We start from the raw sequence: 72089 nt of genomic DNA, 5'->3' as shown, positions 1-72089 counted from the left end.
CAAGACTTGGCAATCTATGATTGGTTACAATACAAACAATAGCCCACCCCTGAGTATGACTGGTTGCATCCCGGAAGCAACGTCATCATGGTGTCGAATTCCCTTTCTGCATCCAGGCACGTGCTCCCAGGAAAGGCTGGATTGTTCACATGTCTCAGGTATCCTTCCACAGAATATCATCAGGAAAAAGCAAACAAACAAACTTACCTGACCCAAAATCATGTATATAACAGTTACACAGGTAATTGTTGTCCAAATGAAATTAAAACTTACTTGCAACATCTAAATTCCTTTGGGTGGATGTGATCTTTTCATCACTAATCTTCTCTCTCCTCCTACTTTAGCTCCTTGCATTTTGATATCAATTGTGGAAACCTGCATTTCCATACTTTCACCTCGTATCCATCCTGCATTTTCCCTCAAGGTCAGAATCATGATGCTATGGCTAGTAAAGACAAAGTAGAATCCTTACATCATTCAGATTTCAGAGTGGCTTAAGCTAAGTGTGCTAGGAACGCAGAGAGTGTTTGATGAACTCGCTGCAGTGGAATTAATTTAATTTCTAAACTGCTTCAACTGTTCCATCAACAACAGACAAGGCAAATTCTTTTTTTTTAGATACTCATGTATCATGGAAAGCACTGTCCATTATCACCGTTTCTTTCTGAGTTAAAGCCAAACTGGATTTCCAACATAAGTAGTCAGGAATACAAAAAGTGTTACATAAATTTTGAGCATCATGATACACTGAAAAACTATCCCATTAGGTAAGTAGATGAAGGTTTAAGGTCAGAGTTATGATTGGCTGCAGAAACCTCACTATTTTTAAGATTTCAAGGAAAAAGTAAGTATAGAAAGGTAATGTAAAGTTTCTTTAAGTTATCTTCGTCTACAATTGTTGAATTTTAGTTCACAGTTTCTGATTATTTTTATGCTTGAAGGTAATGGAAGACTTTTTTTTTTTTTAGTAAATGAAACATATAGTAACATAGCTCCATCTTCAATAACGTATGGACCAATTCAACCTCTCACGGTCTACTTAATATTAATTTTACTTTGTTAACTGTTGTTTGGTTTGTTGTTTTCACACAGCTGTTCCGAGTAACTGTACACCACCACTAAATTCATGGTGAAGGGAAGTGGGTTAAAACAGTAGTTTTCAGTGTGCTTCTCTCTTTTTTCCCTTCTTTTTTTAAAAGATGTACAGGGTTCAAAGTGGGTTGTCAAAGTGTTGCAAGCTCCCATGCAGACCATAATTCTGGCTCTACTGAAAGGAAAAAGACAAAATTTCCACTGACTTCACTGGGGTCAGGATTTTACTTGAAAGATGTCGTGTTTCCATATTGCAAAAGTCAACTCATTTGCCACTTAACCTCTGTTTGCTCTTTGCATATCCTGTGAGGCAGGTCCATAAAGTTCAAATCTTTTTGAGGGCCTCAGAGAGTGTAACAATTACAAAAATAGGATATCTTTTATTTAATATAATTTTATACTTCTGAAATTAAACTATTATCACTGTTTAAAATAACAAGATATGTTCAGGTTTGTAGGAGTGCGGTTAGATTGCAGATTAGTCCTGAAGTATCAGATCCCTCAGTTCCGCTAGTCAAACAGTTTTAAAAGCAATGCTTTATTTCAAGGTGGAATAAGCCCAGGCTCTCATTTCTTTTTTTAGGTTTAGGGAGGACATTGTGCGGTAAGACAAAAATGCAGATAGTCAATGGAAGTAGGCACTTATTTATTCCACAAAGTTGTCATTCCTAAAACCAAGGAATAAGTTCGACACCACTCTATATTTTTTTGTTCATGTGCTTTTGATTTTATTGTGCGTTTTCATTGTATGTAACACAGCCTACAATCTCACACAAATATTGTTATAAGTACCTGTGTGCCATGTTTAGCCAAAGCAAATTGTTTAAAACAAACATATTTATGAAATTTAAGAGAGATAAAAGAACTGGTGGGTGTTGTTTGAAGAGATGAATGTTGGAGAAATGCTGACAGATTTTTAGCTACAGAAGTATTAGGGAGCACTGCCATGGTAATAGTATAAGCTGTGCTAACAGAGTCTATAATAGGATCAAGCTGGATAAACCTTTCTTCTTACGCATGAAAGAACACCTTTATAAGTCAGTGTTTTTCTCAGTTGTAATCCTGGAAGTCTAATTCATGAAAAGTTTATCATATGAGATTTTCACTCAAGGAGACTAGCACAGTCTGAAAAGTAGGGCAGAAGTTAGATCTATCAGCTGATGTTTGAGTGTGCAAGTGAATTCATTTGTTTTAAAAAGAAAATTTTGGGGTAAATAAAGGATGGAATATCAGACCAATCTTTTGTTTTGCTGCAATGAATTTTGCTTGTGCATAAGAAGAGCAAACTCCAGTACTTGTACTCTATGATAAGCTGAAACATTTGAAGACACTAATGGTTGGGTGCATTGCACGTATAGTTATTGGGGGTGACAAGAAATGGCAAAAGGAATGCAACTACCTCTTCCTCTGTCTCCCCTCCTGAAACACTTATATGTGTATTGAGGTATTGTAAGCATAGCAGACTTTACATACTTTCTGGTCAACCAGCAAACTGATGTGTCTTTGGAAAATGAAAATACAGTGACGGAAAGTTCACCTGTCCTTTGTAATCACCTTTTCTGAAAGTATAAAATATGCAGTAACTTTCCAGTGAGTGAAAAGATCCAGTCACTCATGTCTTTCACTGTATTCTCCATGAAATTTGGTTCAAAGCAAGATTCATGAAGTACACAGTCACAAATGGATTATTACAGATTGGAGAATAAGGGATCTCTGTCTGTAGGATGGCAGAGAAGGCGAAAGAGATAACCAGTCAAAGTAAGCAGGTGACAGGCAAAATGGTCAGTAAAATGAAGAAAAAGATATCAAATAAGAAATGCGTTATAGAAGAACTCATTCCAAGGTTGAACTGTATGGAGATAAAAATATCTACATTGCTGTTTGTGTACTACCCTTTGGGAATAAGTCTAGATCGAGGCATGGAGATTTATTCTCTATTCCTATGATCCAGTTATTCTTCATGCATGTAACTGAAACGAGGAAGGCTCTTTTATATTTCAGAACCTACAGCTCTTTTCTTTTAGATGTCTTTGACAACATGTTTTCTTTGTGACTTAAATATCTTCTGTTATTTCCCCATTTACAAATGCAAATTTAATGTGATCTGTTTTTTTTTCTGCAAAGAGTGTCATGTTACCTCCTTCACATCCACGAAGAAAAGATGATTAAGTTTGTCTTTCCTCTGCTGTTGCTGGACAGTCTCCATTATTTATTTACAACAAATAACCATCAAATTCAGCTCTTTTTTGCTGGTGTGAATTTCCTGTTAAAATCCCTTTGTGAATATGTCTATTGTTCAGGTAGTAACAAGTAAAAGGATTTGTAAGAAGATACTACAGCAAACAGTTTACCTGTGAATTGTCCTCTGTATAAAGACTGCTATAAGCATTTGACAGTCACAGTCTGGTGTTTAAGTTACGTGATCAGTCCATTCTTTTGCATTCATTCACAGAAAGGTCTAGAGAATTTAAGTGAGCGAAAACACAAGTGAGGAAGAACCAGAAAGAATACAATATGCTTTTCCTTTGCCTTCTTTGCAGGTGTACTATATGCTGTCTGATGGCTACCAGAATCAAAAGCGCACACTGCCTCTCAACTGAGAGAGGCAGAAAGTCAAGAACCACTGAGAACAAGATTCTAATGAAGATATCAAGAAAAAATGGAAATTAACTTTTCTCTTGTCACATTTATGAAAATAAGTACCCTTTTCCGAAGGCGTTTGGTGTTTTTTGAGTAAAGTGCTCACCAATTTATATGTCTCTTGATTTATCTTTCCAGTACATAGCTTCTGGCCAGAGACTGGAGTAAACTGTCTTCTTATTACTGTGTATGTTAGCACATGGTTGCTTTGCTGAAACTTTCTGCTCCTTCCACTGCTTCTTCTCCTTAAAATAGAGATATCTTTTTCTATCTGTCTGTATGTCCAAATTACTTAAAGCTGTGATTTCTTAAGAGTTGGCAAGCCTAAAGAACTCCTAATGTCCACCTCCAGAACTCACTTCCAACCTAAATAGTTCTCTGTAAACCCTTTCCAATATTCAGATGGCTTCTGTCCTTAGTCTTGAGAAAATCTGTCATGGAATAGTTGCGATTTCTTAAAGTTAAAAATACCAAATGAGTCGCGAAATTAGGACTAAATTTCTGAGTTTGACTCTGAGAGCACGCCTGTTTGAGAGGCTGCAAGGATACCAGTACTTGCCCTGGTTACTCTGGATAGATGAAGCTATATGATGCCTTAGCGTGGCAGCAGGCCTGAGATAATATGTTTGCCTTTCAGCAAAACTCTCAGCAGGCCCTACTGAATTAGTTACAGCACTTGACTACCACTACTAAAATCACTTCCAGATTGGAACAGGCCTATCACCATCTATCTTGGGGCAGAGGCAGTGGGGTTTGCATCTGCATAAAATGACACACTTCTAGCTTCCTTTCTAGTAAGTGTTATGAACATCTTCCGTTTCCAGCTGGTACTTTTATCATACCGCATTATAACACTTTAACCCTGTAGTAAACACTAATTAAAACTGATAATGCAATTTCATTACCATTTTTCTTGTCAAAATATTTGGTAAAGACCAATTCTCACACTTAAAGTATTTTGAAGAAGACAGAGTTTTGACTAATCCAATTTCATGAATTATGAGGATCATGGTGAAGAAAGTGGTGAAAACATTTATTTAGGGCTGACGTTAAGAATTCTGATGTAACTCTTGATCCTGAAATCCTCAAATTATGCTTTCTTCATCACAGGGTTGCCTTCTCATCTTAATTTTCTGCCATTGCCATAATACAGGAATTATTGCCATAACACAGATATCCACATATCTGCAGGAGTAAGTGGGTTAACATAGGCAATGAAAATAACATTTTCTAAATTCTTTCAAGAAAGCACAGTTGGCCAGCCCCTCTCACTCCTTTTCTTTACACAGCTTGATTAAATCTAAGAATCTATGCCATTTGTATAACAACGACAGATTGATGAAAAATCACAAGTTGCTTTTGTTGCAACAAATTTTCACAGGTTTTGCATGAACCTTGACTTAAAAGAAGCCCAAGTGGATTTCACTTCTTAATGTTCAATGTGCAACTGAAAGTTTGATTACTTTGAAAAAAACTGACTTGAGCAGATCTGTAAATCTTATAATAATAGCAACAAAATCAGTCACCAGTTTATTCATATATGGCTGAATTCCCAGCTTTAAGCTCTAAGCCCTGTTTTGAGGGCTATTCCGTTGGTCATTGGTGATGGGTACGTTTCAGTCTCACATGAGTGGCTGAGCAAGTGCATCAAATGAACTGTAAAGACAAAGCCCTCCATTCTCTGCTGGCTAGTCTCTACTAAAGTCTTTTCACATGGCACAGGGAAAGCAATCAGTGTCTGGACTTTTCTGATGCCTGCAAAGGTGGCAAGGCTTTCAACCAAGAGAGGACTTGTACCGCGAGGTGGTGTCTATAAGCTATTCCTGATCTTTTCAAAGTTACCTTGTTGACCTCTCACTTTATCTGCAGACACCATCGTCATAAAATGGACAATTCCTGCCAGTAAGAGTATCATATAAAAAACAACTGACCAGCATTGGCTTGGGTTAGACAGAGCCAAAGATGCTTCGGTACCGTGGATTCAGAAGGAAAGGAAACATTCAGACACAGACTGCGTCCAGAAACAACATGTTTTGTTTGAATTCCCAGGGGAAGGGGAGGCGGGGAGAAACCACGACCTTTTGCTTTGCCTCCTTCTGTACAACCTAAATTCAGTCTATAAGGAGGAATGAAACAGTCAGCATTTCAGAAGCTTACCAGATAAATTACTAGTGCCAAGTTTATTTGTAATTATAGGTCAGTTCTTAATACTGTTGTAAACCACACATTCCAGGGCTTTGCAAGCACTTAAAAGCGTATTTTAATCTCTTTGGATAAAAGAAGCTGCCATTGGCAACAATAACAGAAATGCAGACTAAGTCCCTCGGTTCTTGCTACAAAATGATGCTTTTCACTGCTTTAAACAACTCCCCCAGCACACAAGCTGTGTGTACTCACATGCCACCCATCCTAAGCTATTTCTTGTGACAGTTTCAACTATGTTATGGAAAAATTCAATGGTGTACTGTATCACAGCACCACAATGACAGCTCTCACACGATATCATGTCTGGAGAGTCTGATAATAATATCAGAGTCAATGTCTCATAAAAGACACTCACTGTTAATGGCTCCACAGATGTCTCAGATCCAAAGAAACTGCGGGCAGGATACAGTGTCAATAGCAGGGGCTTTGCATTCTACAGATACAACCAATCCTTTTGGATTTTGGAAGTTGTATAAAGGCAGTAAGAGTTGTTTTTGTTTCGCTGTAGATGCGCTGTTCAAAAGGAAGGAAAACGTATATCGATTAAAGTTAATTGTCTCTTTTAAATCTAAAAATGCAAAACCGTATGTTTAATTCAACCTGGTCTGGCTGGATATTTCAGTATACACACTACATAAAATTACACCCTAACTGAGATACTTTTAGTGCCAATCATTATGATGCTTGCATGGGAATGTCTACAGTGCTTGGTAATATTAGGGCAAGTTAAAGTAGCTTTTACTTCTCTTCTGTGTTACTCACTGCATTATTGCATTGTTATTGTTTGTCATGTTTTATTGCCTCCGACCCAGCACAAATCAAAAATCCCAATGCTCAGCCAACACAAGGACAGATCCATAGATGAAGGTGGAAAGGATGAGAGTGGGAGAAGAGGAGATGGATGGTATGGGAAGCATGCAGCAACAGCTACATCTTTCTGCAGGTACACTGAGACTTTCCTTTGCCCTGAGCATCCTTACCTCCTAAAACTAGGTATGGGAAGCCACAAGGAGAGCTTGTTCTGGGCTTCTCTGGCTCTGTCAGATGCTGCTGTCACTGGTGGGGAGGGAATGCCCATCAGCTTGATAAGGGCTCCAGATCCTCTGTGCAGCTCTGCCGAATGCTTTTGCTGCTTCCATGCCATTGGTCAGTGGTCTGCATTTGCCACCCAGGTCTGCAGCTCCCCACTTACTCCTGGTGTGAGGCAGCCTCCCAGATGCGCCCCCCCTCCCCCTGCCCTACCTGTGCGCATAGGCATAGTCTCTACTGGCCAGCAGGCAGGGCTCAATCGAGACCCTTGTTAGTTTCCTTTGGGTTGAAAGAAAGAAGCATTGATATTCTGGCTCTTATATTAGAGACTTTCTGAAGCCCTGAGCACAGGAAACAAAGGAGAACATGGACCTTGACGTTTTAAACATCCAGATTATCTATGCACTGCATATTTAATAATATGATAATGAAAAGCAAAATCATAGGCTTTCAACTATGTTTGAGGTCATGCAAAATCAGAAGGAAAAACAAACAGAGTACTTTTCTGTCTTTTGTTCACTCCTGGTTTCCAAGGTTTGTTGTGCCTTTCCAATGTCCAATGAGCACAGGCAGCCTGGCTGCTGATCTTATCGGCTAGCAGATCAAATTCTGGAGATTTGATCAGTGTTTGCAGTGTCATGATTTAAACTGTGTGGCACTGAGCAGTACAATCCTTTCCCCTCAAATATTATACAGCTCATCCTGAAATAATTGACAAGTTCAGCTTGACACTATTCAGGCAGCAAATAGATTTGAATTTGAGTCCAGCTTAGAAAGGATTAGCCAAAAGAGAAAGTTTATCTCCTCCCAGGGGGAGATTCACGTTGTAGGACATGCTTCCTTCGCAAAGGAGAACCTAGGTGCTGTTTGCATTGATGGATGCCTTTGATGCTCTTTTAGGGGGAAGAATTTTTTTCTTCCAATGACTATTTTGTCACTTTAAAAGTGGAGGACTTTAAAATCAGACTGTTCACAAACACTTTTCCAGCATTCCCAGGTATTGTATTGTGTAGTGACTGGGATACACTGAAGGGGTCTGTTTGTTTCCATCCCTGCAGGCAGATGATGTGACTGAATCTGGAACTGTCATCTCTTGGTGGATTTTCTGATAACTGAGCTGCCATGAAGAAAGGATGCTGTCAGTTAACCCAGCCTGTCATATCTTTTCCTTTTATTGTTTTTTAAAAGGGCTCCAAAATGGAAATCCTTTGTTTCTGACAAATGTGGGTTTTGATTTGGGTTGGGTTCTTTTTAACCACAAAACACACTCTGAAATATTAAATATCGAGTATGAAGGATTTTTTTCCAAGAAAACTCGAAATATATTTGTCTTTTTTGAATCGTCTGTTTTAGGTCCATCCAGGCTATGATAATATCAAGTCTTGCCTATCATTCTGAAGTATGAGAGGCTGGGTTTCTGTGACAAGCAGCAGCAGTTTTAGAGCTGTTTTTTATCAGCACAAAGGAGCTGCAGGACAGGTTTTACTGTCTTGTCTTACTGTCTTACACAGTAAGTCTGATTCTGTTCACACAAAATGCCATTGCCACTCCAGGGGAAGACACTAGCTGTAGTAAAGGTAGCTGCATATAGTTTGTAACTTAAATGAGGGTCATGGCAATAATGTAAATTATCATCTAGCGATCTTGGAAATGGTTTCCAAATGGACAGGAAAAAAAAAATTATTTTGGTGAATTATTTTCCGTATAATTATTATTGAAAGTTTGCAAAATGCAAACGTTTATCACAGTTACAAAATGCATTATTCATATACTGTAAATGGAGTGTTTCAAGTATAACAGACTAATGTAGGTGTGCAATACTACATACGGAGAAAGAGGATGCCATGGCTTCTGCTGTGCTAACATTCGCTTGTGGAATGTTGATGCCTGAACACAGACAGCCTGAACACAGTTCAGCGCTGCAGAACGGAGGTCTTAGTGGGCATAAATTCAAATCAGAAGAGAGGAACATTTAAAGAGAATGAGTCAGGATGACTGAACAATGAAATCAGGTACTTTCCACAGAATGTTTGTATTTTTATTTTTATTGATGCTGCTTCCTTGAAAGATGGTGCTGTTTGGTTTGCCAACTCCAGTAAAGGAAGGACCAAGTGCCATTGTCGATTGGAAACAAGTTATGCTTTGGATAAACATTCCAAGACAGCATAAACACTGTATAAGCATAAAAGGAAAACAAGTCTTATTCTTTTCCAAGAGTTTAATGACTACAATTCCTATACACACTGGTAAATTAGGAATATAAAAAAGCCTAATAAAAAGGATGAAATCAGAACTGTATTTTACAGGCTGGCATGAGTCATAAAGGGCAGTGGTGCCTTATGAGAATGCCGAGATAATCTTTCACCACCCCTTTTTTTGTTTTGCCTTTTAAAAATGTTCTTTTTGAAGCTTCTTATTGTGCCACAAAACCATTTTAATACAGACCAGTATTTTAAATTTATTTCACATAGCAGTGACTCTTTTGTTTGTGTTTTATTACAAAGCAATTTAGGGATTATAGCTGCGCAGCATCACCACTTGTTTTATTCCTCTGCCACAAAGGAGAGAAAACTAATGCACATGAAATATGTTAGGCAATAAAGAGAAGAAAGGAAGATTGATCAAAGGTACTGAAAAATCTCTAGCATAAAATGCCAGAAAATAATTAATATAAGTCATCATCTTCTAACAAAGAAAAGGGAATTAAATTCTGATTTCATTTGAAAGAAGAGGTGAATTGATGTTGCTAGGATTTGAATTTGTGGCTTAAAGGAAAAAAGTAATCACTTAGGCAAAAAATTTTACGTCGAGTGCTCAAGCTAAACAATTCTTTTAAGGTCACTGCTCCCTTAGTCATCTAGGAGGCACGCATATACATTGCACCACCAAGGAGTGCTCTTCAATGGTAGCCGTGGGCACTCTCTCTTGCAGCTCACTGGCTCTTGGCCCCATGTAGAGTCTGGCCCTTCCTGGCAGACTCTCACCACGTTTCTCTGCTGCTGCTGCTGGACCACTGACAGAAAAGGATTGGGCATCTTCCCCTCTAAACTTCAAAAGCACATTTTATTTTGTAGCTCCCAGGGAACACTACAAGTGACTTCTGGGGTGTCTGCTTGCTCCTCAGCATGTTCTCTTCTGCTGACCCTCCTTTGTCTGCGTCATGTGTGTACATCACAAGTTCTTCTCCAGTATAGGCAAAATTTTCAAAACGGTACAAGAGGCTATTTCTAGATTGCTATACAACACCCAGCCACCCTAAGAACCTTTCATCAAGGGGGTCTCTCTCCAGGCAGATACCTTACTCTGTGTCAGCCGGTTTCATTCCTCTGCTAAGGAACAGAAGTGCAAGCATAGCATGGTAAGTTCTATTCCTCTCATAGAAATCACAGCATCTGAAAAAGATTTCTTGCTGGGTTTCAAGCTCATTTTTCAAATCCTAAAGTTAGCATCAGATTACTTTTGATTATCGCTTTACTATTTTTCAGGATGGAAGGAGTCGTTACCATAGTGTAGCACAGCAGTTCCTCTGATAGCAGGTTCTGTAACAACTGGGTATATTCTATCTGAGTCATAGCAAATCTTCCACAAAGATGTCTTATAGTACTTTGGGTGTCCAGTCATAGTTAAAAAGTCAGAGCTCTTTTGGCATTGGATGAGTCCATACAGCACAGAAAGACACCCACTGCCCTTAGACATTTATACTTTAAGACAAAAAAAAAAAACAATAAGTAGTTTAAACAAATGGGAAAAGCTAATGAAATAGTACAGTAAAAATGGAAGACATGAAACATTAAAAAAGAAATAGAAACATTAAAAAGCTGTTTTTCTGAAGGTCTTTGTGACATCAAAAAAGCGCTGGATGGTGTCAAGTGGGTAGTGTTCCAATGTATGTAATTGCTGGCTAAAGAAACAGTAAAGGGTGAGCTCTGAAGAAGAACAAACTTTATTGAATAAACCAGAGGCTTTGTTCAAAGTACTATAGCTGCACTCTCCAGCTTCCCTTCTGTTAGGAAGCCTGAATTGGATCAGGATTAAAGGGAGTGCAGGGACAGGGGACATAGTAGTGGGGGTCTGCTACAGGCCACCTGACCAGGAAAACCGAGTGGATGAGGCCCTCTACAGACAGATAGAAGCAGCCTCACGTTCATGAGCCCTGGTCCTCATGGGGGACCTCAACCACCCCCATATCTGTTGGAGGGACAACACAGCAGGGCATAGACAATCAAGGAGGTTCCTGGAATGTATGGATGATAACTTCCTTCTCCAAGTGCTAGAGGAACCAACGAGGAGAGGTGCTTTGCTGGACCTTGTTCTCACCAACAATGAGGGGCTGGTGGGCAACATGCCACTCAAGGACAGCCTTGGCTGCAGTGACCATGAAATGGTGGAGTTCAAGATACCTAGGGAGGCAAGGAGGGTGCTCAGCAAGCTCACTACCCTGGATTTCAGGAGAGCAGACTTCGGCCTCTTCAGGCATCTCCTTGGTCGAGTACAATGGGATGAAGCCCTAGAGGGAAGAGGGGCCCCAGAAAGCTGGACAATATTCAAGGATCTCCTCCTCCAAGCTCAGGAGCGGTGCATCCCAACAAAGAGGAAGTCAGGTAGGAACACCAGGAGGCCTGCATGGATGAACAAGGAGCTCCTGGACCAACTCGGGTACAAAAAGAAGGCCTACAGAGGATGGAAGCAAGGACAGGTAGCCTGGGAAAAATACAAAGAAATTGTCTGAGCAACCAGAGATCAGGTTAGGAAAGCTAAAGCCCTGAGAGAGTTAAATCTGGCCAGGGACATCAAGGGCAACAAGAAAAACTTCTATAGGTATGTCAGTGATAAAAAGAGATCTAGGGAAAATGTGGGCCCTCTCCGGAAGGGAACAGGAGACCTGGCTACCCGGGATATGGAGAAGGCTGAGGTACTCAATGACTTCTTTGCCTCAATCTTCACTGGCAAGAGCTCCAGCTGCACAGCCCAGGTCACAAAAGGCAAAGGCAGGAACCGGGAGAATGAAGAACTGCCCACTGCACGAGAAGATGAGGTTCGAGACCATCTAAAGAACCTGAAGGTGGACAAGTCCATGGGACCTGATGAGGTGCATCCGCGAGTCCTGAGGAAACTGGCAGATGAAGTAGCTAAGCCACTATCCATCGTATTTCAGAAGTCACGGCAGTCTGGTGAAGTTCCCAATGACTGAAAAAGGAGAAACATAGCTCCCGTCTTTAAAAAGGGAAAAAAAGAAGACCCAGGGAACTACAGGCCAGTCAGTCTCACCTCTGTGCCCGGCAAGATCATGGAGCAGATCCTCCTGGCGACTATGCTAAGGCAAATGGAAAATAAGGAGGTGATTAGTGACAGCCAACACGGCTTCACTAAGGGCAAGTCCTGCCTGACTAATTTGGTGGCCTTCTGTGATGAGGTTACAGCATTGATGGATAAGGGAAGAGCAACTGACATCGTCTACCTGGACTTGTCCAAAGCATTTGATACTGTTCCACATGACATCCTTGTCTCTAAACTGGAGAGACATGGATGTGACGGATGGGCCACTCAGTGGATAAGGCATTGGCTGGACGGTTGCGCTCAAAGAGCTGTGGTCAACAGTTCAATGTCCAGGTGGAGGCCAGTGACGAGTGGTGTTCCTCAGGGGTCAGTACTGGGGCCGGTGATATGTAACATCTTTGTTGTTGATGAAAGCACCCTCAGCAAGTTGGAACATGGTTGCCACCATCTCGCCGAGAGGACATCAGGCTCAGGATGAGGAGGGGGCTGGAGCCTGGGGCTCCTGAGGGGAGGCGGAGGGCGGTCCCTGTGCCCATGGGGCAGCCTTACTCTCAGCCAAGCGACGTGGCATGACAGGTGAGAGCGAGCCCAGGAAAGGGGCCCTCAGCCCCGGACACCCTCCTCTGTCCCCTCTGTGTGGGAAACGGTCAGGCTACGGCCCCCCACGCCCAAACCCGCCATGTTTGCTCACACGCACCACCGCCTACGCAGTCGCCATCACAATGGTCTCCTGCCCATCGGTTACCGCACTGCCCACTGTTGGGAACCTATAACAGGAGGGCCAGCAGCAGCACACAGTGCGCCGAGAGGCTCCGAGCCCTCAGATGCCAAGCATGCTCGGAAGGAAGAGGAGACACAGCAGCAAGGCGGATGATGGCTGCCCACCTGTGTGTGGGACGCCACAGAGCCCCTTACCGCCGCAGTGGAGGAGGAAGGCACCTCCCAGGAGGAGGAAGCAGAGGCGGCAGAGGAGGAGGAGGAGGAGGAGGAGGAGGAGGAACAGAATCGCCCCTCATGCCCTCAGCGCCATGGAAATGACTTCTCCGGTCTACGGCAAGCAGTGCCTGACAATCAGCCCACCAGTGACCGGTGCGGAGCCTGCGCCTGTCCGCGTGCCAAGGAGCAGCCGTACCGGCGCGGCGGGCGGCTGCCCACCTCTGCGTGGGACGGCACATGGACAGTGCCCAGAACTGCCGGAGAGGGAGGCACCTCTCAGAGAACTTAAGAGGAATCGGAAGAGGAGGAGGAGGAGAAACATCACCCGTTATGCCACCAGCCCCACCATCCTCGCTTCTCTGGTCCATGGCATGCAGCGCCTGACAATCGGCCCACCAGCAAACGGCATGGAGCCGGAGACTGCGTGCCAGCGAGCAGCCGGAGAGGCACGGCGGGCAGCTGCCCGCCTTTACGTGGCACAGCACAGAGACGATGCCCGCTACCACCAGAGAAGGCGGCACATCTTAGAGACTGGAAGAAGAGCAATCGGCGGCAGAGGAGGAGGAGGAGAAACATCACCCCTTGTGCCATCGGAGCCGCTGCCTGCGCTCACGCGACCGACGCCGTCCAGCGCGCAGCTGCGGCACACAGGGGAAAGCCTGGGGCCCCAGCGTGTCCGTCTGCTGAGGCGCAGGGTGAGGCCCAGGCGTGACGGCCCACCAAAGGATGAACTGGAGCCCGTGGGGATGGATCCGCCCTGAGAAGAATCAGTCATGGCAGTGGGTCCACCTGCCACAGGATCACCTGGCAGTAACCAGCCATCCAGGCTCCCCTGTGTGAGATGGTACCAACGGCATCGCAGGAGCACTCGGCTGGCTCCCACCTGGCAGCTCCGCCTCCGCACCTTCAGGACTGGGACAATAAACAGCAACAAAAGACGAAAAATGCTTTCCTCCTCTCTTATTTGGCACTTTGGCGACTGTGCCCGCACTCCTATGTCCCCTCCTGCTCTCTGTCTTTGAGTAGGAGGCTCTTTGGGCAAACTTTCTCTTTCCATGCCCACCTCTGGGCTTTGGCAATGCCTTACATTCCGGGATTTTTTGAGGCTGTAACATCAATAATTTGAGAATAGTTTTTTGAACAGAGTACAATGATCATCAGAAAAGCCATTGAAGCCTCGGAGTTTGTAGTTTCCAAAGATATTAATCTGGTAAGAGATCTGCATTGTAGTGTTTAAAAAGAAAGTCAGTTAATCGGATCGAGTGCACCCTCTAGCAAGTTTGCCGACGACACCAAGCTGTGTGGTGTTGTGGACATGCTGGAGGGAAGGGATGCCATCCAGAGGGACCTTGACAGGCTGGAGAGGTGGGCCTGTGAGAACCTCATGAAGTTCAACAAGTCAAGTGCAAGGTCCAGCATGTGGGTCGGGGCAATCCCAAGCACAAGTACAGGCTGGACGGAGAATGGATTGAGAGCAGCCCTGAGGAAAAGGACTTGGGAGTGCTGGTGGATGAGAAGCTCAACATGAGCCGGCAATGTGCACTTGCAGCCCAGAAAGCCCACCATATCCTGGGCTGCATCCAAAGAAGCATGGCCAGCAGGTCAAGGAAGGTGATTCTGCCCCTCTACTCTGCTCTCGTGAGACCCCACCTGGAATACTGCATTCAGCTCTGGAGTCCTTAACACAAGAAGGACATGGAGCTGCTGGAGCGAGTCCAGAGGAGGGCCACGAAGATAATCCGAGGGCTGGAGCACCTCTCCTCTGAAGACAGGCTGAGAGTGTTGGGGTTGTTCAGCCTGGAGAAGAGAAGGCTCCGGGATGATCTTATTGCAGCCTTCCAGTACTTAAAGGAGGACTACAGGAAAGCAGGAGAGGGACTTTTTGCAAGGGTGTGGAGTGATAAGACAGGGGTAATGGCTTTAAACTGAAAGAGGACAGATTTAGATTAGATATAAGGAAGAAATTTTTTACAATGAGGAAGATGAGGCACTGGAACAGCTCGCCCAGAGAAGTCATAAATGCCCCATCCCTGGAAGTGTTCAAGGCCAGGTTGGATGAGACTTTGGGCAGCCTGGTGTAGTGGAGGATTTCCCTGCCCATGGCAGGGGTGTTGGAACTAGATGATCTTTGAGGTCCTTTCCAACCCTAACCATTCTATGATTCTATGATTCTATTGTTTTGTAGATCTAAAGAGTTGCTTCATTTAAGCATTTATTGCTAACACATCATAACTTATTTTGTGTGATGAGCCAAGACTGTTTTGCAACTCTATACCACAGAAGAAAATGATGGGTACTCCCTTGCTAGAAACAGAATATTATTTTAATGTTCAAAGAATAATCAATTAATACAGTACAACTCAATTAGAGAACTACATCAGGTAAATGCCCCAGAATCTTACAGCTCCAGCAAAATCAATGGTAATTTTCTTATTGGCTTCTAGGGTCAGGATTTTAGTTTTGTTTTTTTTTTTTCTAGAAAGGCTTATTTACACAAAGGCACAACAGATAGAAAGATAAAATTCAAGGCCCTAAAGAATGGAAAAGGTCATTTTAGTGGCACCAGAAAGCAGATGGACTTTAGTTTGTTATGCTTCGTGACTAATAACAGCGGCGCTGTAAACAGAACTCTTGCAATCCCCTCGTTGACGTACGTGCCTGAGACAGTGAAACAGCATCACTATGAAACAGAAGCACTGCATTTCTGCAAAGTTACAGGGCACACTAGTGACGCAGCTGAGATCAGACCCTCCTGGAGGGCTCCAAACAACCAAAACTCAGCCTCAGCGAACAGTCTTTTGTTTGCCATGGAGCTTTTGTCCTTGTTTTCAAATTACAGTATTCCTTCCCAGCAGCAGCATATAGCTCGTGTTCCAACTGAGCAAAAATAAGACGGAGGTGGTATTGTAAAATTAATCCACACAGGAATGATAATCTTTTGGCTACTGATACCTTGCAACTTGCCAGGTTTGCCCAGTTTTGGTTTTCAATAAAATCCGTTCTTGTGATGTTTCCTGGTACTATATATCAGCTTTTAAAGAATGACGTATTTGCTTTGCACCCATAATTGTGAGCACATTTCATGCTTTGTGAAAGTGTAGGAAATTAATTACTACAATAAACAACCTTGGAGATGCTGAAACAAAAGCCTATCATATGTATTTTTTCTCCTTAGTTCACTTCGGAAGTAATCTTTGGTTCCTTTTCTTCTTTGCCTAATAAAAACACTTACACAAACACACAGAGGCACACCACTGTTGTAGATAAGCTTGTTTACAAAGGTATAGCTTTAAAGTCTGGAATTTGGGTGATTTTCTCTTTAGATATTTACTGACTTTCAGTAATGATTGATTAATAAAAAATATATATATTTTTAGATAAAAATGCTGTGACTAAAGAAAAAATATTTCTTAGACATGAGATAGAGAACAGAAAAGAATACTTTTGTGTATTTTAAAGTATTTAATGTGAAGTTTTCCATATACCCTGCAGTTATTAAATACACTACTGTTGTGTAGTACCTGCACTTTGTTAAGTATTATTCTTCCTAGAACATTTCACAGATACAGAGATTGGAATTCAGAGCTTGTCATACGGACAAAGATAAAAGGCAAGCGTTTGGCAAAAGCTAACTGGTAAGTCAGTATTCTTAATTTCCGGTCCTCTTCTCTTTGCAAAATATTTACTGATTATCATCTGTAAAGCACTGACATTGCCCATTATCTTTGTGGACATGTTCTTTCTTCAGGACCTCTTATGATGGAGTTAGAAGTATTCATCTCCATACTAGAGGATAAGTTTTGTTCTCAAATGTATTTTTCAGTGGTTGTCATGTATGGTCAGCATTCTTGTGGAGGAAGAAGATGCATTTTATTTTAAAATATTTTTTAGTTCTTTTCAGGAATCACTTTCAAATTTTATAGGCCTTTCTTTGGTCTGCAAATTAGACACCTGACCTGAAGGCTCTGTTCCAGTGCTGGGTCATCACAAGAGCACGTGGAGAGCGTCTGACTGCTGGAGACAGAGCCCAGCTGATGTGTGTGGTGAGAAAAAAAACAGCTGAAACCCAGATACTGGCTTTAACATCAGGGCAAGCTTGCCGCAGCACATCGAGGAGAGTATTAGTTCTTTGGACACCTGGTGAGTAAGGAAAATGTCATCTCCCTAGAGAAGACTCTGGCGTGGAGACAGAGGCCAGCCATTCTCCCAACTGAAAACTGGTGACAGCTCTCAGAAGTGAAGCTGGTTAATGCACGCCTGTCTCCAACAGCTGCAGCTGCTCTTCCTGGCATCCTGAGACACTGGAGAGGAAGGGAACACAGGAGGACTGTTGGGAGTTATCACTAATCCCATAACTAGCAGTTAACTTCTTGCTAGATACTAATCCAGTATCTAGCATGTTCTTCTTCTCCAAACCCAGGTTCAGGGGTTCTCACTGTACGTGCTCAGTTGTTTTAGAAGTTTGCATCTGCATTCTCACAAGCAGATTCTGCGGGGCCCTGAAGTGGTCCTGCTTTTCTTCTGACACATCACAGGAACCACATCCTCCATTCCTGTCTTAGGTAAAGAAATGTGGCAGAGACTGGGAAGGCTGCCTTTTAACTTTAAATGTATCTCTCACCACCCTTAGGGTTTACTGCAGGTATTAAAAGGCAAATTGCATGGCCAGGATAAAACTGAACCATCTCCATGTTTCAGTAAAATACAAACATTTTCTTCTCTTTGGCGTTACTGCATAAGATGTACTGTGTTTACACTAGTAACTGAGAACTTGTAGAAGCAAATATCAGGTGCATGCAGGAAACAGTGGAAATGTGGTCATCTTTGATTCTATCCAGTTGCTAAAAGAGAAGGTATTTCTTTAAATGAACCACATGCGATTTTGTACTGGCATGCATCAAACTGCAGTATGTCACATCTGATATTTACAGTAGTTTATGTACTGAAAAAGGATGAGTTGAACTCAGGGTCAGGAGGATACTGTAAATGCTATTCCTGCTGTTCTCTGTAATCCTACACGCCTGTGTGGGGAGTAGTCCAATTTCTTTTTACACTTGTGAATACTCACACCAGGTCATACCTAAATCAGTGCTGAGCACCTGCAGGTGTTTTCAGGTGCCAAACATCTTCCCCTAATCCATTTCTTCTCCAGATTAGTTAGATGAGCTGAAACATTATAACCAAACCTTCCCTCCTAGCCCCAGCTCTTACAACCCTCCAGTCTGGACTTGAACTCTGTGGTTCATCACTGATTTTGACCATTAATTTCTCCCTCATTACAGAATAGCTGATAGAGACTGGGAAGTGTGCTGAGCTAGTAAGTCAGATATTTGGGGAGAACAAATACATGATATGACATTGCACCACCTGCACAGGAAAGGCAGGCTGATGGTTGTATGATTGACCACTATCCCAAAGGTGACTGTGGTCTTCTGTCTTTGACAGAATACATGGCTACAGCCAAAGTCTGATCTCAGTTACACATGCAGAAATAAAGAAGAATTTCACTGTATTCTCTGGTGTAATCAAGACCAAGGTTCAGGCTTTGTTCTTTTTTTTTCTTTTTTCCGCTTGCAAATATGATACTCCACTAAGTTTCTGATCCACAAAAATTCTGAATCTGTGGTAGAGCGTACATAATGAAACTCTCCCCGTCAAGATTTGGCAACATTTAAAGTATGTCTGCTGAAACTTAAAGCAAGCTGACATAGACATGGTCAGATAGATAGATAATAAATGAAAACAAGAGGAGGAAAGAAGAGGTGAAACAGAAAGGGCTCAAAGAATGTACTGAGAAGATAAAACCAATACATGCTGTAATCCAAAAGGCTCACCTTCTCACCTGCATTACTAGTATGTCTTTTTTTTCCCCATAGTTAGTCAGGTGTTTAAACAAATGTAGGTTGGGCACTGAGAAATTTGAGCCTTATGACACCACTTCAATGAGCGTGACTTGGATTTCCCTGTCTAGGAAGCGATGGAGTTTGTGATCCTGTGACATATGTCAAAACTTGGGGAAGCAGCATCTCTCTCAGAGATGTTCATCCAACCCCTTGTGACTGCTGGCTGTGCAGTCTCCTGGGCGTGGGACAGGTGCCAGGTCTGCGGCAGGCTGCGGACGCCTGCAGGGGCTGTCAGGGAGGCCCTCGCACAACGGAGATCGTCGCCATCGCTGCGTGCATCGCGTGGGGCTGGGGGGAGTCAAGCAGCGACTGCGGTTCTGGGTGTGGGAAGCTGCCACGAAGGGAGGGATCTCCTCCGTGCAGCCTGTGGGTGGTACGCAGCAGGGAGGAGTGATGTGGGAAAGCCCTGGAAGCTGCTGACAGTTCCCATGCTCCACCCAGCACCCTCCAAATGTGCTGCTTCTCCCACCCACCTCCCGTCTCCTGTTTCCCCAGGTTGAAACATATGTTAGCCAAGCTGCATCCTCATCGACACAGGGCTCCTGCCTGGTAGCGGAGGGTTCACGCAGCACTGGACAGTTGGGGAAAGGGAGGTGCCCAACTCTTACTGGGTGGCCTCCCCTCTGAGTTGTTTTCATCAAACCCAGATGGTGATGGCAGGCCAGAGTCCTGGTGCTTTTCTTCCACACCGGCTGCGTCTGAAGACCAGGCCCTGAGGGCAGGGAGTCACAGACAAGGAATAGCACCATGATGGTGCTGGCAGGAGACGTAGGCTTGTCAGACTGTGGTCTCTTCCCATGAGGAGCTGTCAGACAGTCTGACTTTAAAAAAAGGATGTCTTCAACTCTCTCACTGATGAGACCTCAGCTCTTGTCATAGCCAGAAGAAGTAACCTGCTCAGATCCCTGATGATGTCTCTGGGAAGACCTCTCAGCTCTAAAAACATGAGTCCTCTCCTGCTATGGCCTGGCCAGAAGGCAGGCAGTGGTCTCCCCTAGACCCCATGTGTGACTAGGACTGGGCCTGGGCCTGAGATAGAACATTTTCTTTTTTTTCCCTGATTTTTTTTTTTTTTTTTTTGAGGAAAGAGCAAAATAGGAAAGAAAAAAAATATTTCCATAATTAGAGGCAAAAGAGAAAAAAATGTACCAGAAAGCTAAGGGCCAAATGCTGAGAAAATTGCTGTGTAACATGTTAGATATAGGTATTTATAGCATCCTCTAAATTGTTCTTGCATCGCATAACGATAGCTCCTAGATTCCCTGGCTAATGGCAGATTGGGAAGTTATTGAGGGATTCCTTCATGAGATGTAGGACCATCTGGGAGTCAGGAAGAATGCTTGGAGTGAACTAGTTTCTCTTTCATACATAGTTTGTCTGTGGTGAAGGCATCTTTCACTCCAGATGCACGATATGAGTGTAACCAGCAAGTATTAGATATCTGGGGAATAAAGGACCTGTCATTGAACAGGTTACTCAAAACATTTCTCAAGCAACTGTACCACTGTGAGCAGCAACATGTTCTACTCTCCATAATCCCTGGCTGGGACCACATTTGCAATGACCTGTTTCTCCTCAACATTACAGAAAATGCCAAAGGTTTTACATAGACAGATTGGTCTATCTGCATATGACTTATTCTAGAACTAGTCTTGCAATATTAAATATGAATTTTAATTTCAAGATTGCCTGCTATAGTTCAGAAGATCAGGCTTCTGGCAAACCTCAGGTTCCTAACAAACAGCTTAGTCAGGGTCCATTTCTTGGAGGTCAGGGTGAGCAGAGGAAAACAGGACTGATTTGTAATGTTGCACTCCAGCAATCAGCTCCCCAACTTTAAAACAGTGTTAATGAGCCTCTCCTGGCAGAGGCTGTGAGCCTTAAATGTCTGGTTTAAAAGTACTTGGAGAGCTCTGAATGGAAGCTGCAATGGGAGTGCAAAGTATTACAGTTATTAGAGTCTGTCAGATCTCTTAGCAGTCCTTGCAGAGTTCCCAGAGGCTCTCCAGCACTTTTAGTTCTTAATTTCACCCTGGGGGACTCTCCAGTTACTCAGTATGCAGAGAGCCGGAAGAAAACTTGATGTCCTCTAGGCTGGCTTTCTCAGTGTATTTCTCTAAGCATATACAGCTATTTAGGTCACTTGATGAAAGTAGTTCGTAGCTAGAAACACCTTCTTTAAATATATCCTTTGTAACCTACATGTGCCTTTTTCCACGAGCAATTTGTTTGACTATGTTTGGAAGTAAAATGTTCTTCTCTGATCTCAAGTATTCTCACTCATCCCTAAACAGTATATATTCATGTACAAAAGTAACCATCAATCAGTTAGCTATCAGGAGTCTTGACCTTGAAGTCATACTGAGCTTTTGAAGGAGGTTGATTAGTTACAGACAGAGTAAACCTTTCGAAAACTTAACCAGATGAGAATGTTTGCTTCGTGTGACTCACATGTAAAACCCACTTAGAACAGCATTTCAGGAGAAATCTCTGATTAGAGTTCGCTCTACCAACTTACAGAAATAAAGAAAGTACCTGAGGTGTGTTTCTAGACGTAATCTGCTCTCAGCAACTTTGAGACACTCTGTTGAACACGAGATGAATGTAATAGTACTTGGTAAATCCCAAAGACACAAGAAGGATCCAGAGATGGAAAGAATGCCAGACTCTCACACATGGACTTTGCGTTATTTTAGTGAATAAAATCACCTTCAGTCTTGAAACTTATTTTCCATGCAAGTCAGAGCTATAAATGACTAAGTCATAGTAATGCTATTGGACGACAAGAGTTTAATGACTTCAAATTACGAGAAGTGCTTATATTGCCACCTGCTGGGCTTTGTCGATTCACCAGCAAACGAGGCAGATCATCAAGGCCACTCACAGAAGTGCCTTGTTTCTCGAATGCCTCTTGCAGATACAGAGTGGCCAATCATTTAAAGTTGAATTAACAGAGTCACAAAAAAACCCACCCAAACACAAAACCATCAGTGTTAACGGTTCCAAACAGGCTACTTCTCGCTATTTTATACTTGGGCTAATCTCCAAACATCAACTCCTCTTCATGAAACCTATTAATTTTTAATTTTTTTTTTTTTTATTAAAATGTAAGTAAATCAATTTTTAGGGTGTGTATTTGGAGCTCTTACTGCATATGAAAGTATGGGTTTACAAGAAGGGACAAAATATATTTGACACACTGAATAGTGGATTGCTCTTGCTACAGTACAATATCTAATACTACGAAGATAGGTTAACAATAAGTACTTGAATCCTTTTTTCTAGGGTAATTGACACCTCCTCTATGCTGAATATTTTGGTCACTTTTGTGGTTATACAAATGTAGAATGCTGTGTGTGCTACTGTGAGATTGTATCAGTTTCAAACTGTAATCATCAACTGTGTCAATGCAGTTATTGTTTAGCATGGTTTTATGCAATGCAGCTCATCTACAAGATGTTTCAGCAAACTTGGTGTAGAAGTAGGTGATGGCCAAAATTGGTGACAAATTTGCAGGAAAACAAAGTGCTTTCAGAACACCTTTTCTCTCTTCAGATTTTGAAAAACAATGAGCATGGGAACTAGGAGGAAACTGCTGCATATGGGACTTTGCCATTAGTGTCATATGTTCTGTAATAATAATATTCCCTCTTCCACAAAAATACCTTTTAGGAAGCAAGTGAAATTAAATCTAAGGAGATAATATATTTGAGAAACTTTTGAATCTGAAAATTTTTTGGATGAAAGAAAAAATAAGGTGAGAAAAGGTATTTTTGAAACTCCAAATCGAAGTTGTAGAAATGGTTTGGTCCTCTATTTTCTATCCTAAACTGATTTTTCTCACTTCACCATTATGCTATTGAACAGGGACAAACAACTTCCTAAAACTAGCAAGCAAAAGATCTAATCCCTAACTTTCAGCTTCCATTTGTGTAATTGCTTTGTTTTTCCCATCACCCCCAGCTCAGAGGATTTACAAATATTAAACTGAGTTTTTCTGGGAAAACATGTAGTTGAAAAAAACGTTTCATGTATATGTTTGGCATTCTTCAAAGGGAAGTTTGCTATTGCTCCTAGACTTAAGGTGACACACACTGAGAAATGCAACATGAGTGGAAACACCTGGGATATTTTTAAAGGAGTTCAGCCAGGTGCAGTTCGGAACTTAAACAGCAACAAGGAACATCACACGTGCTGCAAAACCTACCTACAAACAGAATATATTAGCCTATTTGAACCATCATGGCTAGATCACTTCTGAGGTCAGATCTTGCTAAGTTGAAGTTAGCTAGACATTCAAATGCAATGCTGTAGACTGTAGCACAGCCGTGTTGTTGGTCAGCTTCAGTTACAGCTTTTCCTCTCAGAAAGTCCCAAACCTCCTCATTGGCCCAAGCGGAACTGATCAGAAACATCTGTATAACCAGGATGTGGAAAAGCAGTGGGTATGAACTGAAACTCTGCTCCTAACAACTGCCATCTTTTTCCTTCTCCACTCTTCATTCATGACAAAGGTCTTGCTTGCACTGAAGACCGCCACTCCCAATGCCAGCTAACCTGTCAGGGTTTTCCTGACAGTTTTCACTGATGAAGGGAATGAAGCTTTGACATATCTTTATGCTGATTTTGTCAATAAAAAAATATCTCTAAATGGTTCTACAAGCGTTGATTCATTTTAGTGGTATGGTACTGCAGCTTTTGGATGCCAAGGAATAGCTATTTCATGTGGTTGTTTTAAACTAATTAGCTGTATCAGTGTAATTGTACTGTGCAGAATCTTCTATGCAGTTTTATTTAAATGAATGAAAATACATGATGAAAAGTAAATTTGAAAAGAAAACGTAAAAGTCCAGCCCATAAGTGAGCCAACCACCAAGTCACCAGCAAAACAACTGTCTGTGAAGAGAGGTGTTGTAACCAGGTTTTGGGCATGAAAACAACTGCAGGTCTCAAATGGTAGATGATACATACAGATGAAGGTTATAAACAAGACTAAGGAAACTCTCAAGAAGCAGAGAAAACAGAAAAAGGGCTGTGCTGTGTTAAACTTTGGCTTCAGATAACTATGAGTTGGTCTTTCCCTGTACCTCAGGCTGGAATGCTGGAATTGTGTTGTAAAGGAGTGCCAGCTCTAAAATATGAGAGTCCTTCTCCTTGAGCTTTTCAGAGTGCTGTGAAACTCCAAGGTTTGCCTGAAATGTGCTGACACTCAGCATGCACCCTGGACAAAGAAGTTAGCATGAGCGTTCCCGGTCAGAAGTCACTGACCAAGGACCTCGGGACCACTTCCCCTTCTTTGCACACAGGTTTTCCTAGCAACATTTGAGAGGGCCACAGTCAGGAAGAAATCAAACTGTAGCTCTGATAAGACCCCAGAAAGCTTTTCTTCATTCTAATAAGAAACCTTGAGACATCCATAACATATATATCCTTTCTAGATAGGAGCTCCCTGCATTCTTCACTCTTAGAAATACTGTGCTGCCTAACATTACATTTGTCACTTATTCATCATCAAGTCCACAGACCATCTTCATCTCCTTCCTAATGTGAGACAAAGCTTTGCACAAGCCAACAGCTCGCTCCATCATTTAGGTAGCTTACAGTTCTCTATTTAAACACAGCTGGATCTCTTGAGGTGTGTAAGGATCTATCTCCTTTGACCACAGACTCGTGAAGTAAAAAGGCTTCTTACCTCCCTTGAAAAGAAACTGCCTGTCCAGACCACTTCATATCATAGTCACATTTTGACCAACTGGCTGGGACTAGTCTCTCTGGCACTCAAGTCAGCTTCACAGACCATAATGTATGGAAAACACTGGAGGATCTACAGATACTTTCCACTGACTATTTCAGAAAAGCTGGGTTAAACTGGCTTGAGTGTCCTCCCTTGTCTTTTCAGAAGAGTAAGTTTTGCTAAACTAGATATTCTGGAAATTATACTGGGTATTTTTAGTGCCACATCAGTAAGGAATTTGGTATCTAGTCAGTTATGTTACTTAAATGAGACGAGTTTGTAATACGTGCACAGGAGGATCCTGGGCATATCAAAGTTAAGTATGCAGAACTGGAATTCTGTGATTGTAAGTGCTCATTCCGACCCTTGAACTTGGTTTGGTTTTCAAAAATTCAGAGCTGAAATATGACATACATGACAAATCAAACAGCCTCTCTGTCTTCCCTTCAATAAGCTGAACAGACTGAGCCTCTTTATTCTCACAGCCACAACTGTGTTTTTCAAGATGCATATTATTTCTAAATCTTATCTTCCCAGTGATATAATGTAAATATTGCAAATAAGGGATTAAAACCCCTCAGTGTGGCTCTGCTATAGCATTTGAGTACATCCAGCTCACCACTTCATAACACGGAGTGTGCAGTGTGGTCTGTGTTTCTGACTCCTGCTTCTTCCATGCTGCGTGTATTTTGCAACCTCATGGCACTATACGGACAAGTTTAACTTCCCTGAGAGAAATGCAGAGAAGATACTTCTGTCCAAATGCATCAAATAAGGCTAAATGGTGGAGGAGGGCATGCTGGGAGGAAGATAACTACAGGGAAGGTTATGGTGGCTTTTTTACAGCATTTTTTGTACTCACCTGAGTCTGTTCTGCACGGGGTACACAGGGTTCTCTTTTATGAGCAAACTACCCATTGCCCAAAGGACTTCATCACCTCCAAAGTCTGGCACCATAGTCTGTGCTCTGATCTCGCTCCTGAAATATCCTGTCTGCCTCCTAGACACTAACACACCCAACACTCATGCAAAGAGGGAATAGCTTGAGAAGGAGGTCTTGGAAATCTGTTTTTATCACAAGTTGTATCTGACGATGCCCTTTTTTTACATCTTCCCATCTTAAACGTGGTATAAATAGACAGTAGTAAATACAACTTGTTTTGAATGGGACATATTACAAAAATAAAGTGTGAAACTAGCCTGAAAGAGCCAGTTTCCTAACCATTCAGTTTTACAAGTCCTATGAGCTAACCTAGGTAAATCTTTCTCCCGCTAAGGTGCCAGAGAAAGCAGGAAAGCAAAGCACTTATTTCAAAATCAATCTCCTCTTTCTGACCAGACTGACAACTTATCTTCTATTTGAGACCGTACATCAAAATTCTGTGTTCAGAGGTGTCTCTCACTGCTGCTCTAAAGACCATCTTATCCCAATCAGATTTTGCAATCTGACTCAATTTCCAAATCCAGGTATAAATCCTACCTCAGGTCAACTTCTCTTGCTTTCAGAAGCAGCTTCATCTTGTTATTTACATGTTTGATGGGCTCTGCACTCTTGGAGAGATGGGGCTACGGAAGGTGCAAAGACTTTTAAAAGACAAGCATCTTTCAGTTTCTACTTTTTAACTGCTACCTTTGAAGTCTTAACTACCTAATTCAGAGATGCCACTGGCTACTTGTGATATATTTCTTAGACTTTTGCAAGCTGTTTTTTAGTCCTGAATATTATAAGTCAATTATTATATTTCATTGTAATCTGAAACAGTCTTACTAGTCCAATGTTCCACAGGCTATATTGTAACACAAGGCTGGTCTGAATTTATTCATATTAGACCTATGCTTTTTTAAAAAAAAATAAAAATAATTCATTATTAGTTTATAAAGATCCTGTCATAGACAGTCCACTGCAAAGCTCGATAAACTGCTCCACAGTTTGAAAGTTCTGAGTTTCTTATTTCTGAGTTTTTCTAGCATCAAATTCCTGCCTTGGAGATTGTTAAATCTTCTATTCTAGAAAGAAGGCTCTGTAATCTGGATATGTACAGGCCATCAGTGAGGCATTTCTTAATCTTTCTTTGAAAAGTTAAATATTCTGAGCTCCTGAAGTCTCACTTGTCATGTAGATTTTCCAGTTCTGTAATCATGGCTCTCTTCTCAACCTATGCAGATGATAATTTTTCTTCAACTGCAAATGCCAGAAGTTTTCTGAGAAACATAGGTTTAGAATGAGTCCCTGACCCTTGTGTGCTCTAGAGTCACCAATGCTCTGTGTATGTTAGTTATGGTACTAAGAAGCAAGCGAGTAACAGCATGCAAGAATGTAGACAGTCCCGCAGGCAACTTCTTGGAGGGTTTTCCAGGGTTGTAGGTTTTGTCTACTAGTGGACCTCACTCTTCTGTTGAATCCCACTGTCTAACTGACTGTGACATGTCTCTGCATAACAGTAAACCCTTTTGAAGTCACTTTGGCTGACACAATTCAGAGATATGGAATTCATGAAACCCTATGCCACTGACAGTGAAGCAAAACTAACCACCTGGGCAGGCAGGAGCCCCAAAGAATACACTGATTCAGACAAAAGCCCCTCTAGAATTCCTTCTGCATGGGCCAGCTCCCTGAACTTGGTAATAAAACCAAACTTAATTCTCAATTATGAAATTGCATTGTTAAACAAACATAGACCATGAAACTTATATGCCACCACAAAAATTTCCAGGAACTAACTTGATTAAGGCATATATGTGTCAACATCTGATTGATCCTTTAGCTTCTCTGGCTCCATTCTGTACCAATACTTTAGTGTGGGGCTTGGCTTCAGTGAGTAGAGAATCAAATTTTATGTTTAAAAATCCTGAACTAAAGCTTAAGTATACAAGTTGTCAGTGGTCAGGAAGCAGTGCTGAAAGCATAATTTCTGTACAGTGCTATATATTTTCTAGGTCTATGCTATGCAGAGAGAACTCATAGATTTATGTAGGTTGTCATTATCTTTTTAGATAGAAACTGCCATTGCATTTACAAATTTTTTATTCCTCAAGCTGTGGTCTACTAACTGCTTGTAGTCTTTAGGAAAAAGGGTCCATGAAACAGTTTTGTTACGGCCTGCTAGGCATTTTTTGCTACTGTCCTTGAAAATGTGGGACCTGTTGAAGCTTGCATGGTAACTAAAGGACTGTGCCATTCTCAACTTGCTAAACTATACTACTTTACATATAATATTTATCTGCAGTTATGAGGTTTTTCATTAATGTCCAGTTTTTGAAATCTGCAGTTACAGTCATGTAGCCTGACTATGATCTTCAGGATTGCTTTTCTGAGATGTCTCATTTTTTAAATGAAACTTGTAGGTTCTACTGGCTAAACTAAAACATCAGTCTGGGGTTTTGTTTATGGTCTGAAAGTGGATGCCTATTTGTTTAATGTGATTGAACTTTGCTTGTCAATCTATATTCTGACTTTCTGTATATTTTGTCCAGGAGTAGTTTTAGCTGCTATCAGCACATGTGTGACAAACCAGATGGAATGCCATTGTTTTTGAAGTACAGGAAAACATTTTTCAGCTCTTTAGATGTGTTGTGCCAGTAGGAAACACAGGATTGAGCTAGAAATCACTGTGAGCCAACAACGAACAAGATAAGGTTAAGTGACAAATCACTAAAGTATGGAAAAAAAGGAAGCAAAGTAGCTCAATTTCTCATTTCCTTTTCCTCCTCTGCAAAAAAGTCAGAATGATAAATGCCAAGCAATAATGAAAAATGCTCGTAAGATCTCTTTTTAACTCTGTTGAGAGCAAACCATGAAGGCACTATCAGTGTTTCTCCCAGTGGACAAACCTTGCCACAGAACTCACCATTGTTATTGGCACAGACTAACACCAGGGCTGGTAAGCTCAGCAGAAAAGCTCATGACAGAGTAACCTGGAGACGTGAGTGACCATGATATCTTATTAGTATTTGAAATGGGATGATATGCATTCCCGTGTCAGTGCTTTTTATATTTCTACATATTTTGAAAATGATTGTACCCACAGTGGTATGGAGGGAAGGGGATGTTATAGCCTCTGGGATCTTTCTGAGGGCTGTTGCCTCCTGCTGAGTTCCTGCATGCTCTGGTCGCACCATCAGCGCTTGCAGCCCAATATTGACTTACCTCTGTGAGTGGTAAGGCTCATGGTTTCACAGATCCCACGTTCAGAGCTCAGAAGCAATCACCTATAAGCAGAGGCAGCTCATCATTGAGCCAGATCCTCATTTTATTGCCTCAAAGGCTGATGTGGAAACCATACTTCAGGCTTATGGCTTCAGGATCTTCCGCACGTGGTATTTCTCCGCAAGACACAACAGCACACTAAAAGTATGGTTAATATCAGGATTTTTGTGATTGTTTATAAGCACTCTGCTCCACTCATTAGGCAGTTTTTATTGCTTTTGGGGATAATAATCCAGAAAAGAAAAAATAGACAAGAGTAGAGCTGACAATAAGACACAGGAAAACTGTTCTGAGTGAAACTTCTGACGAATCTAAAGATATCAGGACCCCAAGTCCAACTTTCAGAATGACACAGGGACTCTGACATCTGAATCCCACCAAAAGGCAGGGCTAAATTTTTAATACCAAAGTCTGCAGTGACTCGGCAACGGCTGTTAAGTTTCTTTAAAACATGTTTCTGCTCTTGAAGTGACTCTGTAATGAAGCTTGACAACTCAGTGAGGCAGAGGTAGCCAAAAAACACTTATCATATCTGACAAAAGGTAGAGAACTCCTGGAAGAGGAAGAGGGGTCCAGGAAGAGGAAGAAGGACCACAAAGGTGAGATCGTATGACATCCATAATCTTCTAATTACCAAGGAGCTCATCAGTGGGTCAACACCTGATGTGAATTACAACAGCCTCCAGGGTCTTGCAGTCTGTTGCCTGACAACAGCTCCTAGGCGCCATTCGAGCAATCACAAACCAGTGTCCCTGTTGTTCTTTCCTCAGACCACATGCCTTCCCCCAGCCAAAAGAGGGAGGGACCACACCCGTCCAGCTCCGCCAGCGACTCTCCTTACGGTGGAGACGCTAATGAGGGCAGATCTGCAGGGTTTACACAGCTTTGCACTGTAGAACAGAAACTGAACCTTTGACTTCTGAAGATATCTATCTTCAGACAATACAGTTCTCATTCTGAAGATGAAAGGGCTGCTGAGGTGCCATTGATTGTTTTGGAAATTATTTTCACCAAAGAATGCTGGTACATCTCCCAGTCTGAATTAACAGCCTGGCAGGGCTGGAGCCAGAAGCGTTCCTCTAATAACAGAACAATGATATTACTTCTTATTTCACTTACACCACAAATCACACAGCTTGATAGCTTGGAAAAGAAAAGTTGCTGGTACCGATATTTCATTTTAGTGTGTATGAAGACATCGACTTCATCTGATTTGTAAGTACAATAGTAAGTGTGAATGCTCTTAGAAAAGTCACGTTGGTCACGTAAGACATAACAGTCAGCTCTAGGGCCTTAAGCTTGAAGGTGAAAACATGCATGAGGTATAGTTTCTTTCACGGTATCCGGAAGCCTATATTGCTGATTAACAACTTGCATTAGATTTTGTCATATATTTTGAATAATATCACTGCCTACTTCATAAAACACTTCGGAGTAAAATCATAATAAAAAGTGCATTCTGCTGTACCTTGTTAAAGTGAGAATTAATTCCTTCATGTGTTTAACCTATTCACTGATGTGTTTTGGCACTGATTCTGCTACGTGACATAACAGCATTTTTCAAAACAGCACATTGAAACACCTTCCCCGCTGCTTTCTTGTATAATACCTATACTTCTTGTGCCTATACTGGCACTCTGTTATGGTCACATTGGCAGAGTGGTATTTTATTCGAGCCATCTGACACACTATGCTTGTTTAGGCTTGACAAAAAATATATTTTCTTTTACCAAGTTCATGACAAAGATGTGTCCTCTAACTTCTACAAATTTTTGTATGATTGGTTTATTGAGCTGAGGATAAATCACATAGTATCATTCTTAAGCAAGAAATGCTCTGAGAGCATTTTTGGGGTGTTTTCTAAAATCGGCCACTCTGCTTACACCCACGGCTGGATCCTTTTACATGAGAATGTTTCACTTGTAGCAGGCAAGGGCTTCACGAGCTTCAGTGTCCCATGAGGATGTGAACACTGCAGTGCTCCATGGATTTAAACTCTGAGTGAGAGTCAACAAGATAGTCTTGTTCCAAAGATGGCCAAGGACAAAGAACCCTACAAAAACAATAAATCCAAAGGAGCTACTTGGTTTCTTCGATGGAAGTACTTACACTAACTAGACAAGTCTTTGATAGAGGGGAAACAAAATTTTCAAAGAGCTAATTTTCCTTAACAACATGTCTCTGACTTTTCTTCCACTGAGATTCAATGAGTTACTCCTCATTGAAACTCTTATTTCCTGAAAGTTGTCTGAAGCTTCTGCTTCTGAAACAGTAGGTGAATACATTCACTGGGCAAGGGATGTGTTGTCAAATGTCCCTGCAGACAAGGGAGCTCCTGACTTTATACCATCTCTTCTAGTCTCACAGATTTGTTGAAAAACAAGACCTAAGATGGATTCCTGTGGGATGCTGTCTTGGCGATCTCTGCAGTGAAAGACCTCTAACTGCTAGGGCTCATTTCTTTCTGTCCTTTGCTGAACACAAAAAACCAAACATGCCATGTAAAATAGGAAATGCATGCAGAAGGTACAACTTCTTTCAAAAGTCCAGATAGCAAAATCTGAAAGGCTGTGAAAGGAGTGGGCCTGAAGAACATCACAGAGATGAAGACATCCCCTTCATCCCCAGAGATGAAGACAGTACAGCGATTCAGAAAGCAGCCTGGGAGGATTCTTCATGTGGGTTCTCCTGCACTCAACAAAGCACAGGATCAGGAGAAGGAAGATGATAGTTAACACTACTTTCAAGTATTCGTATGCCATCTCTCTCAAACTGTGGTTGGTTTCAGGGTAACAGTACTTGACTGACAAAAATTAGGCATTTTGGTACTACTGGGCTAAAAAAATCACCATATTTGACCTTACACTGCGGTAGTGACTGCTGATTTTATTCCAGAGGCTTTTGGATCACATAATTTGACGACACACTGCAGTTTTGATGTCCATGGCTCTCCAGCTGGATTTTATTCCTCTCATAGTTTGGCTGAAAGGTATGGGTGCATACATGTGTGGTGTGGTGTGGTGAGCATGCATGCATACGTATGCACATGTGTTACATCCACTTCATGTCGCAGGTTTCAGTTTACAGGACCGCTGGTGGACGATCAGTCTGTCTGGAAGAAAAGTACGCCCACAAATATCACATGGAACTAGCTGGTTCTGGGCGCTGATCCAGGCAGCCTCATTTAAAGAATCAAGATCATAGAAACCTTTGGCTGGAAAATTAAAAAAAAAAAGTATCAGCTTTCATTCTGGAGACCCACATTCAACTCTTCATGGAAAATATTTTCAGGAAATACCTGTTGACTGAGCCTTTCAGTTTAACCAAACCATATTGCTTTTGCAAATGAAAAAGAAAGAAAAGAAAGAAGCAAAAGAGCAAAAAATATAAAAAAAAGACTCTGCTTTTTGTCACAGGGGTTGAATTAAATTAACTTCAAACTGAATGATTTTGTATTGTATGAGAGTACAAAGAAAACATCATGCTGTGTGTTATGATATGCATTCTCAGCTAATTATTAACATCTTTGCATACATACTATTATCAGCAAATTTCACTTTTTGGCTTTAGTTCCAATTCTGTTTAATGAGCATGTGTTATCTGGCCATGGCAAGGGGCGTGAGCGTATCATACTTGAGAATATGGTCTTTGTACTGCTCTGGACCAGGGGCCCAGTTTTCTTCCTGTTGAAGTCTGCAAGTTTTGCCAATAAGTGGAATAAAGCTTAGGCAAACCTAAAACCTTACAGACAAAACCTACAGATCTTACAGGCCACAACGTTCAGTGAGGCCATTGCACTGAGGCATCTATTGTCATCTGAACACTAACCCAGTTTTACCCTCAGTTATTTTCCACTGCAGAAAGAGTGACTGCTCTAATATCTCAGGAGCATTCTTCAAACACATCAGATGTATTTTCAAAATTTTATTTGAGTATAAAAAAGGTCTTTTCTTTCATCTTGAAATGGACTTTTACATAGTGTTGTTTCAAACCAATTTGCAAAAAGATCAGGTAGGTTGCGTAATACCTCAATTTAGATCTTAAGAGTCTTCATTTGAAGCGCACGCAGAAAAAAATCTACATGGCTTGATTTGAAGATGGAATTGCTTCACCTTTCTCAAAAGGTATGACAATACTGAAAAAGACTGAAAAACTGTCTTTGACTTTGAACTGTTAGCAACAGACAGTTTTTAAAAGAAAAGGATTTGTGCCTTTAAAAAAAATTCCATGGTTTCTGTTATTGGCACACTATAGAGCTCTTCATTAAAGGCCCATACAGTTTTAATATGATTCATATCCAATGGTTCACATAACCACAATAAGCCTTAGATCTCTTAATATGCCTGTTCTTAATGTTCTTTTTGTTAGAAGAGCAACCAAGTAGAGTTTCTTTTCTTGGCTGAGACAAATATCCCTTTTGCTTGCAGGAAATGAATGTGTATTTTCTGTACTTTGGAAAGTTTATTGAATATAAAAAAAAAAAGAGAAAGAGAGATGACTTTCTCCTCGCAGGCATGTGTTAGGCATTCCACAAACAAAACACTGTGTAATCAGGGCAGCGGTTGTCTTCCCGTGACACTTGAGTTTTCAGAAGAAGATTTACGTAAGTTATAAAAAGTTTTATGCAAGCAGTTAATATTCCTGAGCTTTTTTTGAAAGTTGCCTGTTCCATTCAACAACAGGGGTAACCCCTCCTCCCTAAGTTGAGAAGCTATGAGACATGCGGTACGTGTATGTGGTCTCAAGGTCAGTTATAGCATTTACCAGATGATCGAGAGTAAGTCTTACGGAAAAAGAACAACACTGAGATTATTTTCTTGAGGCCAAGAGCATGAGGCAACTGCAGGGGGAACAACAATTTTAGCTCAGGCTTGAGAACTGATCAGACTTGCATCAGCAAGCATTTAGGGACAGATGCTGGAAGCAGGTCAGTGTCCCCTGGGGAACCGTGGGCACACAACACCTCATAGGAGATGTGCAGCGCCTATTATGACTCACTGCATAAATGAGACAATTTTCTGATTCATATCTGGGAGCTTTCTGCTGGATTGTTTTCTCAGAGTGGTTATCTTTCTGCTTCCACTCCCTCAAAATAAGAACAGTGCATTTCAAAATAACCCAATTTGTTCTTTTGCGTCCTTCTCTTTCAGATGGAATTCTCATTTTCCCTGTCTTTTTTACCACACAACAGGCAATAATTAAAAAAAGCTTAAGAACAAAAAGAGCAAATACAAAGAAAATGTCTTTTGAACCTATGTTTTACTGCAGATTCAACTCTGCTGCTTGACATCTGTTAACCAAGTCCTGGTTTGATATTATTTGAGCTGCAACTATTATTATCTTGAACAGCTGGTTAGTGTTCTCAGTGATCCTGCTTTCTTCTGTGTGTGTCTTCTGGGGACATATTTCTTTGTACTGCTGTAAACTGATCTAGTGTATGACTCTTTCACAGTGAGTTGCAGGAGAATTTATCTACTTTTCCAGACATTAGGAGAAGCTGCGGCAAATTATGGGGACTATAAAAAAAAAAAAGTGGGTGAATTAACTGCCTGTGAGCAAGTGGTCCAAACTTGGCACAAAGTAGCTCAGATCAGCTGGCAGGGCCAGGGAAAGCATCCAATTTAAGTGGTGAAATAACTGTATGTGGGAATGGGGAAGTCTTGAGAGCAGCTTCCAGGCAAAGTATGTATAAGATTTCGTTAGGTCCTACAGCGAGCACACACCCCTGGGATGCCTATGGGAGCCCAGCTCTGTTAGGTGCTGGGGATCATCAATTTTCATTGATTTGAAGAAATGGTATCTAGGCAATCTACAAAACAGAACTCACAGTGCAAATGCACATAATTGGCTGAAATGAAATGTTTATTTTGTACTATATATGTTTTTTTCCCCGTGTTTACATTATAATGTCTCACAAAGAAAGCTTCTAAGGCTTATAAATAAAAAGGGACCAGTAACATCCAGTGGATGTTCATTGTAGAAAATAGTGCATTTTTATTAAAAAATATATTTTAACAAAAACCTGAAACTACAGTATGTGTTATAGGTAGGTTTTAAAAATACCTTATTTTCTACCAGTCATCACTTATCTAGTATTGTGTTTCTTATTTGCCCACAGAACTCCTGTTTTTGAGGCCACTCACTGTTTACTACTGCTAAGTGCTAGTGTCAGGCTTTTTCATAACTGATGCTATAGGTGTAAAACCTGGCTGAAGTATCTCTTCCTATGTTGCCTGAAGGGTAGCTTATTTTAATGACTGTATGTGTCAAGTCTGCACATTATTCTTGGATGCTTTTGCTCATTTTAAAATATACCTTTCTACAATGTTGAAAGTTGTTAAAAGGAAGTGATGTAGCTATGAAGCAGCAGGTTGCTAATCTTCTTGTGTTTTGATTCAGAACATACTGATACATAAAGAGAACTGTCTCAGGAGGCATGTCCCACAAGGCAATGACTACTCTTACTTGTCATGGATGCAGCACAAAAGGAGAATAGGATATTTAACAGAAAGTTCAAAAGAAGCCATGATGGCTACCTTCTCTTCCAAGTACTTGCAAACCACTAAGCTGCCACTTTAAATCTTTTTTTTTCCTTCCTCCCGCCTTCTTCCTCCCATTTCCTCCTTTGGTCTGTAGCTTACCTTGTACAGGACTGACTTCAGGCTTTTTGGGCTCTGGCCTTCTCAAGTGCTTGGGTAGCATGTCATTCTCCTGGTGCCATTTTTTCAGGCATTGTGGCTCATGTATGCTAATAGATTTTGTTCCATACTCACGCCCACATATGTAACAAATCACTGCTGGTGGCCGTCTTATGGCTTGTGCCTGCAAATAACAATTGTAAAGAAGAATAAATATAATTTCCAACATTAATATAGAATCAGAACAACTTTGGATGAAAACAATCATGCAGATTAAGAAACTGATTTCTAGCTGTGAAATCAGTGTAACTGTTTTCATCAGTTTTGTTTTGTCTGGATTCAGTCTTGAAGATTGTAAGAGATCCTGTGTCATTAACTGGCCACCTGGAACACGTAGGCGCCTTCTGCAAGTACTGGGCCAAAAATTCATGTGTGTCACCTAATTAATACTAAGCTTACAGGTTTTAGCTCTTTAATTTTCACACCCTCGAGTTCATGGAAATGCTGAGTCTTCATGTGCAGAAACAACTTCGCTGCTCAATCAGGTTGCTGCAGCACAGTGTCCATCTTAAATGTTGAAGCCCTTTTTTTATCTACCAAACAGAAGTTACATGGAAAGCAGCAACAAAAGCCTCTTCAACTGAACTGCTGATGTCTAATGAAGTAGTAGAATAGACCCCATCTCCAGGCAGAACACAATTAAAGCTCTGTGTCCAGCCTTAGTATCCCTCTTCAGTCAGACAGTGAGGGCATCTGTCTCAAGCTTGTTATTGTAGTCCCTAACCCCATGTTACTTCTGCCACAGATCAGTTAGCTAGTGAAATTCTTGGCCTTTGAAGGACTAGAACTGATCCAGGATATTTCATGATAAGGGAAGCAAAAGAAGGAACTGTTGCTTGTTTATCCCGAAGGTCTCAGCTTGAGCTCTGCCAGTGACTGCAGCAAGGACAGCCCAAGCGAGTCCTTGTTTCTGCACTGCAGATCTTTTGTTTGCAGAGAAAAACAGCTCAACAGAAGAAAAAAAGCCCTCAAACCCAAGCCCCACAAATACATATTCTAAGCTTGAAAAATATATAATTACGTGGTATTGTGGATTATGGACTCTACTGTGTCCGTAGGCACGTCCACGGCTAGGCGTGGTGTCAGCACCAGCCCTGCTCCAGGAGCAATGTAAAAACACAGTGCAGGGACAGCACTCCAAAGCACGCTGATGGATCTCACAACTGCCAGTGTTTCCTGCGCTCCTGACTGCAGAATACCAGTAAGAGACAAGCTAATCCCAGCCCTCCTAAAGGTAGAAGGGCAGCCGTGCCAGACCAAACACGGGAAGCCTTTCTCATTCAAACATGGGAGATGGGAATTTAATTTTTTTCCTCTGCTGCTGTGTAAGACAAAGCATAACCTGTTCCAGTATTTATGACTCTCTCTGTCATCCCATCAGTGTATTCAAGAAATTCTGGGCAGCTCTTCTCGCGTTTATGCTGCAGTCTGAAAATGTCATTAGTGAACAATCTGCATAAGCTTTCTTTCCTGTATCACACATGTAAACTCAATTACATGAAGAAATACTACTCTACAAAGTGTATTTTTGCTGGGAAAAGTTGGACTTCATCTGGAAAGTTCTCACAGTGAATTGAAATATAACTTATCCAAAGACAGTTTTTCCAAGGACATTTTCATCCTCTTAACTTTCAAATGGAATTTCCTTAGCCATCTTTGATAACAAGGGGTTTTTACACATATATATATATATATCATATATATGTATAACTTTGTCTTCCTATTCATAACTGAATATAGCAATAGCTGTTTTAAGAATGCCCTCTAATTTTTTTGTTATCAATTTTCACTTACTTCCTTACTTGAGCTCTTGAGCTAGACTTTGTCTGATCTGGAGCTAAGACTCTGGGTCCAGATACAGAGTATTTTGAAGGCAGTGTATGTTTCTTTTTAGGCTCTGGAGAGCTTTAGATAAGGACACCATAGTATAAACCCTTGAGGTCAGTGTGCATGCTGGCTATGAGTATGCTTACAGGATTTTATAAATGGTTTTCAAAAAAAATGTTAGGTGTAAAAACACTGGGAACACATTTTCCTCTCTAGTTTTCATTAGCGATGTTCCTGCCATTCAGTTGAATAGATTATTTATTAGCTGAAAACTAAGGAAGAGAAATCTGATTTACATTCCGTTTGTAGGGACTCTTTATGTACTACCAGAATGGGAAAAAGAATCCTGGTACAAATGGAAATCACACTTACTCAGCCTGCGCTGTCACAATAATTTCCACTGTATGGGGCTGTATAATAAAAACAAATGTATAGCTTCAAGGAAGCTTGAAGTCCTGATATGAGGCAGGTTAAAAATCACTTAAAAAATTAAATACTCCAAATAAATTTAACTTAACGGATGTAGAGAAATATTGTTGTCAAAATTGAATAGTTGCTTATCTTGGAAATATTTCCCTAGTGAACAGAGAGAGCATTTTATCTCTGGCTGCTTCGTTCAAATCCATTACACTCGTACTAAAAAAATTATGATGTCTTACTATTGAACAGCTGCCAGAGACCTGCAAGACAAACGTTAGTGATTTCAATCACTGTTTGGATACCTTTCCACAGTTCTGAGATAGTCTTTTTGGTAGTCTCACCTGAAAACCTAAAGATTGAATGAGTAGTACTGTGATCCCTTTGGATCCTGACAGGGTGTCTATAGGTGAGGTTTATGTTGTGACTGAGAAAAAACAGGCCTGCAGCTCAATAGAGGATTTTGTTTTCTAAAGTTATCTATTAGGATTGATTCATAACTAAATCCTATTTGGTGAAAAAAATGTTTAAGAAATCTGTTCAAGTAGAAATAATTAAAAACTGTGCAGAAACAATAGCAGAGACCAGAATTAATTAAAAGGAATCAGATCACTCTAAGGGTGGGATTATTTTTTCCAAAAACGTAGTGAGTTTGAACCGTCACCACACATCAGATTACATACATAAATTCTTCTCTGCAAATACATACATGTTAAAAAGCTGAAAAATAAAACCTGAAGGAGAATACGTTTACAATTGGTAGTAACAGCTCTTTTGTTGCTTAACTGTGGAATCTGAGATATGGTAAGCTTTATTTGGAATTTCTACAGCTGATGATATTTATCCTTCATTTCTTTTTCTCTTCAGAGTGTGTCTATCCCAAGTGTCACATCTGGAGGCCTGAAGTTTGAAACTAAACTATTTTTGGAATCACCACAATTTTCCAACCCAAACTACTCACAGGCCAGTGGCTAGGCTGTCTGCTCACTGCTTTGTTTTTCACTTTTAAAAGGGTTGTAGGGAAGGTCTGTTCCTGAGGATATGTGTTATTATAAAAATACCTACAAATACTCAACAGTGCAGTTAGGTTTTCCTCTAGTGTCTCAGTATTTTATTTTTGTCCAAAACTGCTAAGTATGTTTGCATGACCATGAATGAAGTTATTTAGCTCAGAGGGCTACGCAACTATGTATTTTGAATAGATCTGACATTACTTGAGGTTAGCTCTAGGCTGCTGTTACGGTGTTACATGAGGTCAAATCCTCCCATACTGCACAAAGCTTTTAATTTCTTCTTAAGTACACCCAATAAGACTGACTCCCAAACTTCTCTCTACAAATATTTATCATTCAGGACTGCACACACCTCCCCTTTTCTTATTTGTTTAATTATCCATGTGTTTTAATGGGAGGAGAGAAGGCCTCCTGCTCTAGGTCAGAGCTCTCGTCATAGGCTTGAACAGCCAAAGGAAGAGAGGTTCAGGAAAAGAGTGGTACAAACACAGCAACAGCATCATGTGGTACAGAAGCAGCCCTTTCCACACATTCACCTCTGAAAAGCAAGAGGCATTTTGCATAAGGGACAGGGATAAGCTGTGGCACGGCTCTTGTGATCATCCAAAGGTGTGTTTCACTGCCTTAAGGAGGGCTTCCAGCCACTGTCCCGACACAAGAGCATATTAATGTTAGAACCGGTCATACACCTGTGCATGAAATTTCCTTGAACACCAAAGTAATTCTGCCAGATGATAGAAGTAATTAAAGATTTTAATATCCCATTTTACTCCTGATGTGCTATCTTTTAAAAGAAACACATCAGTATGATGAACAAGACATTTGTGTAAAAGCAGAAAGGTAAGACGCTCAATTGTTCTCAATGATAATACTCAATAAGTTTCATTCAAACCATCCATTCACTGTACATTTTCATCTAACTTTCTATATTTTCAAAAATATTTGTCAGAATTCTTCTAAGAAGATGTTCAAAACTGCTTCAACTGAGGCAAAGTTTATCATTGACTTCCCACTTTCATTAGAATTACACGGCATCTGAAGTTTTCATTTTACCAGGTGACTAGATGACTTCATGCTAGAACAAGATACAACATCTACATTTTGTTGTTATACAAATTTTCAAGACTTATGCTGTGTTAAAAATGTGTTACAATACAGTAAAGGAAGATTGGAAACCTTATTTTTAGTTAGTTAACTCGATAAGAAGAAAACAGCAGATGGCAGCACCAGATGCTAGTGACATGTGTGATAGGATTTTAGGATCGGTGTTATCTGTTGTCAAAAAAACTGTAACGTATATACCCACAGCAAGTCATTAATACTCACTTGCATGTAGCAGACATTTTGGTCTATGAAAGAATAAAAACCACACTCTGTTCTGGTGCAAATCTGAGTTTCAGTAGTCCCAGACATCACTTCCATTGTCTGGGGTATCACATCAGAACCCAAAATAGAATTTCTGAGCTGATGTGATCCTTGGGAGTCTCTTAAGCATAGGCTGTTGTTTGCTTTACACAGGCAGACATGATTAACTCAGTTGTGTACATGCATTCTGAGAGAAAGGACAGTTAGTGGAAGAGATGGCTTTCAGAGTCTGTTGAGTCTCCAGTTCTAAAGATGTTTAATGCCGGACTGAGTGTTTGTCAGCAATGATACTATCTAGTTGATCCTGCACTTGTTAAGAGAGAGAGAGCTCCAGGACAGAGGCATGCAGGCAAAAGTGCTTGCTAAAGTTAGAATAGCTTTCACATGGTGTACCACCAAATCAGGCAGATCTTTATTTTTACAATTACGAAAATCCAGCTTTTTCATTTATGACTTCTTTCATTGCAAAAATTAATTTCACAGTAGTGTTATAGTTCTTAAATACACTCACATAAGTGTTGGGGGTTTTTTTCAGCGGTTCCTTTCCTCTCATGTTTTGCTGAATCAGGACTTTAAAAAGGTGCTCAAACAATTCATTGTCACAGTGAGTATGTTGGCTAAGCAAGGCGTGGACTGCCCCAAATGCTTTCCCGCTAGGACCAAAGCAGATTGCCATTTCACTCCACTACTAGTCTTTTTCAATAGAATTAATGAGCAGCTGAGTAGCTGGTAAAGTGAGCAAAATTAAAACCATATGATGGGAAAAGATGAAGACTTCAGAGGAGACCTAGACCTTGTCCCTGTTCATAGCGATCCTGCAATCCTTCCGTGAGTTTACTGTTTTTCAACATCCTTCAATGTGCAGACTTCTCAAAATTTCAACTGGAAGTGGAAACCCTCATACAGAGAACTAAACCTATGGAAAAGAGGCTTCCTTTGACCACTTCTTACAAGCAGTCTGCGAGTCCTGAGCAGCCCCTGAAATCACAGGATATTTCTTTCACTCTTGTGATTCCTATGCCTGCCTTTAATGCATACCTCTGTACAAAAGGACAGCTCTGAAAACAACAAAATAAAGGCCCTCAAAGAAGTAAAAGCCATCATGCCTTCCATCATTGTTAATCATTAATCGTCATCATTAATAATAAAGAGTCCTTCAGAGTCAACTACAAACTGCAAGCTGTACAGCCTCATTAGTTCTGTGGCAGCTGATGAACTGCAACTGCTTGGAAGTAAATGAGGAAACCTGCTGTACACACAGAAGGAGGAACAGATTTGAAAACATTTCATCCTGGCTCTGCAGAGCTCACAGAAGTAAAAAGTGGTAATAATGTTGTTGTTCAACAAGTCAGCAGATGTGACTGAGTCCACACAGGGAGCAGTCATGTTGTGCAAGAGGGCAACGTTTTTACAGAGTCACTCTCAATGCCAAACCACACTCTAAACTTGTTTTTTTATGACATTGTAACTAAGGACATTCCCTCCCAGCCCCCTTTTTTTAAAAACATCCAGAATTATATGTGATGGACAAAAATCTCTTCTTCATGGCCATGTCTTTCACTGAACAATCACCTTTACAGCAATGCCAGTTTTTTGGTAAATAGTGCGAGGTAGTATAACACAGCAAAAACATCTTTCTTACAGCTGTAGGTGCACCTGCGCAGCACTTTGAACTGTTTATGGGTTATTTGAAATTTGCTGATAAAAGACCTGAGGAGTGGACCTAATTTGTGAATATCTATCAATTAGTGGCCTCAAACAGCATAATATAAAAAATGCCTCAGACTGTCTTTATTCTCATGTTTCTAAGGGTAATGCTATTATTTCCATTTTATTCAGCAGCTGGAAAACTGAAATACAGTATGCTTTGACTTTTAAAACATTTTCAGAAGTGTTCTGAATGGTATTGCATTCCTTTGGTGACTGAGAAAGCTAAATCCCATTTTCAAAATTAATGTAGGAAATCAGGAGTCCAACTCTCATCGGAAAAAAAAAAAAAAAAGTCTTTTATTTTAGACACTGGGCCTAAATTTAGACCTCTATCTTTTTACAAAACTCCTGGCCAGAAGACAGCTTGTGCAGAAACAAATGCAGAAAAAATATGTCTTTTTCCAAAACTTTGTGTAGCTTTTGGATAATGTGAATCAGCTTCTTCATTCTTGGAGCTTGAATCAAATTCATCGGAAATAAATGTGCAGTCTTATTTATTTGGTTGTTGTTATACTCCGAGCTGCTGCCTTTGAACATGCAGTCCTCAGTAAATTTGTGTTCCACTCCAAGATTAAGAGTAATGGTAAAAATTGAAAATCACTGAAGTGCTTGCAAGATAGAAACCATCATATTTCACGTTAACTAAACAGAAATACCTAATATCTGCTAAAATATATAACATTCAAAGCTTGCCTAAGCTGCTTAACAGAATCTCCTAGGGAACTATAGCACATAATGGCCACTTTTGGTGATGTAACTCTCATAGGACCACAGAGCATAAGAACCCAACTGCTCCTCTTCAACCGGAAAATCAAACCAAACAGGAATAAGTATTTTTCCTTACACACACATTATCCCACTTTCCTTCACCTATTATTCAGCAAAGAAATGTTTGCACAGAGCCAAAAGATCCTTCTGAAGGAAAGTGATTTTAAATTTAATAGGAACTCAGTCTGCTCTGGAGTGCCCAGCATCAAAGTGCATCCTCACCCCTTCACACAGCACTTGCTTAGCAATTTACCTTGTCTAATACGGCCAGTGGAGCCTTGCTCTTTCCTTGACGGGTCTTAGATGGATCATCACTTGCTGAGCCAGATCCAGAGCTTGGGCCTTTACCAGAGTTATGGGGGCTAGAATTTGACAGTCCCACACCACGGCTACCTCCTCTGCAGCTCCTTTGGTGCACAACGAGACGGTCAGGAAGGAAGGTTCGTCCACAGTTTTCACAGGGCAGGAGCTGGGCTTGAGCACTGTGATAAGCTGCCTCATTTTCAGCTGTAAGCATATAGGAACTGTCAGTAAGGACCTCAGGTTTCCTGGGCTCTGCTCTTCTGAGATGCCTTGGTAGCTGACTGTTTTCAATACGCCACTTCTCTAGGCACTGGGGTTCGTGTATAGAAATAGACTGTGACCCAAATTCTCTGCCACAGATATAGCATACCCTGAAGCAAGGTCTTCTTGGTGGGATGACAGGCCGATTTAGTGGTGTCCGAGACATGTTTGAAGAATCTGACAGTTTTGATATTATTGCAGTGCCTGGTCGTGTTTTCTGAGGTCCAGTTTCCAGACGTACTACTTTGGGCAAAATTGTGCGAAGGTCTGACACATTAGACAGTGAAACTTGCTCTGAAGGCAAGATGCTAGAGACACTAGCAGGGGTCTCTCCAGCAGTTGGTAGAGCGTTACAGGTTTTGTTCACATTCTTTTTCTTCACATTTTTTTCCATGAAGGGTACAACATTTCAGGAAATATCTCTCTCTCCTTGACAAAAAATGCTTGGGAAAGTCTGTTATTCAGCACAATCCTCCAATCTTCTTAATTCAGTTTCATGGGCCAGAATATACTGGGGACTTCAAAGCTGGAAAGCTGCACCAAATGGCCGTTTCAGTAGGGAAAGAGCATTTCTGTGTTGTTCTGGTTTTCCTTTTGGTTTTACTTTATCCTGAAACAAATTAAATCAGTACATATTAATGAACACCATCTCTCTTTTTAAGGTTACCAACCAGTGGTTTATCACAAGGATCAATTTACCTTACTACTCTGTTTTACTTTTAAATAGCAGACAAATAACATCAAAAATATCCTACCCCTAATGATCAGCTGAACAATGTAAATCAGAAATTCTAGTCTCAGAGGGTGTAAAGTCATAAAGGACATGAAAAAAGATGGGTTTGCACAAACTGAGGCTGCTGAAATACATGGGGTTTGAGTAAAATCAATATGCTTTATTATCAGCTATTGACAGAACCGGTATTTCTGACACAGTCTTTAATTTCTAAGTCATTTGTGCTGGTAGTTAAACATAATTTCCTGGTCTCAAAAGAAATGAAAATAAGGATCTTAGTAGAGGGATGTCAACGTCCAATTTCCAAAGGGACAGTCAGCAAGGAAAAGGTTCCCTGACTGCAGGTTGGAGGAAATGATTAGGCATCTTCACTCAGCACTTGTGAGGTGGTATCCCTCATTCTCAGACCACCCTTGATTCTCCTCGTACAAAATAAATATTAATAAAATGGAACAAGTTTATCAATAACAGCTACTGAGATGCTTTGGGGGCCATAGCACACGCCGTATGAGGAGAAGCTAAGGGCACTCTGTTTAGTCTCAAGGACACGGTGCTAAAGATACGTCAGTTTTTCAATCTGCAATCTTTCCCTGTATACAGATAACTTTGTGTTGTATCAGTTGAATGTTAATTTCTCACAGAGACAAATCTTTCGTGATTGTCCTCCAAGGATCAGAACAGAAAATTCAGACTGTAAGCCTGCCATGGTAGAGGCTATTGATTTACTGCAAGAATACAAAATAACTAGCAGGCTAGCTTTAGTCATAAGCAAGCAAGAGGTTGAGTAGACAGTCAACTGCCAAGGACAGCAAGGTCACCATTGTCTACTTTATCTACAATAGAAGAAAGAGCTGATTAGTGCTTATTTTGCCACCAAGGATAGAGTCAAGGTGTAGTGGCCACTGCTCTGGGGTTGACAGCTCTTCCTTTCACTTAAGAGTCACCTTGCCCTAAACAAATATTCCAAACTTTATCTCAACCCTTCCAAACTTTTAGGGGGTTCTTAACTCCCAAACTTACCTACCCAGAGGTCCCACTGACCCATCTCAGGTCACCTTCTCTGCTGCCACTAAACAACCTGGATCTGCTCTGAACTGCTCTTTTGTCATGACACCATGGGAGACTTTGCTGCCACTCAATATCATTTTCACCCTTGTCACTCTCATCTGTGAATCTAGAGGCTAAATTTTACTATATCCAAGGGTGAACACAATTTTGTCCTTACCCTTGGGATGACAAACTTAAACTTTGCTAGTGCCCCTGAGAAGCACTGAGCTGATTCTAGCGTCTCATAAATATTCTAGGGGATACCTCAAGGACACGGGCAACAGTGAAAAAACAACCTGTCACCAGGATCACATCATTAGTCATCCTCTTGCCAGGGACACGAAGATGTTTAGATTGCTATATTAACACTGCTTGCTTAAATACTCACAAAGCTGCATGTTCCAGGGTCACTTCTGACACCTTCTCATTTTACAAAATCTCCTGTGAAGCTCAGGTTTGTTTGTACTCAAACTGGAAGAAGTGAAGACCATCAGAGCCAATCTGTGATTTGTACTGGAACAAATCTCTATGAACAAGTATGCTGCATTTAGCTGTTAAAAATAAAATTCTTGAGGGATATTATACTTAGCACTCAAAGTTAACACCTCCTCTAAAACTCTACTACATTTTTCCACAGACTGTAGTCATCTAATAGATTTAGATATAACTCTAGTTAGATATATGTAGCATCCTCTCATGTTCAAAGCTATCAGATAAGCGTATAATGTATGCTGAGGGATGCACAAAACTGTAGCACTGAAACTTTTGTATCAGATATCAAAAAATGTGGGGTTTTTTTTGTGTCTGACTCCTACACGATGTATAATTGTGAAATATTCAGTGGAAAAGCATACTACGAACTAAGAAAGAAACAAAGTTTACAAACAGTTCGGATAGTAGCAATTGATAATACTCGTGCAGCTAGCTGACTTCAAACTGGTGCTGTCTCATTTTAAATAAATAATTTTTGCCCTCATCAGCAATGTTTCCTCAAAGCAAAATACTTTGCTAGCTGTGTAGAAAGTATTACAAAAGTCATTTGTACAACAAATCCCGAAGCCGTTCTCTTGTTTTCCTTTTAGAAGACCTAAATGTTCTGATCTTAACTCTGTAGAAGGCTGATCACTTTTGTACCACAATTTTCCACTGCAGGAGCTTGCCAGTTTTAACCAGGTCATGCATGTGATTCAGTTAGGTGAATCATTCAATAGAATCTGAAATTTCCATTTGCAAACTAGTATTGAGGGTACTCTACTGCAAAGCACTTTCAAAGACTGGGAGAGTTTCCAAGGAGGGTGGCCTGTTGGATGAATCCAAGTTGGGAAGTAGCCAAGCTCTTAAGGAGGATGAAGGGAATGGAGAGCCAGGGAAACATTAAAGGGTCATGAAGGCAGGGGAGATAAGGGTTATTGGAGGGTCACAGGAAGGGAGCATCAGAAAGTTCAGCTTCATTTCAGGGAACTTCTGAACTTTGCAAGGTCCTATTTATGTCCTATTTATTGATTTATGTCAGAACGATGCTTTCTGCTACCTGAGAGGATTCTTAAAGCAACAATGGACATTGAACTGCCTGCCACATGAAGAATGTTAGGTGACTTAATCTGTTACAGTTGAGAATGAATCAGTCGATAAAAGATGCTATAAACAACCTATTAACAATATAACCTATTGTTGGCTTTCCAAGCTTGCTATTGTAAATACTTCATAAGAGAATTATGTTTCCTTGTGGGGATTACACCATTTGGTCTACATTTATTTCTGCCAAGATGATCGTTATTATTTGGAAACTTCCTATAAATCCAGTGTGAAATGAAAAGGCATATAAGCAGTTTAAATCTTTTCTCAAACTTAATGGTAAAGACGTGGAAGTAAATCAGGATTGGAATTTAACTTTTCTTTTCAAAACATCAAACTTTCTTCTCTTTTTTTCTTTTAAAATGTTGCAACATATTATTTAATAAAGTGGAAAGGTATGGTTGATCATTGCATATAGCTGATGGAAAACATTCCTCCCCTCTGCAGTTGCACTGAGTACAATACTTAAAAAACAATCTCATGAACTGAAGTGACAGGGCACTTGCAACTAAAGGATGAGTTCAATTTAATTAAAAGTCAGTGAAATACTATGGCTAGTTCAGCATCAGGCTGAGAGCTTCACTTTAACCAAAATAGAACAGAATGACAAGAGTACAACTCTTATCTTCTTGTCCTGAAGAAGGAATTGGAAGCCTTGCATACTGCTTTTAAGCTTATCCTAACCTGAAATTGCAACAATAGCATTATTATCCAGGCTTCAATAATGCTGGCTTCTCTTAGCTGCCATGTGTGATTCAACCCATACAGGCAAGTGGAAACTTCTTCCCTAAAATGGCCTTCTTTATGTCTTCTTTCATGTCAGTGTTGGAACTTGGAAGCAAAGTTGACACATACGTTTCCTATTTCCTGTATGCAGCCTGTTCCTGAAGAGTGACCCTCTCTGTTTTCCATCTTTCTTGATTCTCTCATGTAAACAATTCCTCAAAACCCATTATAAGGTCATTTTATAAGCCTGGATTCCTTGACTGAATTGAACAAAACATACTTATGCTAGCTAGGGGATTAAATTGACTGTTTCCGATGAATCCTCAACACTACTGATTTTGACTTAGCTAGAATTCCACGTGGAGACCTCCCAGCTGAAAAAAACAGAGTTTACCTTGTAGAAAAAAACATTGCATGAAGCCTCCTGCTGCCAGGACACAACCATGCTTGTTTAATGGACAAAACACAGGAACAGTCATGACAATTTGTGGAATCTGTTTACATACAGTTTATGAATGCTGACTGATATCACAGCTTCTCCATGTGCAGCTGTATCAGACTCCATTTAAACTATATGGCTGGTTTACTGTCACTGTTCCCATCTGCCAGCACAGAAAGGGACAAGACAAATCCTTGCAACAGGAGCTAAAACAAAGGTCACACCTTTGAAACTTAGACATCTTCAAGAAATGTCCCTTGGACGGACTTGACTCCCTCTAAAGGCAGAACAAATTTTTGTGTCTGAATTTAGGAGGAAGGACCATAAACAAGCATAATAAATAGTGGGAAGAATTGATTCCTTCACTATTTTGAAAACAGTGCTTGATAAAGCTATGAACAAGATTTATATGAAGTACTTGCTTGAGGTGGCAGTGGTTTGCATCCAGGAGGCTCTTTGGAGAGGTTATCTGTAATTGCAGAGTGCTTACAAAATCAGGACTTGCATAACAGAGTTGAGAATGTCTGCATGGGTTGCTCTGCCCAAGGAAGTGTATGTCAGACCACAGAGATACATTAAATGAAGAAGGAAAAGTATGGCTCCAAAATGGTGACATTCAAATACAATAGCCTGGTGGTAGCCCAGCTACAAATCGGGCTGTCAGTGTCAAAAAATAATAAACTAATTTTAGCTTGCAAAAAGATACTTTTTAATCCAGTATCTCAGATTCAAGAGTTCCTGGCTGTGTAAGTCCTTATTTATGCAACCCCCCCACTTCACTATAAGTTTTCCCTTTATTCGCCTTCAGCACTACACTTAATGCTGTATACTCATTCTGCCTGTTCATCACTTTTTGCTTGAAGTTATAAGCTTTCTGTTTGTGACATCACACTTGTTGCTATACGGGTCATTTAAGCAAGGTGATTCATGTAAATAGGACTAAACTCACAAGTATTCTGAAAGTTATTCCAGTTGTAACCCCTAACTTTACTGTTACATAAACTATAAATTTTTCAAATAGCTTTAAATGAGAAGCAATAAGCAACAACTTCTTGCACTAGAATAGTACCCAGAGATCCTGGTTTCTCAATCTCAGCTGGACTCTGTAAAAAGACAAAGGAGAACAACCCCATCTAAGAGAGTGAAAGATACAGAGAGAGACTAAGTGGTGTGCTGAGCATAACAGAGCAAGTCAGAAAGAGATGGAAATTAATCTAGATTTTCTAGTGCTCCGACACTAAATCTATCTGGTCACAAGATTTTCTAAGGTTGATTGCTAACTTTACAGTCAAGATAAGACTTTCTTCTTGTTTCTCCCTTTTACTAGGTTTTCATTATATTTACATATAAAAGAGGTGTCAGAAAGGACCAAACTGACATCCTGCACTGAGTGCCAAAAAGCCTTGCTTCAAGCTCTTTCCAAATAAAATGTTGAATATGAGGCTTCTCATTATTCTTTAAGGAAAAGCAAATGAAATTAAACCAACATCTTAAGCTTTATTTTCTCTTGCACTAAATGTTTTGTACTGCTCATTTATAAATCATTTTAGAAATCTGTTAAGACAAAGTACTCATAAGTCGGACAAAAATATTGGATAATTTGTGGTATCTTACTGTTGGATCTGTTTTTCACTGAAAGATAAAAGGAAGAAAAACATTCTTATGTTTCCAACAATATTTTTAGCAAATTAACCACACATTAAAATCCTCACATTTTTCCAGCTCAGCACAGTATTTTCTCCACAGTTCCTGGCTGGAGGAGTCTTATTTGATTAGTCCTAGAGACTGATCTTTTCCTTCGGTCATGTGAAAAGAATAATCTATTATTTGTTTAAACTTAAGACCACTGAGATGTAGGAAATCCATAGTTTTCTACATCAGAATGCTTTAGACATAGCTGAGCACAACCCACATTTTTATGCATCCACCTATCTCAACAAACGATCTGCAAGCTCTGAACACACAGATATTGGCATATACCTCCCACTTCTGGTAGCTTCAAGACTTTCTAAGTCTATAAAATCTAATATCACAGCAGCCTGGCTTAAATGTCTTATAAGTAATGCTCGCTCAGAAGCATTCAAGCGTGAAGTTTGTTCCATCAGAGGTTCAGCTGCACGTATAGCCATACCCTCTCCCCCATACCATCCTCAGCCCAAAGGCTGGTGGCGATGCCTTCATTAAACATGGATACAGCCAGCTAAGGACAAGGCAAGAATACCCAAACCCAAATATACCAGGTTAAAAAGACACTCTTTTCTGATGGGCTAGATGGGCTAGAGCTGTCTGGGAATTTTCTAACAAATGTTTTTCCCACTGTTTAATGTGTTGGTGAGACAAAACTGAAACCTTCTTCAAAGATGTGCCTGTATCAATTACCCAAAAATAAGAGAGAAATCAGTATCATGTGTGTCTGGGCAAAGGTTCATTAAAACGTAAGAGAAGGAAAATATATAACCTGAGGTTTCTACAGGATTCTAATAAAGAACTATTTAAGATGTTTGCTATGATGAGACGACCAACCTAGACAGAGGCTTTTGCAATTTTCCTCTGACTTATTAAAATGCCCACATATTTCTTTGGATCTGATCCTCGTCCTACCTAAAACTTTATGGGTCGATCCAAAATTAACTGAAACAAATAGCACTCATTGTATACTTGGCATTTGAGAAGACCCTATGTATAACTATGCAGTAACAAGGTTTATTTTACTTAATCAACTTAATTTGATTTAAATTTACGGCAGTGTTGCTAGAGAAAGCTGGAGACTGGTTCTAGTGACCCAGCAGTTCTTTTGCACTACTATGTCCTCCTCTGCCGAAACATAAGAATTCCTTTCATTTGATTGAAATCATAACTTTATATGAAAGAATTATGACTGCTGCTAGTGAAAAAAATGAAACATTTTTAGCTGAAAAAATGCAAATTGTCAGAATTTAAAAATGCAGAATTCTGGACCTGCTGCAGTAATGCCATTCTTTCTCAGATAGCCTTTATTCTCTACAAACAATGTTCTTGCTTTTCGTACTTTAATTAGTGATCCATTATAACTTAGGGTGAAGATTACCTTAGTTTTTCTGAAATACAATTATTTAACACAGTCAATCATGGAATCATAGAATCATAGAATCATAGAATCATAGAATCATAGAATCATAGAATGGTTTGAGCTGGAAGGGACCTGAAAGATCATCCAGTTCCAAACCCCCCTTCCATGGGCAGGGACACCTTCCACTACACCAGGTTGCTCAAAACTTCATCCAGCCTGGCCTTCAACGCTTCCAGGGATGGGGTATCCACAACTTCTCTGGGCAACCTGGTCCAGTGCCTCACAAAAAAGGCATGTCATGAAAAATTTCTTCCTTACATCTAATTGAAATCTATCCTCTTTCAGTTTAAAGACATGGTCCCTTGTCCTATCACTATATGCTCTTGTGAAAAGTCTCCGTCTTTCTTATAAGCCCCCTTTATATACTGAAAGGCTGTGATAAGGTGTCCCCAGCGCCTTCTCTTCTCCAGGCTGAACAGCCCCAACTCTCTCAGCCTTTCCTCATAAGAGAGGTCCTCCAGCCCTCGGATCATCTTTGTGGCCCTCCTGCGGACTTGTTCCAGCAGCTCCATGTCCTTCTTACGTTGAGAGTCCCAGAGCTGAATGCAGTATTCCAGGTGGGGTCTCTCAAGAGCAGATTGGACGGGCAGAATCACCTCCCTTGATCTGCTGGCCACGCTTCTTTGGATGCAGCCCGGGATATGGTTGGCTTTCCGGGCTGCAAGTGCACATTGCCGGCTCATGTTGAGCTTCTCATCAACCAGCACCCCCGAGTCTTCTTCCATATTTTGAATGAATAATGTTACCCTGCCTCCACACTTAGTCTTGTGCAAAAATCAGCATAGATGGTCTCCCGATTTGGGTAACACTGGGGATACTATGGATCACATTCTTAATCTTATCATCAGCTGGTGCAGTAGATCTGTGATATTTAACACTATGCAAATCATAGAGGGCATATCAGATACATGTCAAATAATGAACAGGTTGGGCATGTTTACCCTGCCCACAGCACAGGAGTGTGAGAGCAAGCAGACACAGAAGCAAGTAAGTTTACACAGCTCCAAGTGTACTTCACAGCTCAGGTGTTTTTGTTCAACATTTCAGTTTCTGGGATTGATGTGTGCAGAATCTGGCTCATTCTCAGTGATTTTGATGATGAGTATGCAACTTGTGCAATAATTTCAAGAAAGTAGGCACATCTTTTAGGGGGAAAAAATAGGTAGATGGATAGATGTATAATCAGTTATGAGTCTGTTTGATACAAAAATAGAAGCCAGGCATGTCAGCTTGTACAAACTGACACAAGTCAGTGGAAATCAGAAGAAGGATGAAAACGTAAATGTGCTGAGAGCCTGTCACTAGAAGCGTAGAGAGGTTCAGTGTACGAAAGACACTTTTCTCAATAATCTACATTTACATAGTTACATTATGCAGGATAAAATAATCAGAAGGAATAAATTTTCTCATTTTTCACAGTGTAAATCAACCTTAATAATTTTTCAATAGAAAGTGCTCCTGCTGACAAGTGACTCCATAACTAAGGTTTTCAGTACCTTTGTCATGAATAGGATATTTAGCTAGATAATCTGATTACCATGGCAATTCCTATGCTTCATAAGATACATCAGCTACTAAAAGTGATATGAAAACTAAGTGATAAGCAGAAAGCTACAGTAACAGAGAATCAACAGAGTGGGTCTAGACAAGCAGATGAAATTATCTGAAGTGGAAAATGGCTAGAACAACAAAATGCTAGACATCTGTCGTGGTTTAGCCCAGCCAGCAACTAAGCTACCAGGAGGCCGCTCGCTCACTCCTCCCCCTTGGTGAGGTGGAAAGGAGGGAAATGTAACAAAAAGCCTGAGGGTCCAGTTAAAAACAGGGAGGGATCATCCACCAACCATGGCCCCAGGCAAAACGGAGTCAGCTTGGGGACAAAACAACTTAATTTGTTGGTTCATTCAGAGAGGATGACAAGAGACAAAGTCAAATCTTCAAACCACCTTCCCCCCATCCCTCCCTTCTTCCTGGCTCTATCTGCTTCCCCAGCGACACAGAGGGATGAGGAATTGGGCAGAGGTTCATGGTCAATTCGTCACATCTTTTTTCTGCCGCTTCTTTCTTGAAGGAGGAGAACTCTTTACACTCTTTTCCCCTACTCCGATGGATCCCACCCTCACAGGACAGTCCACAGATTTCTGCAACGTGAGTCCTTCCCGCAGGATGCAATCCTTACCCAAGAGATTGCTCCAGCATGGGCTTTTACCACAGTCAGGGATTCTGAGGGAGCTGCCACCTACTGTGGCATGGTGTTCTCCACAGATTTCAGATGCGTCTCTGCCTCGTCATCAGCCTCCAGATGGAGACCATTCTCTATGACCTCCTTCAGGCACAGGCATCTCTGCTCCAGCGTGGGTTTCTCCACGGGGGAATCTCAACTCCGGCACACCTCCTCCCGCTCCATCTTCACTGACCTGGTGTCTGTGTGGCTGTTTTTTTTAGATCTCAGTTCTCTCTCCAACCCAGAGAACCTCGGCAGTCCCGCAGGACAAACTGGGAGCAGGGCACTTCGGAGCTCTCCAAGCCACGCCACTGTGGCCATCTCCAGTTGGGTAGCACTGGCCCAGCATGGGCAGCCACCCACCCAGGAGACTTGGGGGTCCAGCCTTGGTTGGGGCTACTTTGTCCCCATCTTAAATATGGCATTCACAGAGGCGCTGATTGGCTTGGCCATGGCCTGAGGGGATAGGGGTTCAGACCTGGCCACAGGCCGGTCCAACTGTTTTTTGGAGCCCAGGAAGCTTTTCACAGCTACTTACAAGGGCTACTTTTGCAGCCCCTCCCATGCTACCAGAACCCCATCACATAAACCCAGCACAACATCCCATTTCTTTTGTGAAATTATAATACTAACAAGAAGTTATTAGATACTCCTCATTGTATCTTGCATGAAGAGCATAACACATCTGAATACTTTGCAGAACATTCATGATGTAGTGACACAAAAAGAAAATGGCCACCTACTAAATCTCTCTTACAGATAACAACGCTCTAGGACAACTATCAAATCACTCATCATATCCAGCATGAGAATTAAGGGCGTTATAGCACAAGGCTGATGATGGCTACTCATAGGAGAACACTCATGTTTAAGAGTCTTGATGGTAACAAATCTTAGAAATGTAATTCTTTTACATTATTATTTTTCTTCTCCAGATTAGATCAACAGTAATTTTTAATTGGTGCTGTAATTTTTAATTTTAGACATGGCTGCTAAACTTCATCAAGATTTGCCTGGTATCACTGGGCCCTTGTGATTCTGTAATTTGTTATGTTTAGTGGTGGTCTTTTTCTCAATTTATATTTGGAGCTGTTATCCATGTATCTATACCATTCTGTTTCCTGTTTTGTAATTCTTTAGTTAACAGAATATTATTAAATTTCATGAGCAAATAAAAATACATATGGAACAGAAGCTTCAAATAGCCTCAGATAATGGGGGTTAAATGAAGATACATGCAAAAACCCACGTGTATTTGAGCTCCATACTGTATAACCATAATTTCACCTGGTTAGAAACCAGTGCATCCTATTGTAGATCAATGTCCTAGAGAACTAAGTAAATACAAAAGTGAATTTAAATTTAAAAAAAAAAAGCATTTGTAACGAACTCAGTGTTGTAAACTTAAAACTTGACCAATCATTTCACTGAGAGTATCTTAAGAAGAAATTTTGTGAATATCAGCTTTAAGGTAAATCACTTGGAAATGACAGCAAAGTTTTCTGTTTCACTTGCGCTTTCCAAGCCAAAAAAAAATAAATTCTGGCTTTCATAATAAACTTTCTCATTACTGTTGAGCATCACACATTTTCCCAGAATGGAACTGAAAGATGTAATTTCTGCGATATGGGGTGATCAGTGATTATGTGCCAGGTAGGGTTATCTTGACACAGAGTAACACTTCTAGCTTTCAATATCCCAATGGTTGTCCGCAATGATGCCAATTGTATTCTCCTACCCCATAAAACACACATGTGAATGAACTCCATCCATTTCCCAAGAAAAGTGAGGGGAGAATTACGAAATCAGAATGTCTAACCTGGTAAACGCTGTTTACTCATACGCTGTTTTTAACAGCTAAATCTCTGCAGAAATGAATTCCGGCAAATAAATGCATCGTCCTTGCAGTAAGCACTATTACACACTGATTTATTACCAGCTAGCTGGTCTGAGAGGAGAAAGCAAATCAAAACTTTGCTTTTTATTTGTTTATAACTGAGATCCCGAGCTCTGCAGGAAACCAGCCATCTGGTACTTCAGGATGAGGACAGGACACAAGACTGCATTATCTAATCCTTGGCTTACTGAGGTTCAGGCCAGGCATGTTATCAGCCCCATCACCTGATTTTCACAAAGAAATCAGGTGAAAACCAGAAAAACTGTGATCTGAGCTCAGAGGATCCCAACTGCCCATGCTCGCTGGCTAGGTGGGATTGTTGCTTGGACTTCAGGACTGAAGGAAATCCCCTGTGCCTCCTCGCCCAACCATTCCTCCACCTTCCTGCCCCCCAAAATTTCACAGGCTAATTCAGATTAAATGCTCGAGAGACCGTGGAAGGCATCACATTACTAACGTCTTTCTAAGCATTACCTTTGCTTTGGAGAGTGGCTCAAAACTTCCTAATTTTCACAAGATCTGGGCTCCTCCGATGTTGCCTTTTGGTTTAGTTTGCCCTTTACGGAAGAAAAGTTGAAGAGTAACGTTAGGCGGACACACCTGGAACACGATTCCCACTCCACACCCTATATTTAGGTTTTTCCCCTCACCTTGTACTACTTTTTCAGCAGGGCTTCCCCCCACCAGCCCTCCCAGCCGCGGAGTCTCTCCGGGGGCCACCGGTCCACGGCAACGGCACCCGCCGGCTCCGGCGCCCCGCGGTTGCCACGGCAACGTGTCAACACACGCAAATTTCCCGCTGGCTGCCCGGGCGCCGATTGGCCGACACCGTCGTTTGGTCACAGAGAGGGAGGAGGAGCTTGTGCCGGGCAGGGCGGAGGCCGAATGGGGAGCTCCGCCCCCCCCCGGGGCATTGGCCGTCGAGTCCCTGTTCCCGCCCATCCTGGCTGTCCTGGAAGCACCCGGGGAGATCCTTCACTGGCCAGCTTTTGGGGAAACACGTGTGTTTTCCAGCCAGGAAAGCAGCAGAAGTGTAAGTGAGGGGAAAGGCTACTTGATGAGCTTAACATGGGTGAGTTGTTCCGTGGGAAGGGTCCCCAGTCAGCCTCTGCATCCGCGGCAGAATCTCCTCTCTCCTACCCTTTTCCCTCATGACTAGATGAGAAGGGATGAAGGGCTTCGTTGGGCAGCCCAGACAACAAAGAAGAATAAGAGCATGAGAAATCCTAATTCCATCTCCCACACAGGCACTGTTCTCATTAAAAAATTCACAGGTTTTGGCCAAACTCTTTTAACAGTTTTCCAAATCCAACTTTTTGCCAACTTCACATTTTCCATGGAAATTAATTCTGCAGAAACAATGACAAATAATTGCTACAAGAAAATACTACTGGCTCGAACATTCCCGTGGCAAGGCAAGTGCATTCTTTGCTGGCAGAGCCAAGCACAAGCCCACTGTGCTTGTCAGTTCCACCCCTTTCTGCACAACAAACCTCAGTTGTCAGTTACTGAAAACCTGGAAATGCACAACAGGCACCGTTTGCTCGGAGTCTTGGCAGGAGCAATGTCGTGTATCCTGCTAAGCAACAGAGATCTGCTGCAAACAAACTCTAGTATCCGTTTCACACTGAAATTTCTGGAGTGGCAGGTATGCTGCTAGGGTAGATATGAAGGAAACCTGTCAAACAGGTCTACGACATCGCATTTTTTGACCACCTCCCCTGGCAGTTTGATTAACTTCTCTAAATCACGTTAATTCCCAAGCCTGAGACACAAAAGGGAAAATGACAAAAGGCTTTCAGAGAAGTGGTCAGGTTGCCTGATCTGAACAGGCTGCATCGTGAAGCACCAGTGCGTAAAAGAGAAAAGTGATAGTAAGCTTGGTCTTCTGACCCTGCAGTGTGCCAAACGGTTAATTCAACTTAATGCTATATATGGCAGAAGATGTTTATCAAATAAATAACACTTGGATTACAAGCAAATGGCATTTAATCTTCACCTAGCCTTTTGTATTGCATAAAATTTGTTGTTAGCAGGACACAGAGCTCCCACCTTTTAACGCAATTTAAACGCAGACTGGCTTTTTACCAGTATTTGCAGGATGCTTTGATGCCAGGAAAAATACATGAAAAAATTATTTCACCTTCAGCACTGATTCCGTCACCCAAGACTTTTAGCTTCAAGTTATTTGAGGTATACAAAACTGTGATGACTACATGTGACAGATGGGTATATAAATAATCAAGAATACTACTGCAGGTACAGAGTCAAAGGCCAAGAATTACTAAGATTAAAGTTACCCATTGCTTCATAGATCTAACAGAAAAGTTATAAAAAGAAATAAAAGTATGCTTGCATTTTGGAAGCACTTACATTCACTCATATGTCTTCAGAAGATACAAAAGTATTTTTCTCCGTTGTAAGATTTTAGGTGGAATCCATGTTAGTGGTAGAGAGATAAAACTATTGTTTTCACATGAGCTGTCCCAGATATCCGTGGAAATGTCTGGAATTGGCATGAGAATTATTCACAGTGCAAGATTATTAGGAAAAAAAACTTATCATTTTTTTCCTTTGAAAAAAACAAAAGTGCCTTCAGATCATTAGAAATGAGAAACAAACTAAAGAATACTTCAATTTAAAAGCCACTCTAAAATCCTTAAAAAAAGTTCTCATCAAGGTGATGGAATATATTTTATGTTACGAAAGCAGTCAATAAAACAGACTAATCTTTGAATGAGTTATATGGATATAAAACTTGGTAGATTTTTAAGTAAATGCATTCATACCAGCAATATATCAAAAATCGGTGATAATGTTCCATCTAAATTCCTGGTTGGCATTTTATGTATGCATGTATGCTTGTATGTATGTAGATGTTCAGATATTCAAAATCCAAAAATGGACAACCCTGAAAAATTCTTGCTATATTACACATGCCATACGTGTGGTTTACAGCAGCTGACTGGTTCAGATCTCCGTGCTACTTTAAATTGCATGATACCAATTTGCCTTTAATCTCTTTTGATTTATATCTTTTCAGTCCTCCATCATCAACCCTTGCTGACTAGATACAAAGCAAACAAAACACACAGGAATTATTTTACCAGAGGAAGAAAAATAGCAGAAGATAATTGCTTTCCATTGCGTGTCTTCTTTAAGCCAGACTAAATCACATAATGGACAAGATAATCCCTAGAGCAGGCTTTATTATATGAAGTAATTTAGATTTCGTGTATATATGCGATTAGTAGAAATTGATATGGAGAAGAATATAGTCTACTTGTTCATTATTATTTTTTTTCTTTATTACTTAATCAATAATAATGATGATGGCCTTAATATTTTCCAAACAAGACATCCTGGAAGAACAGGAAGGGTCATGGAGAAAATATAAGGCCATGAGAAAATATAAGAAATAATACAGAAATTTATCATAGGATATCAATGTGCCTGAAAATTTCCCAAAGGGTCTGAGACAAACATCAATAAAAATACTTGTATCTGAGCAAGACAGGAACAGACCTGACATAATTTCTTTGCACATATTTTTGTAACCATCATTCCAGCTAATAACTCTTTTGCTTCTGTTGCCCTATTTTGCTTCCTGCAAAACTTTGAGTGGGATCCTATCTGAAGGTCAACTTGGAAGCAGTGGAGGAACAATAAACAAACCAAGACTATGAAAAATGCCTTAAAAAGCAGCTTGGATGGGGTGAAGGTGAGAGGTCGTCAATTGCTCAGACTTCTTTATTTTTACTGTTTATTATAACTCATTTGCTCACGAAGAGAAAATAAATGAGAGAAGTCCATTTCATTAAACATTATTTTGACTTTCCAGCTTGCTTTTCTGAAAGTTCAGAAATGTTTGTTATACGGCTTTCCCATTACCAGTGTTTCTTTTCTCCTGCATGTTAAGCAGTAATGTTAGGTTCACGGAAGACTTTCTTATGACAACATGTTTTGGTGTCTGAAGATTTAAGAACTCGACAATCAGCCCGTGAAATTAATCTATGTTTAATATGATTCAGTTGTTGTGAAGGCATTAGTCAGGAGACCGATGTATTTGTTTTTTACCGTTGCCTTGGTAGGTGCCATCCTTTTGCTTGACCCTGCAGACTAGCAGGCAGATGCTCCAACAAAGCGTACCTTCAAAGCGTCTGAAAGGATGTCAGTAACCGAATCACCCTCTGGGTTGAGGAACTTTTCTTTCCTGAGAAAGAGAAAGGTTACACTGAGGCTGAAAGGACCGTGTGCCATGTTTTCATTACCGTTTCTAATGGACAGCCAGAAGACAGAAAAGATTACGTTGCAGCTAAAAACACAGTTCAAACATGTACAACCAGATTTCCCTTTGAAGCTGGAAGTCTTCCCAGGGAGATGGATATGGCTGCAGCTGAAGCAACAATAATTTTTCACGCAGTGAAATACTGCCACACATTCCAAGGCTGGACTACTCCAAGGAAATTACACAGTTAATGACATTTCACTGTGCGGCCACCTGAAAATACCTAGTGCATTTTTTTCCCCAAACTCTATTGCCTCACAATTATGCTCCTACAATACCTCTGATAATACCTCTCAGTAACAGACACTAGTAGGAGAAATGTCGAATCCTCTGAATTAGTACCATTAAAAAGAGAAGGAGAAATTCGGAGACTGAATTTTGAAACTCCAAAGCACAATAAGGGGGTGGAAAGGATCCTCATGTTTGGTCACAAAAAGAACAAACCTGGAATTTAGAAGATGTAACAGAAGAATTAATTGCAGCATGAAGATCGTGAGACGATGAACTTCTTGGAAAAATTATTGCATGAAGAAGAATTTTAATTAATGCATTTGATTTCTCTCTCCTGGCAAAAGGGGTTAGATTGAGGGTTATGAGAGATATCCATACGTAAATATTTCCTGTGAATGGTTGTGCAGTGCTTTAGCCTTTAGTCATACACTGCTCACTCCATCACAAAGGAGGCAATTTATATTGCCCTGGATACTACTATTAGTTTACACTCCCTCTTCAGGACTGTTGTTGCAGTACGTGGTAACCGCGATTGTTGGCCTGCCTTCCCAGAAGGCAGCCTAAGAGTCATCACTCCTCACACACCAGAGCTCTCTGCTGCGAGTTTCCTCCCCTGACTGCCAAGAACATCAGATGAATTGGATTTGCAGAAATCCAAACTCCTCGCCTCCGGCTCAGGGCAGCCCAGGGCTCCTCTATACAGACTATACATTTCTTCCAGCCCACTCAACGTGGCTGACTCATTACAGCCTCACTCAGTCTGCCACTTCACCCTCTCTTGCTTCGTGTTACATCCTGCATAGCCAGCCACCCTTCCCAAAAGCTGTCCCAAGAGCTGGAATCACCTTGTCTCCAGGGCAGCCTGCTCTGCCCTGCGATCCTACTGCAGAAGCCTGCCAGCTTCAATACCTGGATGCAAACTAGAACAGCAACACATCAGCTGCAGGGGAGCCCAGCTACACATGGTATACTTCACGAGGAGGCAGTTTTCTTGAGAACAGGTGTTCATCCTTACAGTCACTCATATTACTGCACTCTGGACAGAGGACGGCCTTTCCTTCACACATCTTTTATATCTAGCGTGCACCCTTCACTTCAGAAGCGTCTTTTGCATCAAGAAAATAACAGGTAATGAGGGCCTCCAATAATGCAGAAAAAACTTCACAAAACAGCAACAAAAAAAAAGAGACTGAAGCGGTATAAAATGAAATGAAATATAAACCCAACAGATTTAAAACAACAAGGAATAAACTATCAGAGGACAAACTGTTAACATGCCTTGAGTTCTTCATGCCCTCAAATCTCCAAATCAAGTCTGCCTGACTTTAGGAAACACAAGCTTTAGGCTAGCTGCAAAACTAGCTGGATGAAACACTATGGCCCATGTTACACAGTAGGTCAAACTAACAATCTGTTGATCCTTTCTGGCTCTAAAATCTATGAGTCATGTAATTCCTCTTAAGTGGTCCCCACAGGGATTTAAGCCTCAGTGACTTAAACACCTACCTTTTCTATTTGCAGTTACATGTTAAAGATTTTTTTTTTTTTTACCTACCAGCCTCTCACTTCCAATTTCTTCACAGAATCCCCCCTAGAATGGGTCTCCAAGTAGAACAGCTACAAGTCATTCCCTATCCTTTGCCTTTTTCCATCCATTAACTGCATTGGAAATTAAATAAGCCAGGAATAATGCCAGCAGAAAGGCCTGATTTCCAGTCCTCCCTTAAAAATCCCTCTTAAGCAAGATCCAGAATTTAATTACAGCCAAAAAAAGACAAGAACTGCACTTAAACCAGTTTTCATTCTGTACTTCTAAGCCAAGATGTCACTAAAACAACAGCTGCATATTATAAATGTGACATGGGATCTAAAATCTCTCAGCACTCAACCAAGCAGTGAAGAAAGTCAGAGATTCTCCAGTCTTCAGATGGGTCTGAAAACCCTTGAAGGACTCCAATGTGCAGTCTGTCAAGGCACCGGAGTAAACATATGCCAAACATGTAAAACATCCTCTGAGGCCTTTCCTGAGAACATGGATTTATATTCTGAAAGAAACCAAGCAAAATCTTGGTCTGAGAAGCAAAGAGTGGGCGGTTTGCAAGATTAGCAGTCCTTTTATATCAATAATAAGTGCAAGCATCCGTCACCATGTCACTTTCTTCTGTCTGCCTCCTCTTTCCTTTTCTGTCCTGTAATCTTTCCTTGTCTCTTTCTTCTATATCACTTTCCATTTATACTCTATATTCTAACATTTGACTTTTCTGGGTTTTTTTTCGCCTGTGGCAAACCTGCCAGTGCCAACTTCCTTCTTCATCCTCTTTTCTCTTTTCTCTGTTTGCTTTCCTTCTCATTTCACTTTTCAGCATGCTCTCCCTTTGTCTTCATTGCTCAGCTGTACCTTTTGAGCATTTTCTCTCTCCTTTCTCGGCCATCCGTCTATTTCAGCCATATGTTCATGTTCCCAAACTTCTACACTTATCACTCATCTTTGTCAGGGATGCTTTTCTGGATGCCTGTTTTCTTCAGGCACATATCCATTTACTATTCAGTATATGTAAGTAACCTGTAATTGGAAGCACTGGGCTGAGCTCCCAATTCACCCATGTGAAAAACACCTCCAGTTCTCCCTTGGTATTTCTGCTGCTTCCTTGCAGTCATCTTGTAGATTTCTCTCAGCCCCTCTAGATACGACCATGGCCTGCAAGTTCTCAAGGATTTTCCGTAATTTTCATGATTTTGAACTCCTGTTTTGCTACTGGAGAGAAGCAGAGGAGTTGAAGACATAGCATGGGAGCCATTTCCAATTGGCATAACCTGCTTGAGTCATCCTTCCTGCCTTCTGAGAAGCAGGAGCAGCAGTTGCACCCCTCTCTTTCTTACAACCTGAGCAGAAGAAGTAGGGAGCACAACAGATCTAACTGAGCATGAGGAGGACAGCCGAAAAGAGATGAGCTGAGAGCTGTACAACGAGGTTTCTGAGAAGGTAGGCGCCAAGGTGCTACAGGAGAAACCAGAGGGTCTGCAGGGGAATAAAAATGGCTCCAAAAGGCTTCTGAAAATCAGAGGGCTGTAGGATTTCCCCTCCGTTTCCTGTAGGAGGGGAAGCCTCGAGGTGCAAAGAGCCCCACTAATCATCTTACCATAATTGGATTTAAAGCCCTAATAATGCAGGACAATGAAGTTAATCTTTCACCCATTTTCTCCTCTGAAGTGGATCCCCACATATTTACCCCTCTCAGTACCTGCACGAGTATCTTCCCTTCCCATATCCTCCTCAGCCCTCTGTCTGTGTATTAAACTGGGCAGCTCGCTTCACATTCCCTAAGCTCAGAGGATTTCCTCAGCCCTTCCAAGTCCTGTATGATGCAAGCATGCCAGACAAACATTTAGCTCTCAAATGTACTTATGTGGCCTCTTGTTTTCCCCTTGTGTGGCTCTGAAGGGTTATGAAAATAAGAGGCCAAACAAATTCATGCCAGCAGTAATTCCAGCCCCACCCTGCAGAATGGGCAGACACCACACAGCCCGAGGAACAGCCAAATTTCATGATTACATTTAAATAAATGTTGATGGTTGAAAAGACTGCTCTGTTTCCCCCAGTTTTTCTCTCTCCTCCTGTTCCATCACTGTAGGGGGCTATCAGCACCTTGGCTAACTTGGCTGCAGCATGACACGTGGAGGCTTTGCTCTGTAGGAACAAAAAGTTCCTTTAAAATCTTGAAAATACCCACGTAACAAAGCAGCGTTAGTAAACAGAATTTCAGCCAGCACCACAATGCTTAATGATTTCGGGGGTTAAGAAAAGGCATGGATGAGGTGGGAAGAACCAACTGTTTTTCCAAATATTTTAAGTTCAACGTTTGCCAAGAGCTGCAGGAGGGAGACACAAACAGTAATATTTATAACAAAAAATAAAGGATTTAGAACAGTATCATTTCATTTTACAGGCAGTTAGGGTATTTTGTTTGTTTGCTCTCCTTTTTTTCTGGACATGGCTACAGGTATCTGTAGTATTACCTAGACATTCTGGACAGGAATTTATAGTTGCCTTTTGTTGAGTTGTTCACAAGCCGTATGGACACAACGTTGCTGTGTCTCTTTATCTCCTTGTAGTTTTTCTCATCCTTAATTATACAGCACACTTCTACGTTCTGCTTCTGACTGTACGTGAACAGTACTTTTGGGTATTACCAGAACTAAGCAGGAACTTCTGTGAGCCATTAGAAAAGTAGAATTTTTATTACCTGCTTCAGAAAGGAAAAGGGAGACACTGCCTATAACTGAAACCTATTTTTTAAATTACATATATTCAAGAAAAATGCAAGGCTATACTAAATCCTATTGTTTTCTGAGAACTGAGAATATGACTTGTTTGCTCAGCCATTTCACTTTAGCTTCACTGTGGACTGTGATTTGATTGCTGTCAATACAGATTAAACAAGGCATGTGAGGTTATTTTTAAAGAACATTGCATGGTCAAGGTCAAATAATTTAGAAAAGTTTACATTGTTTGGAAATTCAGCTAAAAATTTTGCAAATCATATCTCCATGGTTTGTTTTATAATTTTTAATAGCAAGTACTGCATTTGTTTGTTTATTTTTTTGTATTGTGTTACGAAAGAGACTCGCAGTGTAGCTCAGACCTCATTGTAACTCATTACTCCACCTTGAAGTTGCTTGTATTACGAAGAACAAAAATATTACCAAGCACTTTGTAATAGGTAGCTGCCAACGGTAAAAAGACTATGACTCATTTGTATTTTCACCTTCAGTATTTTTTCAGAGATGAGAATGGAGCTCATGTTCTTATTGGCTTGGCATTGGGTATACTATAATTAAAATACCATGGTGAAAAGTTTTGAATCTATTAATGAAACACGAAAGTTCTTTTACTGCTGAAGACAATATATGTTTTGTGCTTTTGGGTATACACTCAAGCTAGATTACTTTTATCTTCCATTCATATCCATTTTTTCCTTCTCACTTCCCAACATTCTCTCTGCTACTTCTCTTTGAACATGGGTTGCCAGTGACAGACTCTTGCTGCTTTACCTTTAAGATGCTCGAGGATGTTGCAAAATGTAAAAAGAGAGCAACAGCATTATATTAAGGTTTCATAGACAACACAGCACTGTCTGACTCCTACATCCTCCTTGCAGGTGGCAAAACAGCAAGCATCAGGAAACCAAGTGGCATGAGCGTAACGCATTTCTCCATATATTCCTCACTTGATTATATGTGAGTAGTGGATCTATACAGCCAATTAACCATGCCACAGAAGATGGGACAGTGAAGCTGGCTCTGCAGGAACCTATCCATGCTCGTTGAGTTATTATCTTGGGTCAGAATGCAGGACTGGTGGAGCAGTTTTTACACAGAATATAGCATAGGCTTGGACTGGGGTTATCTCAGTGGAGTGCCAGACCTGTTGTCTCTGCACCGTGCATGTCAAACTGGTACTGTGGAACAGTCTGGAGATGCATCTAATGGACTCTTCCTTGCCAGCATGAGGCCAGCAGATTTTATGCACTTGTGTTCATGCTGTATCAAGTGTGATCTGGCTCCTACTGTGCTGCAGAGCACTCTGGATTCCTAGAAAGCTTGTTAGCTCTGTTGCAATGCAAAGCATTCGGAGAGTCAGCTCAGGTCGGGCGCTGTGTCTGAATAAGTCCTCCTTCAGCTTGGAGTGTCAGCAGGGTGCAGTGTAGAGATACTCCTACGTCTGGCCACTCTTCCGAGAATTGCTTCCGTGACTGCTCCTGGTGCTTGCATCATCCATGTTTTTCTATTATTGGGAAAATGCTTGTTTCTTTCCATCAGATAGTGGAGAATTCACCGTAATTATTTTTGGCTGGTGTACTGCAGCTAAGAGCTATTTCAAAGTGGTGTAATACAGAATAGGCTCATGCCAGCGTATGATTCCTTTGTTCTGGAGAAAATGGTGTTACTGAAGGTCAAACTAACAGATCAGAAACCCCAGTAAAAATCCTTTCAGCCTGGCATAGTGTGAGAGGTTGAACCAAGTTTACCTACTTGTCACATCAGTGTCCTACCACTGGGGCAGGCAAGTTCAAAGGAAGGACTTCTCTCTATTTGCACTTAACCTACTCTGCTCAAAATGCGTGGGACAGAAGGACTTTCCAACTTGATGGTGAAGATGACCACTTCCATAACAAAGCAGCGTCGGGCCAAAGAACTGGGAGCAGATCTGTCTCAATACTTCCTAGCCCACTGAGCAGGGAGCTCTACTTTGCGTCGAAGTGTTCAAATCACAGCTCCTGTGACCCAAGGGAGGCATCAGATCTGCACCTTCCATGTCACTGGGTGCTCTAGACACGTTGCAAATGATTAAAAAAGCACTGCCATCAGCATTCGCTGTCTCAAAAGTGTGTGAAACGACTGCATGATTTCTTTCCTGGAGAGGAAAGAAAGAAACAAACAAACTGAAAGTCACTAAATGGAGTTGGACGTGAACAATTCATACATTTTCCCTTCTTTTGTTCAACAGAAGTCAAAAACATCTATTATTCACAATACAATCGATGTTTAAATGGCATGGTAGCCGTCATCTGTCTTCTCACATGAATATCCCTACCACTGTATTCTTAAGCCTATGTATAACAACTTCTGCAAACATTGCTTACAGGCTTCTCTTTATGTTGTATGCCACAAAGAATAGAATTTACTTTTGTCCATTTTGTCCCATCCTTTTCAAAGTCTAGCCACTGGACTCTTAACAAGGTGCTCTGGAGCAGTTCTGTTTCAAAAGAATGCTACAAAAAAATGTGAAACCACCTGCACTGGCATAACATGAGAAGACCCTACAGAAATCGAAATGCCAGATTAGCGCGCTGGAATTTGCCTGCGTTGCTAACCGGGAAAGGAGAAGGGGGAAAAACAGCACGCATTCCTACTCCAGAAGGAAAAACCTGGTTGTGACTCAGACAGGGGAGATTTTTTTCCAAGAACAGTTCATCCTAGTGAAACTAAGACACTCAGGTCATGTTGCCAAGGTCATTGACATTTTTGTTTATCTGATTCTTAAAGGGAAATTACCAGAAAAGTTGTGGGCTATATCCTTCATGGGGCAAACTGCTGCAGCTCCAGTGTAGCCACTGGAGGCATTTAAAGGCACCATGATTTTCACAGTGTTTCTTAGGAGCTCTTTTCTCGTATTAGGGATAAAATATTTGAGTTTTGCATTACATCCAGTTTTCATAATCTTTCTACAGTTGATTCCTGAAAGTCAAGCTGTTTCAGAGTCTGGCTTTCCTGAATGCAATCCTATAGCTGCATACTTGTGAACAGAATAGTGAGATACACGCAAGAAAACTTGTTTCAAATGAAAAAACAACTTAATAAACGTGCTGTATTAGTGTCTAAAGCAACACTGAGCCATTACTTCCTGCCACTTGCTGTCTGTTACTTCCTCCCATTCCCAATCGGCTCTTGTTAAAATGAGCTTTTTCATTCTTTCAGGAACCTCCTGAGATACAGCAACTGTGTAATGCCTAAAGATAAAACTTCACATTTATGAAACGTTGAGTCCGTGTAACCTCCTTACAAAACAAGCTGCACAGATATTGTTTTTACAAATGACAACTGCTTGCTGGAGGCAAGCATTTGAAAGTAACTTCTTACTCTAGTTAGTGCCAGTTTTGTTATCTGTGTGGTGACTTCCCTCCATAGTTTAAATCATGGGGTTTAACTCTGACAAAGTATCAGTGTTGAGCTCTCCTTATTTACCTTCTGAGTGGAAGAGCACTCCTTGCTACCCAGCGAGCGCAGGTACAAACGTAGTCCCAAGTTAACTGGCTGTAAATTCTACCAAACGGCCGATGTTTCATGCTCCCTATTGCTCCAGCATTTTGCAGGGCTACAGTGAGCCAACAGGCCAGGTTCAGCAGAGCCCTAGGATCAGAAGTTGTCTGATTATTCAATAAAAGCAGAGATCCTCACGCACTCAGATAGCTGGGCTTCTAAGAAGAACGCTATCTCAGACAAGAATCCTCCTCTAGTATGATTTGTCTCTAATCACACACCTGAACTGTAAGCTTGACAGGGTGAGTTTTCTCTCTGCTATGACTAGGGCATACAGGGACCTGTTCCTCAAATTAAACTTGCTGATGGTAGTGATATGCTGCCGTTAGTAAAATATTAAATGGCTATCAATAAGGAGTAACCTTCTTTGCAATTGTCTGCCTGACTAAATCCAGGAAATCTGGAGTCACTTTGATGCATCACAGGCCCTCAGGAAGCGTAATGCTCCCATGCATCACAGGGGAACCTGACATGTACAGTGTAGCTACAGAGTTTAATTTACAAACATATTCAATAATATTAACAGATCAAAATCCACAGTTTAAGATTGATTATACTCAGTATCTTTTAATCATTTACCCTACAGAGTGCAGCGTGATAGCTCCTAGCAATACTCCATTGGAAAACTTGTATAGGTTACCACTTCCACATCTTCTTCTCATCAAGACTAGGGTCCAGTTTCCCTCAGCCACATAAAGCCAGTCAGTCATTTTATGCCTGACCTCACTATTGCTTAATAAAACATTTTCCTGTTTTGGAAAACACTTGGCTATTCAAAGTACAAGTAGAGACCTTAGCAGACACTTCAAGTAGCCTCACTGTGAAACACAGCTCAAGGGAAAAGTATACCGAAAGTTTAATAACAAACATATTTGGAAAACAGTAAATAATCACATGGGAAACCACAAATTTCAGCACATTATCCAAGAAGATTTTTTTGTTACAGAAAAAAATCAAAGTGTTGATTATTAAGAGAGAGACTCCTTTTTTTGACTAAAGGTTCTCCTTAATAAAATTACACAAGACCTACACAAAATCGAAACTTTATCACAAAGCTCTGTCTACAAACAGCCCTTGAATATCCCTAAAAAGTCCAATAAATTCTTCTCCAAATTTATTAGAAGGCCATGTCTATTAAGCAGTCAATTTTTGCTGTTCCCCTGAGAGACTGCTTACGGCAAATTTTACTGTATTTCCTTCCCTCTTGGTATTGACTTATAATAAAAGAAAAACATTTTTCACTGTTTCATGCATTTTCCAAAATTACATCAGTATCCATCCACTTCAGACAATTTCTAACAAAGGCCTGGTCCAGCTGGGTAAACAAAAAGATTTTACATATAGTTCATTGAGCAATTTTTTACTTTTTTTATTGTGAAATATTAAGGCAACACCTCTTGCCAAAACCCATCACTACTCAGATGAATAATTATTTACCTGTTTAAATGGAGGTATAGGTGCTTTTACTGTCACAGCAGAAGTTAAGAAAAATATCCAAACGTATTGAGAAAATATCCAAACGTATTGAGCTTGCAACCTCACATAAAAATACAGCGTCAGTATACAACACAGTTTAATGGACTTATATAGCAACCCTAAGGCAACATGTCTCTGAAACAACAAACACTGACTGAAAAAAAGGTAAACTGCTCATGCTGATACATGCTGAAAGATGAGCATTATAATGTATTTTAGCTTGTTCTCTTTTTCAGCATGTCAAATGGAGATCACTACCAGAGTTGATGAACACATTTCCTGAGCACACAACAATTCCCAAACAAGTAGCGACACAGGCAGCCAACCAATTGCCCCCTGAGAGAAAACTCTTTTCATCCCCAACTGTTGAGGGCATGCACTCTGAATACACTTAGAACGAAGCTTTAACCATAGACTTTGGGGTTTTGTTTTTTTTTAATTAAAAACATAAAGTCCAAGGAAACAAACCCAATATGAGCCATTCTTCTTTCTTTTGTGCTTTAAGTAGATTTTGTTTAAAGCTGCATTGGATTTTAACTGACTTTGTTTGACGTTAAGGAAAGGAAACCCTGTTCCTGAGGAGAAGATGAGTGGCAGGGTGGGCATGGAAAGAGTCATGCTGTTTATGGATTAGTCTCAGCAGCTCAGGTTCCTTTTTTTTTAGGGACATAAAGACAACTGAAAATAAAAAGTTGACAATACAGAGGAAAGACCTCATTTGACTTGTTACATAGCTTTGAAATCCTCTTCAAACCGGATCCAGCTTTCACTTATATTATTATGATCTTAATGGAGTAAAATTTTCTTGTGATGTGCTGCTATTCACTAGAGAAAATTGAAGAGAAACGAACCCTTCCTGTACTGATTTTTAAACACACTGATGAGTTCTTATTGTTGCCAGAGTTATCCTGACTGCAGTGTCTCACCACAGAAACTCCATGGAATCCAGTTTTTTGAATGCTGCAATGTAAATCAGTAATTACTTGTTACATGAGGTACTAATTAAGCTTACGTGTTTCTTTATGTGAAGGTTTCACTTTTCTCCAATGACATGTGTCAGACCATCAGAAAGACTGGTGACTGTGTAGCTGATTCACAAGCATGTGGCACAGGAGTTCTGGGTCTTGCTCCCTGGTGGTCTTCCTGTGTGATCTTTACAGTCAAGGGTCATTCCTTGTCTAGTGACAACTGAGACCTCTGCATGCCACCACAGCACAGTATTATATTGTGATGGTTTAGCCTTGGCTAATAGCCAAAATCCCACCCAGCTGCTCACCACCCACTTCCAGCACGACTGAGACAAAATAGGTTGAGAAAGTTCATGGGTTGAGATAAAGACTGGAAGATTACTTACCAGCTGCTGCCATGGGAGAGCTGGGAGAGAGAGTTGGGACTGTTCAGCCTGGAGAAGAGAAGGCTCCAGGGTGATCTTATTGCAGCTTTCCAGTACTTAAAGGGGGCCTACAGGAAAGCTAGAGAGGGACTTTTTACAAGGGCATGTAGTGATAGGACAAGGGGCAATGGATTTAAACTGAAAGAGGGGAGATTTAGATTGGATACAAGAAAAAAAATTTCACTCAGAGGGTGGTGAGGCACTGGAACAGGTTTCCCAGAGAAGTTGTAGATGCCCCATCCCTGGAAGCATTCAATGCCAGGTTGGATGAGGCTTTGAGCAATCTGGTGTAGTGGAGGGTTTCCCTGCCTATGGCAGGGGGGTTGGAACTACATGATCTTTGAGGTCCCTTCCAATATAAACCATTCTATGATTCTATGATTCTATGGGCAAAACAGACTTGACGTGGGGAAAATTAATTTATTTTATTGCCAACTGAAATAGGGTCATATGGTGAGAAGCAGAGACAATCAATAAAACCACCTTTCTATTCTCCCTTCCCAGGCCCACATTCGGTCCTTCACTCCTGTCTCCTCTATCCCACCCTGAGTGGTGCAGGGGTGCAGCCAGCACACAGCTGTTGCCTCTCTGCTGCTTCTTCCACTGTTCTGCTGCTCCAATGAGGGTTCTCTTCATAGGCTCCAGTTCTTCAGGATAAATGTACTCCAGCATGGTTTCTCCATGGGCTGCAGGGAATATCTGCTCTGTCATGGAGCACCTCCTTCTCCTTCTCCTTCTCCTTCTCCTTCTCCTTCTCCTTCTCCTTCTCCTTCTCCTTCTCCTTCTCCTTCTCCTTCTTTCTGCTTCTCCTCCTTCTCTGAGCTTGGTGTTTTCCTGTGCTATTTCTCAATCTTTTTATTCCCTCCTTTTCTCTCTGGCATTTTTCTGCCCTTTCTTAAATGCACTTTCCCAGAGGCACCACGAGCATGGCTGAGGGGCTCAGCTGTGTCCTGGAGTGGGTCCATTGGAGCCAGCTGGAATGGCTGTGGCAGCCCCTGGTGTCTTCTCACAGAAGCCACCCCTGCAGCCCCTCTTTGCCAAAACTTTGCCCTAGTCACTCAGTACAACTATACACTATCACATTTCCCAGCTGTAGAAAGAGGTGCTTGCCATAATGCCCATTTTGCCATTTTACTGTGTGCTGTGACATCATGTAATGCAAAGTGGCAATAATTTGTGACTGGAATGTGCTGTAAAACTTACAGTTTACTAATGATGAAGATTTGCAAAGATACTCTTCATGTTCTTTTTTTCCAGCAAATTTCTCCCCATCCCTCTCTCACCTTCCAGAAAACATGACACAAATTCATAGATTGAACCAGCTGTGAGGATTAAACCAAAAGGAAATATAAATAAAAGAAAACAAATATGATATCTACAGCAATCTAATCATCTGAACAAAGAAGACGGCAGCCAGATATGCATGGACGTGTGCTTGTATATATGAAGAAGAGAGAGATGAAGAAACTAAAAGGAGAGAGTGAGAGTGTGACGAGAAGGAGGAAAGGTAACTCAGGAACTTGCACACCCCTGATATTACAAGGCAATGCAAACAGTCACAGATTCAGTTATTATGGCAAAAGAAAATATACGTGTTGGTGCAGATGGAAGTGGTCACCCACCTGTAACTTACCCAGTCAATCAGTACCATAGATGCCTCCATTTCTCTGCTGGAGTGCCAAAGCTGGAAGGAACACAGAGGTAAACTGAAAAGGATTAAGGGAGTTGTACTGCATTTCAGGTGT

The 72089-nt window shown here is 41.0% G+C and overlaps 1 protein-coding gene across 1 annotated transcript; it reads right to left on the bottom strand.

Annotated features, from left to right (window-relative positions):
• Positions 1-32085: 32085 nt before the first annotated feature.
• On the bottom strand, positions 32086-43779 carry ZNF475 (zinc finger protein 475). Its single transcript, XM_009980046.2, has 3 exons — positions 43075-43779; positions 35665-35845; positions 32086-32237 (listed from the first exon to the last, which is right to left on the bottom strand). The coding sequence occupies exons 1-3, from the start codon at positions 43777-43779 to the stop codon at positions 32086-32088; spliced, it is 1038 nt and encodes a 345-aa protein (XP_009978348.2).
• Between the last annotated feature and the right edge of the window lie 28310 nt (positions 43780-72089).

Source organism: Tauraco erythrolophus, chromosome Z (assembly GCF_009769465.1).
Source record: "Tauraco erythrolophus isolate bTauEry1 chromosome Z, bTauEry1.pri, whole genome shotgun sequence".
Taxonomy (NCBI): domain Eukaryota; kingdom Metazoa; phylum Chordata; class Aves; order Musophagiformes; family Musophagidae; genus Tauraco; species Tauraco erythrolophus.
Note: the sequence above shows the minus strand (reverse complement) of the source record. Positions and strands in the feature narration are given on the sequence as shown.

Coding starts and splice junctions, on each gene's coding strand:
- ZNF475 (XM_009980046.2), bottom strand. CDS start 43,779: ATGGAAAAAAATGTGAAGAAAAAGAATGTGAACAAAACCTGTAACGCT. Junction 35,846..43,074: donor CACTGGCCGTATTAGACAAG/GTAAATTGCTAA, acceptor TGTTATTTGCAG/GCACAAGCCATAAGACGGCC. Junction 32,238..35,664: donor TGAAGTCAGTCCTGTACAAG/GTAAGCTACAGA, acceptor TTAATTTTCCAG/CCAAAGGTTTCTATGATCTT.